Source organism: Pseudochaenichthys georgianus, chromosome 11 (genome assembly GCF_902827115.2).
Source record: "Pseudochaenichthys georgianus chromosome 11, fPseGeo1.2, whole genome shotgun sequence".
Lineage (NCBI taxonomy): Eukaryota > Metazoa > Chordata > Actinopteri > Perciformes > Channichthyidae > Pseudochaenichthys > Pseudochaenichthys georgianus.
In genome coordinates, this window is record NC_047513.1 from 474,825 (window position 1) to 546,913 (window position 72,089).

A 72,089-nucleotide genomic window follows, 5' to 3' on the forward strand; every position below is an offset into this window, starting at 1 on the left:
AGCGGAAACCCTGCTATATAGATATATATTTATTTATATACGACATCTTGTATTTTAGTTAGACCCGCTAGACAACAGTGGAAGGTTCGAGAAACAACCGTGTTTGCCGGGTGCACCGCGGCGGAGGTGGGGAGGTTCCAGCTGGGAACCTTCACCCCGCTGCGGGACTCGTGGGACCCCTGTACGGTGCGTCTTGGTCACGCTTCATATCGGCCGGCCCGGGAAGGAAGAGACACGCAGAGTGGGGGAAGTCCCCCACCCCAACGCAGCACACCCTCCCGGCCATCAGAGTCGAACCCGCAGTTCGGAGGAACCGACCGCCAGAGCACCGGCCCTCCGACAGTGGGTCGCGTTTGCCATTCGATCAGTGAGAGGAGAGGAGAAAAATGCAACAAAAATGGTCAAAATCCGTTAATATATGGATGAGTGGGGGGGGGCTGGACACAGGCCGTGGGGGGACACCCGAGACCGGGCAATGTCCCCAGTAGAAACCGGGTGAAATAGCCAAAAAAAAAAAAAAAACGGGGAAAATAGGCACTCGTCAGGCGGGCGGAGTCCCCTGTCAACTCCCGTTAAATTCCTCCATGGTGTCATTTGAGCGAAAAACTTTTACAAGAACCAGGCTGGGGGGGTCAAAAGGGCTTGACCAAGGCCGACCCAAAGTGCACGGTGGGCGGACTCATCACCTCTGTGATGAGTCTCCATTGTGATTTGAAAACTTCCATCAAACGAGTCCTTTGGTGGGCGGGAAAAAAACGCGTCTGCACCGGAACAGCTCCCAGACCACGTGATCAACAACAATGGCCGACCTTCGTGTTATTCTCGGTGGAGAATGCCTATTTTAAGGTTCATTTGGCCATTAAAATGCGTTTTGATGTCATTTTATGCGAGTAATGAGTTTTTATTTCTGATTATTAATTCAGTTCCTGACGAATGCCAAAAAAGCCCGAGATTATGAAATTAAACCAATAAATAAAAGCAAGGATAATTGTGTGTTATTGGTGAGTAAATAACAGTGTGTTATTTTGAAAAGAATAACAAATTAGAAGGAAAAAAAGATTTTAAAAATACGAGGCTCTGAGCCCCATGTATTTTCCTCACAGACGGCAACACTAAAGGTCTAAAATAAAGACCTACATGAATATTTGGGATGTTCTTGCCTTTAGATTCTCCCAATAAGTCCAAGTACAGAGGGTGACTCTGCTGTGAAAAAACACATTTCCACCAAAAAAACGTTAGCATTCATGAAGTAATCTTCGTCATAACTAGCAAACTAAACATCATGTACATGTACTGCACAAATAATCAGAAATAAAAACTCATTACTTTTTTTAATGGCCAAATGAACCGTCCGTCAATATGTGACGGGATGGGAGTGAGAATGTGTGTGTGTGTGTGTGTGTGTGTGTGTGTGTGTGTGTGTGTGTGTGTGTGTGTGTGTGTGTGTGTGTGTGTGTGTGTGTGTGAGTGTAAGTGTAAGTGTAAGTGTACATTTACATGATCTGAAAGCAATGGATATGTGTGTTTAGTTAACACAACGTGTGTGTGCCGGTATTTCTCAGCTTTATCTAATGTGAGTGCATGAGCAGCTGCATTGTGCTTCAGTTAAAACCAGGAAGTTGCATCCTATTCAAGCAGCCAGCCAATAGCATTGTGCGTGGGGGGACGGCGTCAGATCCGTGTTATCAGGGCGGAGTGCAGCTGCTCAGTGTGAGTCTGAATAGGAGCGGCCTTTCACCCTGCCCTCTAGTTCAAATATTGATCCTATTGCTGGGACAACAGTAACAGCGAGACGCAGTGAAAGCCAACACAGACGGAGCGCGGGGTTAGGACACCTCAGCACTAACTGCTCCCACATCCTGGTTACAGTTTACACCACAACACTGTTATGTATTCAGGGCTCCGGGACGTTGGGTTTATCAAACAATGCAATGAGTGTCAAACAAGAAATTGCTTGATACTTGAAAATGCTTTAAGAAACACAACAGCCTACATCACAGCTCTCCATAGGGTTTCATTTATTTTGTTAGCAGCTCATTCCTTAAAACAGAAGCCTCAGATTGCTTATAAGAAGCAATCTGTAAACGGTACAATCTGTAAACGGTACAATTCAAGCTTGTTATTGGGCTTTTTTTATCAACTAAGATTTGTTTGAAAATGTTTCCAACTTTAATTGACTCAATTTATTTGAAAAGTGGGCTTATTAATACATGAATACTGTGTAATATATTTTAACATATATATTTCAGAAGTAGGATATATGACAAGCACAAGTTTCATTTGTGCACCATATTTCATTTGACTTTTTTAATTAGCTGGGGGCTGTTTCAAAATGGGCCGCGGACCGTGTTTTGCCCCTGGGCCGGTAGTTTGGACACCCCTGATCTAGGCAATGACATAACACCATACATTGTACAAAAGCAGGACACAGAGCAAATGTACAGTCGGCAGCATTTACATTTGACTGAATGGTGTATCCATACGCAATATTTCCTATAGATTCATGAATATTGTTTCAGCCATATCTCGCAGTCAGTGGATGTAGTTTGAACATTTGTCATGCAGATGGTTCAGCTTTTCAACATGTTACCTAACTAGAGAACTTCAGTCATATGATAGGTGATTCTATATGGGGGAGATGGTAACTTTACTTGGAAAATGTACCAATCGAACAAATAAAATATAAGTACGCTTCAAAACTTGACTATTAACTATATTGACTCATTGTCGTTGATATGTTACTATTTGTTAAAACATTTGAATGATGTCAGCAGCATTTTAATGTTTTACCTGGTAAGGGAAAACTGTTATACTGTTTACTCTTGGGTAGTTTATGTACAACATATAATATGATGATAGTAAAGATGTGTGTCTTCAGTGTTTATTTATTGATATTCTTGGCGACAGTAGCTGAGTCTGTAGGGACCTGGCCTTGGAACCGAACGGGCTTCGGTTCTAGTCCCGATCGGACCAAAATAATATGGAGTGTGGGCTGGTAGCTGGAGAGGGGCCAGTTCACTTCCTGGGCCCTGCTGAGCATGTAAGGAGTAACGTTTTTATACGTGTAGATATGTACATAGACTTGCTCCTGTTTATTGTTTTAATTGTTATTTTAGTTCATTTAATTTGATTATGTTTATACTTTCTTCCACCTTTAAAGATTGCCTGTACACTTACTGCTGCAACTAAATAATTTCCCAATTTGGGAGGGAAAGATAAAGTGCCTATCTATCTTTCTATCTATCTGCCTATATTTCTATCTATCTATCTATCTAACCTGGGTCAAAGTCAATATTTGTTTTATATAGCATAATATCTCAAAATAAAAATGTGCCTCAGGGGTCTTTACAGTCTTAAAGTTTACAGCATAAGTCATCCTCTGTCCTTAGACCTTCCCAGTGAAGGAAACAATTCCGAATGAACAGCACATTTAATGGAAGGCAAAACTGTTTGAGCTATGGAGAGCAACAGAGGTGGCATGAACGGGTAGATGTCAACATTGAAATAAACAACATCAGATCAACAGATGCTCTCCGATTAATTTGACTGTTCAGTTAGCGCCTCCACGTAACTGTAAAAAAGAAAATACATGTCCTTCGGAATCCACAACCACTAACGAGTCGTGTCTGTATGGTTGTTTCCGCAAAATAGCAGGCCTGTCCCTGCTATCATGTTACAGCTGATAGACTAGTGTAAGTGATGACGTATTTTAGCATGGCAAGACTTCCTCAACATGAAGCAATTGGATTTTTCCATTGTATTTCGGTATATTGCAGAAAATAAGCTCTGTGTCGAACACACGTTATGGTACATTACATGTTTGTTCAGTAGGATAATCTCCACATAAATAACACAACTTTTAGATCAATCATCATATATAAAAAGCTAAACTAACTAACTTGAGGTCGCACGGATGCACATCACCCCCGCTAAGCGAAAGGCGGATTTGTGATGCTGTGATGATGTTTAGTAGTTTAGTTTAGCAACTGGCTTTTTTAAGCAGAGAAGCTTCAGACATTCACCAGTGGGGTATTTATTGATGTATTTAATGTCCTAGACAAAAGCTTATGGTAACCACAGATCTTATTATGCTTCTAACCAAAAACATGCTCCAAAAACCATTGACTTCAAGAAAAGGGAACCGAAAGTGGTAAAATGCCTAGTCTTTTCTGGTTTAAGGAATCATTCCTGCACCACTCTATAGAATTGTTAATGAAAACCATCAATCCATCCATACATTCACCCATACATACATTTACATTATAGCTGTATATTTTATTATAGCTTATTACAGGGCTTAGTTGAATACTCGATTCTGATTGGTCAATCCGGACATTTCAGAGGTTGTTAATACTCCATAACACACCGCTGCTAAGCAATGACGGTTTCTAAGGAAGATCAAGGGAGAGAAGGAAAGAGGTAAAAAGACAGAGCGTTGGACTTCAGAGAAATCAACAGAAGAACAGACAGGAAGTAAACACTAAAGGGAACAACAGTGTCAATACCCGATGTGCCGCCCTGCCCGTACTGCAGTGCACATGTGCGAGATGGTCCGCCATATTGGACAACCCTGTACGGCAACCCAAGTAGGACACTTGACACAGTGGCTTTTGGCAAAGCTCAAAAAGAAAACTGGAGAGAGATGAGTTATTGTTATTACAAAGTGACTTCACTATTATTTAACAACTCTTTTTATTGGGTTATTTTATTTGGGGTTAAGTACATTGTCAGAATAAGTGAGAAATGGATTTAACTTCTGTTAGACAGCTATCATACTGAATACATATTTACTGAAAAATGTATGGCATATACCTGTCTAACAGAAGTTAAATTAATTTCTCACTTATTCTGACAATGTACTTAACCCCAAATAAAAGAACCCAGACAGACAGGAAGTAAACACTAACAGGAACACGGCATTGGCCCTGGCAGTGTTTAAAGACTGGTTAATGGAAAAGAAAATGTGAACAGATTTGGACAGTTACAGAAAACCTTGTTCAGTGCTGCCGTCATTTTAAATCACGTCGCAGTTCAAGCCGGTGGAACAGAGTCTTTTTCTTAGCGGATTAAATATGATCTTTTTTAAGTCAATACAATCATGTATAGACTTTTATACTAACTTGAAGCACATCCCTTACATAACCTCGTGGCCAAATGCCAACACATTTCTTTGAACAACAAAAACCCTTAAAGTAACTTCTTCTGTCATGTTCTTTACCAAACTTTGTGCATATTTCTCAAAATTGATAAGATGAGTAACCAATTAAATCCATTTTTAATTGGATTTTGTGAAGTTTCCTGGGCCAACGATATTTGACAGTGCACGTCCCCGCTAATATGCTTGCTGAGTGTCAAGACAATCAGATGAACAAAGAGCAAAGAACCATTCTTGAGGTATGGGAAGAATATTCATACAATCAGACATATAATTAGTTGGATACTTGAACTTTCAGCTCTGACAAAACTCTTTTAATGAATTCAACTTTTTCACCAGCCAAAATGCTTAAAAATGCTTATTAATTGTTACACTCAATGAACTTATGCCAAAAAGTGTTGGTGAGCTTTACCAATATTACCAATATGTGTTCATCACTTTGTTATTTTTGTTGATAGTTGCCAAGGGTATGCAGTCCTTACCATTATTAATGATTAACAAAAATAAAGGTATGTTTCAAGCCTGCCGTTAGGGTTTCATGTCATCTGTTTTTCGTTATACCACCACAATGAATACACATAGTAAACTCATTAACATCAATAACAGAGATAAATAAAGTTAATTTACTGTCATTATTATTGTTGATAAATCAATATTCAACATCCCTGCACTTGTAAATATGAATCAGTGCTTGAACCCTCCATTCAAGGGTTGGAGGGTTTGTCAACTCAGATGTGTATGTACCTATAGAAACAAAGTTGTTTCTATCCTTTAAGTAGGATTCAAACCAATTTAGAACAGTTTCCGAAAGTCCCACCCAGTTTTCCAGTCGGTCTAGTAATATGCTGTGGTCAACGCAGCACTGAGATCTAATAATACTAACACTGAAGTTCTGCCACTGTCTGTGTTTAAGTGGATGTCATTAAAGACCTTTACAAGAGCAGTCTCAGTGCTGTGGTTTGGACGAAAGCCTGACTGGAACACATCGAAACAACCATTTAAATGCAAGAAACTACTCAACTGTTGAAAAACAACTTTTTCAATGATTTTACCTAGAAATGGCAGGTTTGATATGGGCCTGTAATTGTTCATTACTGAAGCATCTAGATTATTCTTTTTGAAGAGCGGTTTAATGACTGCAGTTTTAAGGGCCTGTGGAAAAATACCTGAGTGAAGAGATTTGTTTACTATATGAAGTAGATCTGAGGCCATGCAAGGCAAAACATCAAAAATCCTGTTGGAATAATATCAAGGCAGCAGGAGGAGGATTTCAGAAGTTGAATAATGTCCTCTAGGTTTTTTTCATTAATCGGATGGAATTGTGTCATGGTGTTTGACTTGATGTTAAGTGGACACAGAGACAACACATGTGCTGTTCCTGATGCAGAGGCACTGACTGCTTGTCTGATTTTCTGAATGTTGTCAGTGAAGAAGGAGGCAAAATCATTGGTGGATAGAAATTCAGAGGCTACTGACACTGGGGGGTTAGTTAGTCTGTCAACGGTAGCAAACAAGGCACGTGCGTTGTTTTTGTTTTTGGTAATGATGTCAGAGAAGAAAGACTGTCGGGCAAATATCAATTCCAAATTATAAAGGCCAAGTCTCTCTGTATAGATTTCAAAGTGAACCTGGAGATTTGTTTTTCGCCACCTGCGTTCAGTTTTTCAATACTCTCTTTGTTCTGTTCTCACGGTCATGGCCTTTCTCCATGGAGATATTTTCTTGCCAGACACTTCCTTTACCTTAGTTGGAGCAATGGCATCTATAACATTTTAAAATGTTTAATTAAAATGATCTACTAGCTCATTTACTGAGATGTTAGCAGGGGCAAGTGTGGAAGAAACATTCTGAGTAATTTCCCTAGTATTTTCAGTTAAATATCGCTTTGTGGTTACCTCTTTTTGAACACTTGTGTGAACAGAAATAGAGCTCTCAAAGAAAACACAGGAATGGTCAGAGAGTGCAACATCAGTCACCACAACCTTAGAGATATTCAGACCCTTTGAGATCATTAAGTCCAGAGTGTGCCCCTTATTGTGCGTGGGCTCCGTCACATGCTGAGTCAGTCCATAGTTATCAAGAACACAAAACAGTTCTTTAGCCCCTCTGTCCTGGGGGTTGTCTGTCCTGGGGGTTGTCAACAATGACTAGACGGCAGAGATGTTCACAAGTCTTTTTTTGCAAGTCCAAGTCAAGTCTCAAGTCTTTGGTCACGAGTCCAAGTCAAGTCTCAAGTCTTTGTGGGTTGAGACTTGATCAAGTCTCAAGTCTTTGGTCACGAGTCCAAGTCAAGTCTCAAGTCTCTAAAAAAATAAAAGTCTCATGTCTCTTCTGGTTGTAATAAGCCTTCTATTGTCTGCTGCTCTCCAGTCTGTTGAGAATACTGCACGGCTATATCTAAGAAATTCAAAGCATTTACTGTGTTATTATCACTCCTCTATCTATTAGCATACAGTATCAGTACTGACTAGTTGTTTGTTATATGATCACTTTAAACAGGCTATTGCAATGCAATATGATTAACGTTACCGACCTTTTTTATGTCATGTCAAGAGCTGGATGTCAACGCCACTCAACGCAAACAAGTGTGACAAGCAATTCACTAATCTTTTCAAATATTCAGTTACAAAGCTAGCAGCAAGCTAAGTGAACATTACACAGCTGATGCTGAGCTAAACATGTTTGCTAACCGTCCATATGCGTTAATGTGACTGACCTCTCCGGGTGAGTTTCCAAGTGCCTGATGAAATTCGACGTTGTTGCGCCAGCATCCTTGATTTTGATATTGCAGACTTTGCAGTGTGCCCTCCTTTTGTTGGTGCCGCCGGCGTTTTGTTAGAAGTTTTTGTAGTTGAACCTAAGTACAAGCGGTACAGCCGCAGGTGTGCCGCCGGTCGCCATTGTGTTACTACGAGGTAGTAACAGAGGCGCGCACCTCTGCGTAATGAGCCCGGCTAAAATAACTGGATGGCCTACCTGCCTGTCAGCCTTCCATCTGGGCACAAACTTATCTCGTGCCCTCATTGGTCATGTGCGCGTTCGTGTGTGTTGGAGGAGGCGGGCTCTATAAGGAAGTAGCAGCCTCTAGCAGATTATCTCCGGTTGTGTATTTTCAAATTCTAGCGATCTCGAGCCGGTTTCTCTCAAATGTACCTACCCCTCCTTTAATACGCCAAAAATAGAAAACACAATGATTGTTCACGAGTCCCAACACACGAGTCCAAGTCGAGTCTGAAGTCTTTTGGTCACGAGTCCAAGTCAAGTCTGAAGTCTCTGTGTGTGCGACTTAAGTGCGACTCGAGTCCGAGTCGCAGACTCGAGTCCGAGTCGCAGACTCGAGTCCCCATCTCTGCTAGACGGTCAAAGTCAATACACACTATAGACAGCAGTTCAGTAAAGTCATCAAAAAAGCTTGCACAGTATTTGGGGGGTCTATAGATATTTAGGAACAGAGCTCGAGAGGAGCATTTCAGCTGAAGGGCCACATATTCAAAAGAAGAGAAGTTTCCATACGATGTCTTCCTGCATTGAATGGAATCATTGAACAGAATAGCAACTCCACCTCCTTTCTTATGCATTCTTTCCTGACTCATAAAACTAAAGTGGGGAGGGGTCGATTCGATAAGAACAGCTGCACTGTTATCTTGTTCAATCCAAGTTTCTGTTAAAAACATAAAATCGAGATTGTGCTCAGTGATAAAATCATTGATTCAAAATGTTTTTCCTGCCAAAGACCTGACATTTAATAAAGCTAGTTTAAGTTCGTTAAACACACTATCAGGTTTTTTGTTACAAGCTGTGGCTGACATGGAATCACTGCTAAATTAGATAAACTCACACAAACGTTTGAGCGCTTCCTGTTTCTAAAATGATTCACCGCTCTTAATCTATTACCTATCAACACAGATATCGGCAAAGCTACAGGCAGGCAGGGCCCCGGCATGTCCTGGAAAGAGTTGAGAGTGCCATACGCCCTTGAGCCTGGACCCAGCACATATCAGTTTGCAGCGTTTTGTACACACACATCCCGCCTCTGAAGGGGAGGGAGGACCCACCACCCTGCTCCTCTCATCATAGGAGGGCAGGGTGAGGGCTACACTGTAGAAAGGGGGGTTTGGAAATCTGCTTCCATCTTCCTTGTATTGTTTTGGTTTGGATGATTGTGGTAGGCATGGTGATGAAGCCGGGGGAGATGGTGCGCGTCTCTGCTTCGGTGATTTTGGTGGGCGTCGTTGAGGGGCAGGGGGTAAAGGACATGCTGCCAACCCTGCGTTTCGCCTTCATGCGGTCATCGAACTCCAGGGGGAGGGCGAGGGTGAAAGGGTGAGCGGAGAGTAGAGAGAGCTGGGGATGAATGAAGAGTATCCTCAAAGGCGTTGACAGGGGGGGGGGGGGGGGGGCAGTGGAGACTCCTCCATGTGTCTCATAGGTCTCCCATAATCAGAACATTCCTCAGGCGGGTGCAGTGATAGATCTTCAGGGTTTTCTGAGCGATGTGTTGTGTCTTTCTCCTGTTTTGATTCCTCTTGCCGCTTGTCCTTGGCAGAGGGAACAGATTGATGACGCAGGCAGTTGAATATGTTAGAGACAAACAATTTCACTCCTGACTTGTTCAGGCAAACTCCATTTGCCTTGAAAAGATGTCTGCGGTCCCAGAAAAAGTTAAAGTTGTCAATAAAATGCACAGAATGGTCAGTACAGGCAGTGGAAAGCCAGGTGTTCAGTGCAAACAGTCTGCTGAATCTCTCCACTCCTCTTCTGACTGGCGGTAGAGGGCCACTGATGAACACCTCTGCATTTAGAGAGCTGGCAGTTTCCAACAGACATTTAAAGTCTTCTTTCAGCACTTCTGACTCTTGTTTCTCAACAGCATTTGTTCCAATGTGCAGAACTACATTCTTCACAGTCGGATGTTCAGCCCCAATATGCAGGATCTTCTCAGCCAAATCAGAGACCGCATCCTTGGGAAAACAGAGTACTTTGGTGTTGTTCTTATTACACAGACCTTTTACATCTCTTACAGCAGAGTTTCAGGCCCAGTCGTTAGCTTTCCCTCTAGCCTTTTACTTTTGGAGTAGCTATTGGTCCTTACCCTGCTGTGTGAAGAGGACAGGTTATCCAGGTCATCAGAAAGGGATCTCCGGCTCTCGGTCAGCGGAGCGTATCTGTTCTGGATTGGCACACTTGGTGGTTTAGGAGGATTGTTTGTAGTTCTCCCTTTAGCAGCTGTCCACGGCTGTTTCCTAGTATGAACAGGGGTTGAAGAGGCGCTCTTCCTGGGTGATAACAATGCAGGCCAGTCGGTCGCATCACAGATTTCAGAGCGCTGGGCTCTGCCTGTTATCCGTCCTCCCAAATCCCATGGAAATGATTTACTCTTCGGCTTTGCACCCAGAGAGTTCCAGGGAGGACTACCACTTGTAGATGTATTACCCAGTACACAGCCCTCCTGTTCCTTGGAATCCTTGTAGCTGCTAACTAGCTGTGAGTTAGCATACCCTTCTCCATTATTTTGTAACACTGGTAAAGTGGTGTCATTCCAACCTAGTCCATTCACTTCCACGTTAACTTCTAACCGTTGCATTTTCATTTCCAACACAGCCATCTTCTGTAGAAGTTTGTGGAAGTCATCTATAGAGAACGGAGGCATTTTGCTACCGACTAGCTTAAGCTAAATAGCATGCAGTAGCCTACCAGGCTTTAGCTGTTGCTAGGCCACGCTACTGTAAGACTGAGGTCGTTGTAAAAATATTGAAATATGCCTGAAACCCTCCGTCTATTTACGAAGATGAACTGTCCCAGTGATAGGTTCATGTCCAGGAGCCGCTGCTCGAAGTTTTCAGAGAATAAGAGTAGGAAAATCAGCATAAAAAGTAAGCAGAGGCAGGAGCAAGCAGAAAAGCGTCTGCACTGTAAGCGTCTGCACTGTAAACCCTTTTTACAGATGGCTTTACACAAGCAATACCATGTCTGAACACTTTCATCTTGAATATGTTAACAATATTCATATATTAAAATCATCCACCTGCTTTTTCTTTAGTTGTTATGCAAGGGGTTATGAAACTTGGATGTCAAACTTCTTCATCCTTATGACTGAACCACTGTGTTGACTTTGCATTCAGTTGCACCTTTGTGTCTGAGCCAATCCCATGCAGCCTAATCATCACTAATGTGCTGACTGGTCCTTGGACTAAAGCCAAGCGTCCCTTCGCTCCAAAAGCTATCCCACAAAGATGAATTCAACTGATTATTAATTATCCAGCACAGTGTCCAAATTGCCTCAAAATGTATATAAAGCTGTATAAACCCAGACTGAGCCGCTCATTCATGTTTGCAGAAAACTCACTATTTGTTTCTGACAATTCCATTTAGAAATCTGATAATTTAAGAGTGTGCTGCAGATTTGAAAACATACATTAATGGTAGAACAGACAAAATGCAGGTTATAACTTGCTATACTGTTCTGATACATTCAACAAGTTCAGAAACATTTCAATCTTAGTTAAACATGTGTTTATAACTTGCATTTGGAGGAAGACAGACAACATAAAATGCCTTAAAGATAAAGCTTATATTATGTACAATATGCCCTCCCTGTAATGAGGACTTATGCTGATTTCTTTATGTATTCTAACTTAAATATTTAATAGTGTGATCTTACACCAAGATGTAATGGCATGGAAACTTCAAATCACACATTTTCACAAAGGAGTTTGGTTGGCAAACAGAAATACAATTTAACGTAGTATTCCGGTTAGGGGATGGTAAGAGGGCGGGACCACAGTGGAGCAGGTGTTTAAATACCAGGCAGGTGAGAGTGGAGGAACAGCAGATCCTGGAGCTGCGGCTGACACACACACACACGCACACACACACACACACAAACACACCTGAGCCGTCGGAAACAGGTAAGACCCGGGCAAACTCACTCTGCATATTGTTTTCACTCTCACGGCTGTGTAACTACAGCCAAGTCATTTGAATGTGTGTCTATATCCAAGTCTGTGACTGTTACTCAAACCATAGGCTGTAACTACTTTGTGATCACTTTTAATAACTTGATTTGGATGAATAGGCAGAGTGCAGGTTGGCATACTGCATCAGTGAATGCAGATGGAAAATAGCTAATAGCAAATTCTGGCATAAATCCTCTTTTCCCTTTTGATGTATTTTCATGCATGGTCTCAGGTCAATCAAAACTAGTTTTGGGACAACTTCCACGGTTAGAGTCTGATAGTCATACTTTTTTCGATGTTTCCTGTCCGTTACATATTTCAACAAAATCATCTTTTATAATAGTGATTTTTCTTTCTCACCACTTCAAGGGAAGGAAGATAAAGTGTGTTTATACTGTTCCTTAACACAGTTTGACCTTTTACTCTTTCCATTTTGTTCCAGTAAGTCTATAAAGATGATCAAAGCTTTGTTGTCAGCACTCTTGGTCCTGGTGGCCGTGTCCTCCGCCTTTGGGAAATACATCCCCAAAAGTGGGAAGAGGATCCCTCAGACTCTCTCCAGAGGTGCGTAGCGTCCTCTGAGCAAGTGAGACTGAAAGAGAGTTTTATAAATGTTGAGTCGGTCACTTATCCATAATGTATCCATGTTGCCAGGTTGGGGTGATCAGCTGGTCTGGGCGCAGACTTACGAAGAGGGTCTCTACTGGTCCAGGTCACGGTAAGAAAATAACAGTTATTAAAATGCTTTTCCTTTGACAGAGTTGATCTTTGAATCTGATGAGATTGTTCCTGACATGTTTCAGGAACAAGCCTCTGGTGATCATCTTCCACCTGGCGGACTGCCCACACAGCGCGGGTAAGTCTGACCCCGGATGTAGCACCTAATCATCTTATTAATCACACAACCTGTTTGAACAGCCAGCCGTCATGTGTTTGCTCAAGTGTGACGTCACATCCTGGTGTACTTCAGGGTTGTGGAGTTTTAACAGTAACACAATGTGTTTCTCCTGCAGCACTGAAGAAGGTCATCACTGAAGACAACGACATCCAGAAAAGGCTGGATGAGGACTTCATCATCCTCAATCTCATGGTAGGTTACATCAGACATCACTGCTTTAAAGGCGCATCCCACTGAATGTGTATGCAAGTTTCCAAACTCTGAGCACTTATAGGTTTGTATTCACTTCACTGTAAACTTGCTGTTTATCTAGTATATTTGATATGCATCACTAAACTAGCTACAATTAGCTTGAAACTTTTGTTTAGTTTGTTCAATAATTATCCAAAGTGAACAACCAACCTTTCATCACTTTGAAATGTAAATGTGTCTACATTTGGATTGCTGCACATATGTTAATGTGACATGAACTTTTTTAAACAGCCTGTGAGAATAACTCAGACGGAAATACAGAGATATCACATAATAACTAACACTTGTCAACCATTGTTCCTGTGGCTCATTTGTTGACACCTCTGTTTGACGATGTGTTTCCTTTTCTCTCCGACAGTATGAAACCACAGACAAACATCTCTCTCCTGATGGACAGTATGTTCCCAGAATCATGTTTGTCGGTAAGAGCTGTCTTCCTATTAGCCTGTTAGCCTGTTATCCCGTTAGCATGTTAAGGTTGTGGATGAGGTTACTCAGCTTTTTCTGGTATAACTAAATCATTAAAGTCAAGGCAGTCAGTCATTCGGTTCTGACACGAAGCTGCCTTTGACCAACTTTGTCAGTTTAGTTAACTGTAAGTAGGTTTTTAGTATGCTAATAATGTTTGATTTATTAAAGCTAAGATTGCTTTGTACAGTAATAGCATCCAGCAGCGAAAGACATATTCTGATCCGTTACTCAAGAAAAGTTAGCAATGTATGACTTAAAGACTTAATTCAAATGAAAGTCCAATAATGTCTTTACAGACCCTTCAATGACGGTGAGGGCGGACATCAACGGACGCTACAGGAACCGCCTGTATGCCTACGAACCAGCTGACCTCACACTCCGTAAGTGCTAAGCTAACACACTGAGCTTCGTCTGTGTCCATGAATCATAAATGTAATGTTTCCCGCCTCTCCCACAGTGAAGACCAACATGGATGCAGCTAAGAAGCTCCTGAAGTCTGAGCTGTGAGCCCGAGGAGTCACACGCGGTCCCTTCAGTTTACACGTGGAAAACTACGCACTGCAAAATTCCTTCTCTTCAACTTCACTTGTTTCCGCCTTAAATTCCCTTTCTGATCCTTCCCTTTATTAATATTATTGCTGTACATCCAGAATGTCTTTTAAATAAATAAGGAACTGTTCATACGTACAATATGTGTAATGCTTTTTCATTTGCCAACACATTGCAGGGAATTATAACACTCAAGAGTAAATATGAATAATAAACTAAAGAATAATGCCAACTTAATGTGCTAATGCTGCTACTACTACTAGTTAACCGGATATAGATATATAATATAATATGAAATATAGTTATATATATATATAATTCATGCACTGTTGTGCTAATACATCAATGAAATGTAATACTACATATACTTATGCAGCAACTCAAATCCTGGTTATGTTTATAACTTATTTGCCATATCATATCACCTATATGGTGGTGCAGGGATCAGTCCTAAACTGGAAAATTAGTTTATTTCAGCACTTCCGAACTCCCTTGTTGCGAAATCAATGTTTTTTTAACGTGGTTCGGTTCGATGGCTGAGATTTTCACGTTTTGTTCGACAACATAAAAAACGACAGTAAACCCTAACTGATGAGTTTCTGAAATGTATACTGTATGTGCCTGACACTGTGTTAGCTAACAAGTGGCCAAATGACACTTATAAACGTCATCACTTCAAACATTAGCCGCCTTTAGCTTAGCGGTGTTGTCGCCGGAGCTTATTTTCTGCAGTATTCCTAAATCAAATGAAAAAAATCCCATTGGCCTTGTCTTGGGAGGCTAACTTCCAGATTGACCTACAAAAAAAAGTCATCACTGCACACTATGAAATATTTGTTAAGCCTCAAAGCTAGTTTGCAGTAAGTGGTGGAGAGTTTAAGGATCTATATTCCATCAGTAAGGCCTGCAGGGAACATTAGTGTCTACAAGGTTACCTGAGGGCAGTGGACACCATATTTGACAGGAAGCAGTTTCCTGCTAAAGCATCCAGCAGATTCAGAGCATCCTTCATTTGGGGTCGAGTGGAGTGAGCTTCTGAACCCTCCACAATGTTTCCCACGTATTCCAGACATGGCTTGAACAAAAGCAAAGCAATCTGGGAAGTATGCCAAATAATTAACAATATAGTTGTTGTTCATTTGTTAAGCAGTATTATCAGTATAGTGAACTCCAACAACAATCCACAGCTCACGGTTATCATTTTCACTTTGATATGACCAACATAGTAGATAGTGAGTTAAGCAGTGAAAATGCTTTGGCAAGGAATTTGTTCATAGAGCACAATGTGTTCTGTGTGTGTGTGTGTGTGTTCCACATCCTGGATGGGCGGGTTTACACTGTCAGCACTGAAGGCTTGTTCCTGTTGCTAGGTTACTGAGGCTCCACGCAGACTGTTATTCTTTGTCCTGAGCTGCTTAGAGCAGGAGAACGTGGCACGAGGTGGTTGATCAGGACTTCAACTAACATCCTCTGAACCTGAACCGAGGACAGAGATTCAGGAAAGGAAAACCAATGTCAAGTCAGCTTTTCTGTGTAGATATATCTGTAACATACTTATCCTTTCACGTTTTCACAGAGCTGATATCGTTTGAATGACAGTAAGTGAATGCATCAATATTCATGGCCCTACTCCTCATATTCAGTTTAAAGCCACTTTATGACCGAGTTATTTGATTATGTTTCTGTGGTTTTGACTTCAAATGAACTATATGTTAGATTTTGCTTTACATTCCCCCAAAAACTAGATCGCAATCCCAAAACTATGAAGTGTAACAATTATTAAATCTAATGTAGCTCTCAGTCTTCTTTTATGTATGTTGAGATACTGACTGTTAAGATACTGAATACTGACTTGGTATTTAAAACAATGCAAAATGAACTTATTGCGCTGAGCAACCTGTGCTTTGTATTTACAGACAATCTGACCTTTAAGACTGAATAATACACAATAATGTTCCCTATTGTTTTGAATTGAAACAATTGTACAGAGTAGAAACCAGAAGACAAGAAGCCAGAGAAATCAGTGTTTTATTCAGATGTACAGTAAAAACGCTCAGACAGGTGCAGCTCTCATACGGGAGCTACTATCTGCAGAAGAATCACACACACACACACACACACACACACACACACACACACACACACACACACACACACACACACACACACACACACACACACACACACACACACACACACACACACACACACACACACACACACACACACACACACACACACACACACACACACACACACACACACACACACACACACACACACACACACACACACACACACATAAGAACAGCATGTTGCAGCCCTCAGTGGAAACACAACGATCAGTGTTTTATTTACAAAGTCCACAAAAGGAGGGCAGAGGTGTGACGGAGCAGCCGGAGCTCACTCACAGGAAAGCACTGGGGTTAGCTCGAGGGTCTTTCTGGTTCCTGTAGTGGTACGTCAGCCACACTCCCAGAATCTGCAACAGGACGGAGAAACAGTGAGACTGAGAGCAAAACAATAGCCTCTGTGAGTTAGAGAATAACACTCAGTGTTTTCTTTTGATCACCCACAGTGAATGTATCTGCTCAGTAAGCTTTTTACATGGACACACATTATATAAACCACCGACTCGACATTGATATCAATGCATTTTTTTCCGTATTGCTTCTGTTAAGAATTTTTCTTCCTTTCTACAGCGTTTCCATTAACCAGTCTTCAAACACTGACAGAGCCTGTTAGTGTTTACTTCCTGTCTGTCTTCTTCTGCTGTTCCCTTTAGTGTTTACTTCCTGTCTTCTTCTGCTGTTCCCTTTAGTGTTTACTTCCTGTCTGTCTTCTTCTGCTGTTTCCATGACTCTTCCTGTCTGTCTTCTTCTGCTATTCCCTTTAGTGTTTACTTCCTGTCTGTCTTCTTCTACTGTTCCCTTTAGTGTTTACTTCCTGTCTGTCTTCTTCTGCTGTTACCTTTAGTGTTACTTCCTGTCTTCTTCTGCTGTTCCCTTTAGTGTTTACTTCCTGTCTGTCTTCTTCTACTGTTCCCTTTAGTGTTTACTTCCTGTCTGTCTTCTTCTGCTGTTCCCTTTAGTGTTTACTTCCTGTCTGTCTTCTTCTGCTGTTCCCTTTAAGCCCCTGTCACACTGTCCCGAAATTGACACTCGATGGACACACGAATATGGAATTGTGAATTTCGCACGAAGATGGCCCCGAACCACACACGAAGGCAACATTTACGACATACAACTGCAACGAAAGTACACAAAACAACAATTATGTTTACAGTACTATGCTACTGTACTGATACTCTTGAGACCTTTGTTCTTACTTTATCCGTCTTATATGTAGAAAATATTACGGTTTTCTCCGTAATGTTGTTTCCATAACAAACAACAACTTTCCTGTCAACTGTCCTTCAAAATAATTATTATATCCTTTTTAGTTTCACAGAACACAAATTGGGTTATTACATAATATGTTACATGACTTTTGTTGTGCAACTAAACAACCCGATGGACACACGATAAAGGAAATGTTCAAATTCGGCTGTGATCGTAGCAACATCGGGCCATTCGTGAGGGCATCTAAGCCATCGTATGACCGCAGGTGGAGTTTCTCAGGCTCCGGCAGCAACTTCGTGAACGGTGGCAAATCTTTGGCATGCCAACAAATTGCCGAAGGACCTGAGAAGGTTCATTTTCGTGTTGAATTTGTGTGTCAATTTTGCCCTTCGTAAGGCCATCGTGAGGGCATCTTGTTATCATCGGTGCCATCGGGCATTCGCCCCGATCAGAGTGAGTGTGAATGCACCGATGATAACACGAAGATGACACGATTTGACAAGATGCCCTCACGAGTGCCTTACGAAGTTGCCGCTCACGAAGTTGCTGCCGGAGCCTGAGAAACTCCACCGGCAGTCATACGATGGCTTGGATGCCCTCACGAACGGCCCGATGTTGCTACGATCACAGCCGAATTTGAACATTTCCTTTATCGTGTGTCCATCGGGTGTCAATTTCGGGACAGTGTGACAGGGGCTTTAGTGTTTACTTCCTGTCTTCTTCTGTTGATTTCTCTAACGTCCAGCGCTCCGTCTTTTAACCTCTGTCCTGCTCTTGTTTTTTTTGCTCTCCATTGAAGCATTTCGATAAATATAGATGGATACATAAATAAAGCTACTAGGACAAAGTAGTTCAAACTATTTTGAAAGTAGTTGTAATGGGATTACGGTATCAGGATACAAAAAAAACATCTTTTTGATATTTATTTTCTTGTGTATTTATTTGCATTTCATTTGATATTGAGGTCATCCAAAAGTAACAGAAAGTAATTAGGTTAAATTACTTTGATATTTGATACTCAGATTTGGTTACCGATTAGGTTTTTTGAACATGAAACTAGTAATTGTAACGGAAAACATTCTCAAAGTTACCCCCCCAACCCTGCCAGTGTGTGTATGCTTTCCTACCTACTCTAACTACTGCTTCTTCTTACATCTGCCTGTTCTACTACGGTTCAAATGCTTCTCATAGCACCGCTGCTAATGCTCATTTAGTTTGACTGAGCACAGCATGGAGTAACTTAGTGTTGTAGTTGTGATGGCTCACCTCAGTAAAGCTGAAAAAGAGTCCGATGCCTCCCACGAAGCGGAGCACCTCTCCTGCATGCTCCTGGATCTTCTCTGCACAGGGCAGACACGAGTGGTTGGGGAAACACGCCTGCAGGACGACAACACACACAGCGAAGCAATGACTCAGGCTGCAGCGAGAGGGGATATTATGATCTTATATCAGTGTAACCCTCTGAACCGGTCCACGGTCAGACTCACAGCATCACAGGTGCGGTTGGGCTCCAGCTGTCTGAAGCCACAGCAGTTGAGGCTCTTCTCCACGTCCCTCTGAGTGCTGCGGGAGTTATTCCAGCCCACCTCCAGCAGCTGGTCCTGCAGCACGCACGCACACACACGCACGCGCGCGCACACACACACACACCACACACACACACACACACACACACACACACACACACACACACACACACACACACACACACACCACACACACACACACACACACACACACACACACACACACACACACACACACACACACACACACAGCACTCTTCATCTCACTCCACTTTCATAAAGCACTGAATCCAGTGTTATGCAAAAGTGGATGCATACTCAGATACATTTGTTCATTTATACTATGTTCTAATAATATAAGATTTAAAATGAACTAGTAACCAATGTTGCAGCATAAAGTGGAAATGCTCCAGTATTGAAAAAAAATGTCTTAAGCAGGGTACTGAAGACAATTAAAAGCAGTATGTGTGTGTGTGTGTGTGTGTGTGTGTGTGTGTGTGTGTGTGTGTGTGTGTGGTGTGTGTGTGTGGTGTTTGTGTAATGCAAATTCATAGATTCTGGACTTTTCAAAAATGGCTGAAACGTGTAGATAATGGGAATTCTTTGGGGGGGGAAATATGTCATACATTAATTAATAACCAAAGCAGAAGCTTTTTCATATGTCCCAAACATATTTGGATCAATACAAGACATGGGCTGTGAGTAGTTTTGAATGGCAGCACGCGTATGTGTGATCCTCTCAGTCTCACAGCAGTTGAGGTCCTTATGGTAGAGCCTTCTGTCTAATAGCTGCTGGCTGCACACAGACCTTTAAATAAGGATCAACTATCCGTCTGATCTAATGGTTTAGATGTCAGCAGCATCAGAAAGGCTTTAAACAGTGACCACAAATCACTTCCACTTCATTACTGACACCACAGATACAAGGAGAGTCACTTCTTGTGAAGGGAAGGTGATCTTCACCACTGCCAGCAATCTGTGCTGAAGGTAGTGATGGATGATGTCCGAGGTGTTCCTGCTGACCGCTGCAGCTCTGTTCCTCTGAGACAGGAAGCCGTATTACAGAGCATCCGTGTTTAATCACTTCTGGAATGAACCCCCTTCCTGTCGATCTGCCTTGTCTCTTCTACTTCTCTTAGTCACTTCCTCCATGACACACAATGCCTTTCAACAACTACAGGAAACAGTTCAATAATTATGCTGCTAACAATCACAAGTTACATTAGGGCCTCAGCAGGCTTCGAGAGCAACACATTACTTGCAACTGGATTATGTAACCTAGATTTAAAAAAGTAACTGTATTACACTATCGTAAAAAATATTTAATCAGATTACCTTAAAATTGGAGATTAGCAGGAAAACAATGTTAGAAAAACTAAACAGAGCATATATAAATGAAGCTGTACTGCTCTGTAGGCTAGCACTTTGAGAGGGAGGCTATACGTCTACTGCCTGAATCTGCTGCATGGTCTCCACTTTCTTTGCTTCTTTTGTTCTGTTTTTAATTCAGCAGGTGAACCTGTATGTTCATACAACAGTGTGTGTGAGCTTAACTGTGTGTGTTAAACTGAAACGGAGCATTTTCTGTCAGCTGGTTTGAGTCCTGCTTCTTGAAACTGTAGGATGTGCTCGTGAGTTTCACTGTTGGTGTCCAGGCTGCGGTCTGAACCTGCTGAGTGAAAGGAAGGTCTTCCTATGAGATCATTTCTGATCCTAAACATCCTGGTCTCCTCTTTCCTAAGGTCACATTGTTCCGTTGTCTTACAGTAAAGAGTAAAGAAGTATCATTACGATGTTTAACTTAAGTTAAACATCGTAATGATACTTCTTTACTCTTGTAATTGTTACATACTAAAATGAAGTTGAATTGAACATTAGCCACTATTAGTATTGTCACTTGAGGTCATTGCACGTCATCATTCACACACATTCATACAGAGCAGGGCTGCCATGCAAGGCAACGTCAGCCACGGCCGCTCTGTGGGACCACCATCCACCATACTCTCCATTTCAAAGAAAGGGTATCATAAATACAACACGAAACGATGAGCCGAGCCAGAACCCTGCAAACAGTGGAACACCAATAATAAACCATCATAATGAAATTTCATTATGATGGTTTATTATTGGTGTTCCACTGTTTGCAGGGTTAATTACGTTTAAAGAATAGTATGTACTTGTTTTAAACCAGGGAAATAATTGTCAAAAAGATAAGAAGGAATTATTTACACAATATAATCAATGAAAGAAATTAAAACATTTAACAGTGATGTCAGAATCACTTTGTTTCACTATAGATCATTCCAGGGGAAGCGCTGAGCAAATGGAAGCAATGAAGACTACGTTGAGGTGACAGGGTTCAATGTGTCCTCCTTCCCGAGGCTTTATGAGTTGAGACACACATTAAGCTGCTGCAGGGGTACACGATTGATTTCTAGTACAGTTGTCGGTGCACCCAGCTGAATGGGGGTTCTCTATGTGAAGCTGCTGCGCATCGTACCTGCTGCTCTCTGTTGATGGCCAAGCAGGCGCTGGAAACAGAGAACTGCACGATGAACACCATGAACAGGACGATCATGTACTGAGCTTCACTGTCAAGGAGCAACACACACACATGTTCAGCAGAAACAACAACCCTGCTCACACACACTGTAACTCCAGGCCCGATTGAAAGCTGAGCGCCAGTTAGAGCCTGGCTGTGCACGGGGTGTAACACGAGGCCGTCTGGGTCTTATTGCACTGCATACATGAATAGATGTTCCAAATCACTGAGGGGAAGAGAGGGCACTGTCCAACATTACAAAACATTCACAGATCCATAACATACGTACAGTGCTCATATACATATCTACATACGGTATGTAAGGGAAGTGGTAAGTCATGTTTGGTATAAAAACAGGAAACAGCTGGTGTGGCTCTGTCACCTAGCAACACCTGTGGCGCTCACCAATGATATACTGTATATATCACATAACATTACAATACTGTATTCTACTCTGTTTGATCCAAAAACACAAAGCTCTGAAATAGTAATGTTATGATGATGTACATTTTGCGTACATATGTGATATTTAATATTTATATATACATATGAGTAGCATTTTACTGTACACAATAAAAGATCTGATTCAGAGATAATTATGTTCACAGCTTTTTTCTTCAACCGAAAATGGTTCCTGTGGGTATTGTCCACAGTACTGATGTATTACATGTCTAATATATGTCATATATTGTAATGTAAAGCGCTTTGAGCCCTTGGAAAAGTGCGGAAATCAATTATCATCATTATTATTATTATCTCAAACTGTTATTCCACTGGTTTAATCTTTAGAGATCCATCGTGTTAAACCAATGTTTAATCTTCATCTGAAGAGCAACTAAAGATTTAAAATAAAATGTAGTAGAGTTACATACATTATATCCCTATTAAATGTAGTGGAGTAGAAGTATAAAGTAGCATTACATGGAAATATGAACTTAAAGGGGACCTATCATGCAAAATGCACTTGTGTACGTCTTTTATACATGAATATGTGTCCCCGGTGTTCCAGGGAACTCACCAAGTGTCAGCAAACACAACCCTCTCTCTTTTCCTCCATACCAAAATCTCTAAAAACGGGGCTGCAACGGATCTGATACAGATTTGAATTTTTCTGACGTCAGCAATGAGGAGCTCCGCCTATATGGGCAACTCTCCACCTATCAGGGGAATGGGGGGTTGGGCCACGGCCATTGCCGCTCGAAAAAGCTGGAGATGCTGTAGCACATATGCCAGGCCTGTAGGTGGCGCTGTAGTCTGCCACAAAAGCAGCGAAGAAGACTTCTCACAGAATCAACCCTTGCAAAAACAGGACTGGAAAAGAGCAAATAGAGCGAAATGAGGCATGGCTAAAATGCATGATCTGTTTGGTATTTTGAAAAAAAAAACTTCACAGACATGTTTTGTATAGGTATGGCCCTACAATATATGTTTCAGATATAGCATGATAGGTCCACTTTAAAGTAACTTAAAATTGTACTAAAGTACAGTACTTTAGTAAGTGTAGGTAGTTACTGTCCACCACTGGTCTTTATGCTAGGCTAGGCTAACCCTGTCCTGACTGCAGCTCTGTAATGAACTCTGTAAAAGCTGACATTTTGAAAAAATAACTTGTAATTCATTTGACTGATGTGATTTACGATATTGGAGGAGTTGATCATTTGTGCGTAATTTTCTAAAAAGGTACCAAACTATGAAGGGAGATATGGTGCAAAATGGGAGAGCCTGTAAAACCTGATGTGAGCACTTGCATAAAAAAAATCTGAGCTTGTGTGCATACATTTACACTTGTATAAAATATCCACGTAACTGTGAACCAAATGTACACTTGTATAAAATATCCACGTAACTGTGAACAAAATGTACACGAATCTGCTCGAGGAAAAGGGGCTGCGTCGTTCTGATAGCTCCGCCCCTTCGCTCCGCCCCCCCTCCCTCCCCCACATCTACAGGTGAAAATTACTTTTGCGACACATCTATCGCAAGAAGTGTAGCAAAAGTCAAGACCGCAGATTCGTCGATGTATACTAGCACGGAGCAGATTCGTCAAGTTGTAATGACTGATTTGAGAGGTTGTAATAACCAAGTTGCAGTTGTAATGGAAAATATATTTAAAAAATATGTATTTTTCTGCAAGTGAACATTTCATCACTAAGTTCATTTTTTTTCTACAAACTACAACACTTTTTTTCTTCTTCTGTGACTTCAAATTTGGTTCACAGTTACGTGGATATTTTATCCAAGTGTACATTTGGTTCACAGTTACGTGGATATTTTATACAAGTGTACATTTGGTTCACAGTTACGTGGATATTTTATACAAATGTAAATGTATGCACACAAGCTCAGATTTTTTTTCTGCAAGTGCTCACATCAGGTTTTACACGCTCTCGTATTTTGCACCATATCTACCTTCATACAAACAAAGACATTTTGTTTAGTCCGTAGAATATGACTCTCCAGAGGGAACACTATGAAGCACAACAATCCCTAATTCAGAATAATATTCAAACATATTTTTCCGGTACAAATATTGCCTTTCTGATAAATTGTGTAGCCCTTGTAGTACTCAGTCTTGGAATCACACTATTATCATAAAAATATACTTAAAGTAAAAAAGAAAGCAGTCGTTGTGCAGATTGGTCCATTTCAGAATAATATATATGATATGTTTTATAATGATTGATCAAGAAAGTGTTCTCAAAGCTGGTAAAGGTGCGGCTAGTTTAAATGACTTTGTAGACTGCAGGGTAGCTGGTGGATTTACTCCAGGTGGAACTAAAGTCTGATTCAACACTTGATTAGATTTCACATCCTTCATCCACATCTGTGAAGTAACTAAAGGTATTAAATACATGTAGTGGAGGAAAAGTACACCATGTACCTCTGAACTGCAGTGGAGTAGAAGTGCAAAGTAGGACAACATTGAAATACTCCAGTAAAGTACAATTTCCTGTTAATTGTACATAAGAACATTACTTGATTAAATGTACTTAGTTACTTGTTTACACCACTATCGGTGAGCAGTAGTCTGAGCGGTGAGAAGGATACGAAGAAGAGCAGGACCTGGTGATGCTTCATGGCTCCGATCAGGCCGGCCCCGGCCACGAAGAAGAGGAAGACCCCCACGGCGATGATGCCCCCCACCACCTGGAAACTGGAGACCAGGCCGAACCACTTCCCCCACGCCGCGATGCCGATCATCAGCAGGCTCACCATCTGCACCGCACACATGTCAAAAATGTCACACTCAGTGTATTATATTTTGTGTATTATTATTTTGAATAGCTTTTATAATTTTACTATTTTCTATTTTTGGTTATGTATTCTCCTTTCTGTGTCTCTGTATGCACCAGAAAAGCTAATTCTCAGTATGTGTAAACCTACTTGGTAAATAAAACTAATTCTGATATATCTATATTCATATTAAACACACTCTCACTCCCTAATCGTCCAGGAGCGACGTTTGGTCAGGATCCTGTGGCGTCCAGTTGTGACGCTCCGAGGCTCACAAGGGACGCAAATAGCTTTCAACTGATTGCAATGTATTCCCATCTGCGGCGGGATTTGACGCTCATGGAAGCACGGCATTCGTTTGTGTCGGCTGCCCTTAAAGGCAATGTGAGCGTCCATTCCCATTGGATAACGGAGAATTGTACACCCGGAAGTAAGTATTCCTCTTACTGACGATTGATTTTACAGTGATATCTGCACTACTCATCGACTAAAAAACACCAGATTATCCTTGTTAATTACACAACATTGATTGGTTTAAATTGTGTGCAATGCTTTTGTATTTTTCCCCTTCGATTCCGAGAAGCAAATATTTTTTCGGAGTAAAGGATGGCAGAACACTACCCAGAATCCCCAGCTATCGTTTAGGACTACACCATGTGCTCTGTTTGACAAACCCGGTGATTAGTTCTCACGCTCTGTGATTGGTTGACCTCCAACTTCATTCCATAATGAAAAAAAACGTTTCGTAAAAGATAAAAATCATACTTTATTCAGCAGTGCTTGCTTTACTCTTTGAAAGTCATCACATGAATGCATTGTAATAAATGGTTCGGCTGCATTAAATATATTACACATCTGTCGTAGTTCTTTATTTGTATTTATCTTCAGAGACCGATCTATAGTTTCCGGTCTATTCTGAGCTCGGGCTCAGAATGTGTTAAGACCATATTATCTGTGTTGCTGTGGGTTTTTTCCATCGCTTTTGTGTTACAAATATCAAAACAATAACTAAATATCATAGACTGTATATATAAATGGACGTAGGGTCCGTGACGTCACCCATAGGATTCTGCAGAGTTGCCGTGAAGCCCTAGGCGGAGACGGCCACTAACGGCTTGAAAGTGACGTCAGAGTTCAACTCCCGCCTACTCCAAATAAGGGCAAAGAGGCGGAGCCGAGGCGGGACCTGCTGCCACCGAGCTGGAAGTTCCAGAGCTAGCTGAAGCTACTAAGCTAAGCTAACATGCTCCCCATCTGCACACTGCTGTGGCATTTTACGTTTCTAAGGTAAGCGGACATGAAACTGTTCAGCAAAACTATAAATAATAATCTAAGTTATTGAGTTTTTAGCATAATACTTCAGAATCTTAAAACACCTTAATGTTTGTATGCAATTGTGCTAAATTCAACACTGGAATCAAGCAAATATTAATATGTTTGCATGACATTAGTTATTTATATTTTGATATCACTTAACTATACGTTTAATACATTTAAAGGGAGGGAATGCTCATGACACGCATTTTTAAAGAATTATCATCCGATAAAACAGACTAGTCTCTGCCAGTCTTTTTTTTTTTTTTTTAATCCGATGACGTTATCAGTGATTTTAAACTGATTAATTACCGAAATAACATCAACCCTGTGGGCGGCGCCATTTTACCGGAAGTGACGTAAACTATGCGTTTGGTGTCGAGGACAAATTGATGTTCATGTTATTTACTCTAGTTACTCTCAATTCTATAGAAATATGCCTCATTGTATCGCGAAACATTGCCACAATTCGGATAGGAACAATCCACGGAATGCTCGGTTCCATCTATTGCCAACGGGTAAGCGTAGGAAGTACGTTCGGAGGCAGTGGCTTGCGAAATGTGCTCGGCCTGAACCGAAAGATCCACAGGCTCATGTTTGCAGCGAACATTTCAAGTTTCCGGACGACTACTCTGAGAGTATGATAAAACATAAAATGGGATTTATTAAACAACCATTACTTAATGGAGATGCAGTGCCATCGGTCTTTCTGGTGTCATCACCGACCAGGACACCAGTTCAGCCAGTTGAGAAATCGTCCTCTGCAAGTGTGAAGAGACGGAGGACCAGAAGTAGTGCTAGGAGTAAGAATAAGGTATGTTATAGCGCATTTCCATTGCAGCGGCTAGCCCCGTTTTAACGTCCAGGCCAGGCCAGTTTTTGGTGGCCTTTCCATATAGCGTAGTACCGGCTAGCGGGTACTTTCCCCCAGTTTTTCCGGCCCCATAAAATCGTGGTTCTAGGGCCAGGGACAACGAGGCTGAGTATGCTAAACTAGAGAGGGAATCGCTAGCAAGGGTGGTACTACATGCATACATATCTAGTAATCAAAATCATTGTATCTGCTAAGTAGGCCTACATTGGGGTTGTATTGTTTGCCTTTTTAGAAAACTTTATTTTATATTATTTGGGCAGTACATGATATACACAATTGTATTGTTTGCCTGTAGTTGGCCTTTTAATTAATAAAATATTTGAATTTGAAGTTTTGTAGATAGGGATCTTTTGGAATGATCTAGTCTTTGTAATTATCCGGCGACGTTTCTCAGACTGCTTTAATTCTCTAGCTTAAATCAGTAAATGTTCTAAAATGTTTGCTGGGGCCCTGACAATACATTAGCAGACAGGAATGTCAGTATTGCCATCATTTAGACGAGTCCGAACTCAAATACTCCGCCATGTTTTCGTGTGTTTACAAAGTGAACGCATGGATGACGTCATGACCATCACGTGACTATTGAAAATGGCCAAAATGGCAGCTGCCTGACGGAATGTACAGGTTTGGATAAAAAAGAGCTATACAATCATTATTTACTGGGGAATATCGCTGATTTCTTCAGGGTATGGTTTAAACATAATGTTTCACTAAATACTGAAGTTTTGATTAATTATCTAATGAGTGGAGCATTCCTTTAAGTCAAGCTAAGGTACATGTGATGGTAGCTAGTTAGTGCTCTTACCTGTGAGGCCTCCTCCAAACAGCATAATAACCAGACTGTATCATTAAAACTAAGTACCAGTTCTAGATCCTTGACTTCAGACAAACAATTCAAAAGACAACATGTATTTAAAGACCAATCTTTATTTGAATGTGCCTCTTAACCTGAGATATTAGTTATACAGTAATAGTATTGACAATCTAAAAAAACTGAGCAACTCAACAGTCAACTTTATGTTTCTTATTGTCTAAAGCATTTATTATTTTCATTTTCCCCCTCTCATATTCAGTGTGGACGGATTGAGACAGCGTGGTGTCCAGAGAGCTGCAGAGACTTCAGGGAGAAACCTCCGTGTGATGGACGGATTGAGACAGCGTGGTGTCCAGAGAGCAGCAGAGACTTCAGGGAAAAACCTCCGTGTGATGGACGTCCTGTCTGTTGGTTTGGAGAGGACTGAGGGTCTTTCCTCAGCGAGGAGGACCAGGCCTGATGGAGGAGGACCAGGCCTGATGGAGGAGCCCGTGCTGGGCAAAGCTGATACCAACTGCACAGGCCTAGTCTGTCACTTTATTTGACTAAATGTGTTTACTTATACATTTAATAGGTTTACACCTTCTGTCCATATGTGCTTTTTATTTAAAACATTTGATTAACTTTTGGTTCACATTTCAATAAATTGTATTTGTATTTGCTCTCCTTTTGTCCATTATTCTTACTGAAAATGTTAGATTACACATTCACATCTGACTGAAGATTGGCCCCATTTGTTTGTGACGTTGCAAACTCTGCGGTACAAGGCACAAGTGATGTGAAGCTCATAAAGTGAGGCAAATAGAAATAATCAGCTGATGGAGTGTAGATGTGGAAATAGGTGCATTCGATCAGCTGACTGTTTTTACAATAAAAGTCGTTTCTTAGTGTACTGGTCTTAAAATCTCATAACATCAGCTCATAATGTTCCTCTTGGATGTTCTTCTTGACCCTCAGAGAAGGAGAAAATGTCGTGACTTTCAGGCATGTCCTTTCCTAGCAAAAATGACAGGAAACATAAAACATATTATTGCAGAACAAGTGTGTTATTTATGAAAGCGGTGTGTTTGTGTGTTTAGGGGCTGTAGATATAATTATTTTGTAATTGTAATGTTTTTTTTTTATTTCAACAGTGAGCTACAAAGACAATCAGGTTATGAATGAACAGTATGAAGTTCATCAACATTGAAATATATGTTATCAAAATAATATTGAACTGTTACAAAACGTAGTGCAACTGTAGAAGCTTGCTCTGTTGTCTCACTGAAAGAATAACTTTTACCACGTTTTTTACAGACAATATTGAGAGATAAATAGTAGCAGTTCTCACTATGTGTTAAATATCTTTTCCTTCAATACATTAAATTAGAAAGCTGACATAATCATTGTGCTTGTTAACATCTAAATGTAACTTTTTGCATGGAAAAACCCCTCAACTTAACTGATGTGTAGGTGATCTAGTATTTAGTATTGTTTAATGGAATGTATATCAGTGTGTATTAAAGTCAATACTTCATTCATTTAAACCAATATCTTTCTTGATTCTTTGTACAGTATGAAAAAAAGAGTCTTTGTACCTGTGCTGAAGTTCACTGCTGTGAGGAGTCCAGTTCTGTCTCTCACTCTCTGGTCCAGCCTGTCTGCATCACCTGGACACATTAAACAAACAGATACATATGTAAAGTACCATGTGTACAAACAATATAACTGATTCTCTTCTGTTGAACATGTTGGATTGTGTATTGTCCGAGTCAGGGTCCTTTTTATTTTACTGTAACTTTGGAAGTTGTGTTACCAATGCTTACTGTTTATTTGATACCCAATTGGTAATGCAATTAATAAAAACAACAAGGTTTGGGTTCGTTCTTCAGATGACTGTGACGTTAACGTGTAAACTCAATAATGAACTCCAGCTCAACCAACCGTATTGTAATATCTAAGTAAGTAATCATCTTGAAATATGACATTAATAATTGTAATATACACATTTTATTGTGAGGTTGATTTCACATACACTACTTTGACGTTAGCTTGTCTACATACTTGAGCATAGCCAATTTAAATTAACCTTAGCGATGCATAGTTCCTACCTACATAATAAAATATCTCTCTAAGTTACAAGGATGACCTTATTTTATCAACCTCAAACAGAAGCCGTTTGTTCAACAGTATTATCCCACTTAACGTCTATTTCGTTTTAACCTTTATATATACAGTCTATTATTTTAACTTGGAGGTTACGATTAGCATCGTTAGCACCGATGTAGCTACCACTCACTACACGCTAACCCAAGCCTTAACATTCATTACGTAGCTGATTAAAATCATTAACACATAAATAAAGCACTCGAATTTCACTTACCGCAAAACCGCATTCATGCACCGTCTGTTTTAACCGCAGAGCGAGTCACAATAGTCCGATATATAAGCATGAAGAACAAACAACCACGGCCGGCTTCAAGTTGTGTTCCCTGGATGAGCTGAGCAGGCAGAGTCCCTATAGCTTCACGGAGCAGCTAGCAGAGAGACCAGAAGCTAACAGCAGCAGTCACTTGACAGAGCCGTCACTCAATGTGACCATGCCCTAATTTATGCAAAAACATTAAGACCTAATATAAATAAAAGGGTCGTGTTAGAAAACAATTCACTCACAGATCCATATTCATGAAGGTGGAATCTAACTATATCGATAATAAAAATGTATGGAGCCAGGGGTAGAAACATGCTTTTTTCTGCTGTAAAATTGGGCATTTTAACATGGGGGTCTATGGAAATTGCTCCTTTCTGCAGCCAGTCCCTATCGGCCAATATATGAACTGCAGTATGTGGCACTTCCGTATTGGCGTCCCGGCTCTTCCCCAGAGTTTGCCCCTTGCTATATATATCCGTCGTAAACTAAACCAGAAACAGCAGTATATTTTATTTTGTTAACACTGTAAACTTGACAGCTTTTTAACCCAAACCACCTACTGGTTAAAGCACATTATTACACGTTTATAGTAATGCAATGCAGGTAGATTGTGTTGCTTTTTAATGACTGTTTAAAATGCCTTTTTCTTAATGTCTTTTATTATTATTAACTACTTGTTACTTGTTGCTAGGGACGCTGCTATCGATATTATTTCTGTTATGTTGTGTAACTGTTTGATGGTGTTATCTTTATTGCTACCCCCTTGCCCGTCAATGTATAGTGTTGGTCCACAGCGCAAACGTATTAGTTTAACAAAATCCGCATCTAAAATTGTGGCATAGATCTACGTTATTTTCCCCTGTGCAATTCTCCATTTACTCAAGAATAACACATAATTATCCTTGTGTTTATTTATTTGTTTGATTAATAAACACAAGTTGGAGTCTGTCAGTCACGAGGGTCGGAGCAGCACATTTGCTTTAGAGAATATTACACCGGGAAGTAAGTATTCTCTCCGCTTCGCTTGGCAAACCCCGTGATAGTCCTCAAGCTCTGTGATTGGAGAGTGTGCTCCGAGGGTTACGCCGAGCGTCGAACAGCACTTGAAATGGGATGGAACCACGGCAGACTGTCCAAAACTGGATTTGAACGGGTCCACCGCGTCCCCCCCTCCCCCACCCAGTCCCCAGAACTACACATGCTATTGTGTTTCGCAACATGTTCTCTATCTATGGCACGTCTCCACTGGGAGTTGTAGTTTTAAAAGACGTTTCGTATTTCCCATAATAAGAAGTTGCCAGTGTACAAACTGTGTACATCCCTGGAGGTTTAGGGGATAGGAAACACTAAAATGTAAAACATATAATTAATAAATGGGTGAAAATTGCTTGTGCCCATAATGGGCAGCATTAATATATATACCCACATGCCAGCTAAGGTCAGAAGAGCTTTATTTAACAGCTGGTCTTATGTTTATGACCCATCCTGTTGTTAATTGATAAGCCTGCAACATGCACTTGTCAAGGTTCAGAGGCAAATATGGCAGTAGCCATCGATCATCTTAAGATAAGATATACTTTATTGATCCCAAGTTGGAAACATTTGCGTTACATCAGCATGTGTAACAGTTGTAAATATGCAGTGGTGTTTATTTGTAAATCATTTAGTATAATCACACAAATTCTGTGTTTTATATTTAACAATTCTGTGTTCTTTATTTATTGATTGTTCAATACCTGACAAGGCCGGAGATGAAATATCTACATACACCCTCATCACCTCATACCTCAAAGACCGCACCTACAGGGTTACTTGGAGAGGGTCGGAGTCCGACCCTTGTCAATTAACTACAGGGGTCCCCCAGGGCTCTGTTCTTGGTCCCCTCCTCTTCTCCTTGTACACAAACTCGCTCGGATCTGTCATTAGCCCGCATGGTTTTTCATACCACTGCTACGCTGACGACACCCAATTAATTCTGTCCTTTCCCGGGCCAGGTCGTCGCACGCATCTCTGCTTGTCTAGCTGACATCTCTCAGTGGATGTCTGCTCATCACCTCAAGCTCAACCTTGACAAGACTGAACTGCTTTTCCTTGCGGGAAAAGATTGTCCCACTCTTGACCTAACAATCAACATCGGCACCTCTGTTGTTTCCCCGACTCAGACTGCAAGGAATCTGGGTGTGACCCTAGATAACAACCTGTCCTTCACTGCAAACATCGCTGCTACAACCCGCTGCTGCAGATACACGCTTTACAACATCAGGAGGATACGTCCCCAGCTGACCCAGAAAGCGACGCAGGTTCTGGTCCAGGCTCTCGTCATCTCACGCCTAGACTACTGCAACTCCCTCCTGGCTGGTCTACCTGCATGTGCAATCCGACCTCTGCAGCTCATCCAGAATGCAGCTGCTCGCCTGGTCTTCGACCTTCCTAAATTCTCCCACACCATGCCGCTCCTCCGCTCCCTTCACTGGCTTCCGGTAACTGCTAGAATCCACTTCAAGACAATGGTACTTGCGTACCGTGCTGCAAATGGATCTGGCCCTTCCTACATCCAGGACATGGTTAAACCGTACACCCCAGCACGTGCACTCCGCTCTGCATCAACCAAACGGCTCGCTGCACCCTCGCTGCGAAGGGGACCCAAAGTTCCCATCAGCAAAAACACGTGGGTTTGCTATCCTGGCTCCAAAATGGTGGAATGAGCTCCCCATTGACATCAGGACGGCAGATAGCTTACACACCTTCCGGCGCAGACTGAAAACTCATCTCTTTCGACTCCACTTCGAGCAATAGAACTATTAACAAAGCACTTAAAGGACTGGCTTACCTAAAGCCAGTTGAGTAGCACTTGAACTGTTTTTGCTCTATGAAACCTGATGTACTTATATGATTCTGTTTTCTTCAAGTTTGTATTTTGTTGGTCGAACGCACTTATTGTAAGTCGCTTTGGATAAAAGCGTCAGCTAAATGCAATGTAATGCAATGTCAATAAACCTTAGAAAATCTTGAAAGGGATGTGCAAAATAGTCATTGTATACAGTCTTTAATTAACTATTAGTAGAGAATAACGAGTAATGAATATACTTTATAGGGATAGGGATAATACAAATAATGAAATTCAATAACATGCTTTAACCAATAGGTGTCCCTTTATATCAGCTGTGCACCTTTATGGTGTACATACAGCCTATCTACCAATTGGATCAAATATAAAAGTCAGCCGAATTAGTGTTGATAATGCAAGGAGACGTATTGTGTGAAAAGAAATGTAAGATGTTGTTTAATTGCTGATATATTTATGATCCACGTCACGTTTTCAGTTCCTCATGTTTGTCTAGAAGTCTTCTCATCAGGGCTCTATAAATAGAGAACTACGGCAGATGTAATATTTAATGCAGCCGAACCGTGTATTACAATGCTGTTATGTGATGACTTTCAAAGAGAAAAGCAAGCACAATTGGAAATAAAGTATTTTTTTTTTTTTTTTAAATGTTTTCGGTCTGTTTCCGGTATTTGTTAATGACGATGTGCTGTGAGATGTGAGACTGGAATTGCACAGGGGAACATAACGTATCTTTAGAAGCGGATTTTGTTAAACTAATACGTTTGCGCTGTGGACCAACACTATACATTGAAGGGGAAGGGGGTAGCAATAAAGATAACACCATTAAACAGTTACACAACATAACAGAAATAATATCGATAGCAGCGTCCCTAGCAACCACCTTGGTAACAATGAAAATGTTCTATGGACGCAATTTCCTGAAGTAATCTTCGTAATAACTGGCAAACTAAAGATCATGTACATCCACTGCACACATCATCTGAACAAACTCATATTTCTCGCATCAAATGACATCAAAACGCATTTTAATGGCCAAACTAACTTTAAAATAGGCATTTTCCACCGAGAATAAAACGAAGTTCGGCCATGTTTTTTTATTCTGCAGGGAGAAATTTGAAGATCACGTGACATAGACGCCAGCCATTGGAATGAATGGTGAAAAAAAACGGGGTTTGTCAAACAGAGCACATGGTGTAGTCCTAAACGATAGCTGGGGATTCTGGGTAGTGTAGTGTCTTCTGCCATCCTTTACTCCGAGAAAATATTTGTTTCTCCGAATCGAAGGGGAAAAATACAAAAGCATTGCACACCATTTAAACCAATCAATGTTGTGCAATTAACAAGGATAATCTGGTGTTTTTTAGTCGATGAGTAGTGCAGATATCACTGTAAAATCAATCGACAGTAAGGGGAATACTTACTTCCGGGTGTACAATTCTCCGTTATCCAATGAGAATGGACGCTCACATTGCCTTTAAGGGCAGCCGACACAAACGAATGTCGTGCTTCTATGAGCGTCAAATCCCGCCGCAGATGGGAATACATTAAATCAGTTGAAAGCTATTTGCGTCCCTTTATGACGCTGAAGGAGCCTAGGAGCGTCACAACTGCACGCCACGGACACTGACCAAACGTCGCTCCTGGACGATTATGGAGTGAGAGTGTGTTGTCATATTGAGTGAGTTGAATAACACATGTACAGGAGTTTACTATTAATTTAGTATTAAACTTCCAAGAAGATGGTACAAATTCAGAATGGTCAATGATATCAGTTAATTTACTCTCAAATCCCCAATCTCACACCAACAGAAACCACATAGCTGTTTCCTAATGTTTAAAATGGGTGGGGTGGCCCTTTAAAATGATTGAAAATCAGACCTTTTGGACCTTCAGGTGACACACGCACGCACGCGCGCACACACACACACACACACACACACACACACACACACACACACACACACACACACACACACACAACACACACACACACACACACACACACACACACACACACACACACACACACACACACACACACACACACACACACACACACACACACACACACACACACACACACACACACACACACACACACACACACACACACACACACACACACACACACACACACACACAGTGATAAGAGCTATCAGAGGTTGCAGGCAGAGACAGTGCGTCCTCTGTAATTCCATAACATGTGATGGCAGGATTCAAAGCCTTCAGAGCTGGGCTTATTAATAATGCATTAAAAGAAAGCTACTAGGCTATTTTTTGAAGATGTATTTTCTCATGCACTGATCCCACAGTGAATCTCTGATTAAGTCTGCCCTCATCACTGGGATGATGGTGAATAATGGCAGCAGGCTGATGATCCATATCTTAGCCTTCTCATATACTCACAACATACAGGATGTTGAGCGCACACAGGCAGTGTTTGGAACAGGTGAATCCCGAGCAGCCCATCTTGATCAAAACATAAATAAATAAGCAAATATAATTAATCCTCAAAGGGTTTCAAAAGGTATTCCGGCTCCAGGGGAAATGCAGAACAAAGGCCCGCAGGAATAAACGGTCGCTCGGCAGCAGGTCCAACCTGGAAAGAACGGGGCTTTATGCGTCAAAAACAAACAACACACCCGGTGCAGACCGGAAGTTATGTAACACGCCTTCAAAATAAAAGCAAGTAATTTGTCGTTGAATTGCAATTCCGATGTTACCTTCAATTTAGGTAAGCTAACAATGCAGACAGTGACTAACACTGAGCATACTTTGTCAATACCCTGGGCTTAAATCATTCAGCAGCCTGGCCGTACACATACTCGATAACTCTAGATTTGAGTAGGATATTTTGTTGACAAAGATATGCCCAAATGAATTCATGAATTAATCAGTTTTGGTCCACAATAATTGTAATAATGGTGGCAAAGAAGAGGTTTTCAAACAGCTGACCCTCAGTGTGGGGAAATAAAAAGCAGCTTATGCTTTATTTTTCCAGTTGTAAGATAATTTGTTGGTCCTTTTCCTGATAAGAACCGTTTCAGCTAGTGTTGATTATTTAAATTCACACAGAGCTTGTCATATTACAGTACATCTCTTTATAAAAAACAAGAGGGTATATTGTCGTGACAAGAAACCTTGATGTTGTAACTGCAGGTGAAGGACGAATTTACAGCCTTCAGAACAGTTATATCTCTCACAGGCTCCGCCCTCTACTGGACTCTATGGGTACTACCTTATCATGCAAGCATTCACAGACTGAGATTTCTATGGACGTAGCCGGCACCGGGGCGGGCCTACCTGAATGCGTGCGCATCTCACTTCCGTATAAAAAAGGAGGCCTCGCCTCCTGACCATCACCCTTTACTCTTCAGCGAGCGAGGGTGATAGCCTAGCACTGAGTCCGAGACGTATTTTTTGAGAGAAAGGAAGAAAGCAAGAGTATGTTGAAAATGGAGCCTCTCCTGGAGCATCGCAATTGCCCGTCGTGCCTTGGCCTGATTGCGGGAGCATCGTCAGTGTTTCCAGTGCCTGGGACAGGATCATGCCGAGCAGGGAATAGGCCAGACACCGGCCTGCGTTGCCTGCCGTTCGATCCCGATGCTGAACCGCCGGCATCGTGCGGAGCACTTCGTGAAGAAGTTCAGCTCGCAGGTGCACGTAGAGGAAGAGGAGGACCTCGAGGTGGTGGACATGGATGATCTGGAGGACGTGTCGTTCGAGTTCGTCCTTCCGAGGGACCGAGTGGTCGACTTCGTGGAGGAGGATGACGACATCTCCTTGTCCAACACCCCCGGTTCCGACGTCCAGGAGGGCCCAGCACTCAGGTCTGCGCGTCTGGACTTTCAAGCGGTGATGACCCAGGCAGCGGAGCGTGTAGGATTATCGCTCCCCCCACCGCTGCCACCGAGGCCTATAAACCGCCTTAGGCAGGGGTTTTACGGCCCGGTGGTTCTGGCGCAGCCAGCCTTCGTCTCGCAGTGTGTGGAGAAGACATGGCGGCTTCCATTAAAGACGAAGGCCTCGTCGCTGCCGCGGGACCGGGAGGGTTTGGAATATTTGGATAAAATGTTCAAGCTCGGTTCACAGATGGCGGCTGCGGCCAATAATCTGGGTGTGTTGGGCGTCTCCTTGATTACTCTTCGAGCAGATGCCCCCGCTCTCCCGTCTCAGGACGGGGAAGATTATCCGGACCGCTGCATAGGTCAGATGAATAATCTGATCCATGGAGTGGCCACCGCAGCTGGGCGGGTGATGTCCTTAGCCACAGTGGCGTCTCGTCATGTGTGGCTGGGACTCACCGCACTGCCCAAAAAAGATCGAGCGGATCTCCTTGGAGCCCCCGTTTCCACGGAAGGGCTCTTTGGGTCTATACCCAGCGTTTTAGCCGTCTGGAAGAGGAGAGGCTGCAGCTTAGCCGCATGCTACCGCTGGCTTCTCCCCAGGAAGTGCAGCGCGTTCCGCCGCGGGCGGCGGAGCGCAACGGCAAGACGGAGGGAGAGGCGCCGGTAGGTTAATCCCGTATCTGTAGCGCCCCCCGCTTCTTCGACCCACCCTATGGGACCAGCGTACCGGCACTCATGGGGCAGTCTCAGCAGCAGCAGAGGACCGCCGGATGGGGCGCTCCACCTGCACACAGCTGACGGGCGGGGGGAGGAAGCGTCTCAACGGGTCTCTCCACCCAGGACGCTAGGGTGGATCTCACCTCTTCCTTGTTCAATGCCCAGGTCCCTGTCATTAGAGAAATTAATAAAGAAAGAGGTGACCTGTATCCAAGTCTGAGTGTCATTTGTTTTCACAATCCTGCACTCACACACGTTGTTGACTGTACATATTCCCCACTCGCTACCCCGGTTGTTGCTCCTGTAAAGGAGATAGCTAGTGGGCATGCGTGACTGTGTGACTTGTGATGTGAATTTCTCCGGCCGATGCTTGTATTAAATCTCAGTGTTTGACATCAGAACTCCTGCTCGTCCCGTGTCTCCTTCATGAGTCGGTGACTCCCACTGCATTGCTACACAGAAGTTTCCTCCACAACCGATAGGTTAAAATGTGCAGGCTTTTGTAACGAACCCTGCACGAATTAACCGATAGGTCATAGGCAGCTGGTTCACCCAGAGTGGGGGATATGTGAGACACATTTGAAACTGATGATTCAGACAAAAGGTTGGGAAATAAGCTTCTTTTATTTTCCTCACACTCCCCTCCAAACCGTCAAGGCCGGCTCTGCTTCTTCGGCGGCTCTCGTGGAGCAGACGACGAACGGGAGTACCTCACTCCCTTTTGACCCCCCCTCTCTGCTGGTGGGGGGGCGGAGGCGCGGGACGGTGCCCCTGCCGCCGCCAACGGACGAGTCTGACGCCTCGGCTGCTGTGAGCGTCTCTCTGCCTGTCGCTGTGGCCGGGTTGGCCGCTGCTGCTGCTGCTGCTGCTGCTGCTGCTGCTGGTGCCGCTGAGGCTTCGCCGCAGGCTGGAGCCAGCCGACGTGCTGGCGGTTATCATCCGCCTGCTCTGCTGCCGCCTTCATGGAGAGACGGGGTAGGAGTCAGTAGTAGTAACAATGCCGCTTTTGTCTCATTAGTATGCATGAAAAAGTGACAGGTGACACGCCCCCAATTATGCAAATAAGCTAAGACCCGCCTCCCATTGCGAGATCCTTTGATGTGATTGGGTACAATTATGTTAATGAGCTAAGTCCCGCCTCCATTGTTCGAGATCCTTTGATGGGTGTTATAACAGGTAGGTGTGAAAAGCCCCCCTGCGTAGTGCCTTTGTTGTCTAATCCTTTGATGTGTTGATTAAGGCAGTCTCTTTGAAGTTATGTTGTCTGTCCCCTCACACCCCTTTGTAGTCTAGTCCTTTGATGTGAGGTGTTATAGCAGGTAGGTGTGAAATAAGCCTCTGATGTTAATCTAGGTGTTGATTAAGGCAGTCTCTTTGAAGTTATGCTGTCTGGCCCCTGCCCCTCAGAGCCCTTGTTGTATAATCTAATTAGCCTTTGATGTTTGCCCTTTGATGTGAGTTGTTATAACAGGCAGGTGTGATTTCACACTGGTGTGTTATAAGCCTTTGATGTTAATCTAGGTGTCTCTCTGAAGTTATGCGTTAGACTGTCTAGCCCCCCGCCCCCTCCCAGCCCAAGCCTCTCCCCCTTTTCTCCACCCCTTCCTTTGGCTATGACGCCAGCAAATAGTGGGGGTGGAATCAGGTGAAAATAGAAATATGCTCAAACTAAATAAAAAGCCAGTAATTTCCATTTACCAAGTCACCTTTCAAAAAAGAAAAATGGCCAAGAGACGCCTCGAATTGGGTTTTAATAAGCCTGTGACAATTTACCGCCATCCGTCCGGAGCGCCAGTCAAGAAACGAATGCAGCATCTGTGCGGGGTTCAGACGCCTACAGCCGAAAGATCTGTGCACAAACTTATCTCGTGCCCTCTTTTGGTCATGTGCGCGCGTTCATGTGTGCTGGAGGAGGGGCTCTGTGAGGAAGTGGCAGATTTATCCCAGTTGTGTATTTTCTAATTCTAGCTCACTCGAGCTGGTTTCTCCAAAATGACCTACCCCTACCTTTAAGAACAATTAACACACACACACACACACACACACACACACACACACACACACACACACACACACACACACACACACACACACACACACACACACACACACACACACACACACACACACACACACACACACACACACACACACACACACACACACACACACACACACACACACACACACACACACACACACACACACGTTGGAGTTGGCCTCTGGTGTGAGGATTTGAGATAAGCCTGAGATGTTAATCTATATGTTGATTAAGACACTCTCTGTGAGGTGAGAAGCGAGGGGATGGAGTTAGTTTATAAAAAAGAAATACGCTCAAACTAAATAAAACAGCCATTATTTTTCACTCACTAAGACACCTAAAAAAACGTTATTGTCCTCTCCAGATTTGATTTAGGGTTTGTTTTAAAATGATTTGTGCTTGCTAAGGATGTTTCTTTTAAAGTTTTTGTGAAACTGTTAACTACAAGGAAGTATCTGTTTACAAAGAGGGTATCCATATTCATTTAAAAGATCTTATTTAGGTTTTAATAGTGATACCTAAGGACATTCTCTTTAGTTGTATGGATTGTGAACTAATGTATAATTACTTTATTAACTATAAGAAAGTTTCTTATAGAGGGAGATAATAAAATATCCTATTACCCCTATGATCTTTTGTCTTTTTTTTTTAATAATTACTTTACACCACTATAAGGACACCCAATATGAAGTTGTGTGAGGTTGTATTGGGGGTAATATTAGAATTTTGCTGTATCCATAAAAGAGAAGTATCTTTAAAAATGTGTTTCTGCTCCATTCACTCCATGGCGGCTCCAGTGGGGCTGATCAGAACAAAGAAAAGCTGTAAACACTTAAAATACTTAATCAACAGTCTGAGGGTAAATTAAAATAGTCATTTACAAAAAAAAAACATACAAGGCTTGTTCTGTCTACTGGAGATCAATGTAGGCGCAGAGTCTCACTCTGTGGGGGAAAAAGACACATAGCTAATCACCTGGATAAAGGACTCATCGATTGGTCGGTTTTTTGGAGGCAATGACCTGGGTATTGTTATTTGGGGGTTTATAAGGCGATATGATTTCTACAGCAAGAGAAAACAGAGAATGAACTATCCCGCCATTCCTGCTCTGTGCTTTATTGACCTGGACCTCATCACAAACCAATGTGGTAAGTACTTTTTTATAATATCATGTAATTATTAAATGTTGTTTTTATATATATATATATATATATATATAATATATTATGTGGTCAGTATATTATTAGATACTTGATTTTTTTTGTGTTTTTTCTGTTTGCAGCAGAGATCCTGTGTGCTGAACACCCTAATGTGTGGGGTCATAGGATTATTGAAATACTAGGTGAGTTTCTGTTTTTTATTTTATTTTACTTCTTTAACATGTTTTACTAAAAGTTATATATGGTGTAGATTCTAATCAAATCTTTTGTGTGTGTCTCAGCTCAGGATACTCTGAGTCAGATAGGGCCGCTAGTATTAGAAAGGATCTGCTTTGTACTAGGTTCCTACCTCGAGTCATCCCCTGTGGAAAGTGAGTATATTTAAACTAGTTGTATTTTATTTTGAAATCAAATATGTTTTTTTATGTGTAAAGTATCCAAAATAACGGGTTTTTTTTTTACTAAAAAGGTGACAGCACAGACCTACGGAGCCCTGGAGGGTTCATTGAGAGAAAAATAAATAAAACGTGGCGCACGAGTTACTAAAGCGTGCGCACGAGTTACTAAAGCGTGCGCACGAGTTACTAAAGCGTGGCCACGTTTTATTTATTTTTCTCTCTGTGAACCCTCCAGGGCTCCGTACAGACCCTTCATCAGTGTACCAAAACTTTCCAAATGTGGAGTCCACACTCAGCCTACCTTTTGAGACAACTGCAGATCTCCTAAAGACAGCCATCACCCTCCCCGTGCCTCAGATAACCAGGCAGACACGCCCCTTTTCAACGCCCCCTGCAACCGCTCGGATCTGAAACCTTCATGCAGATTCCGCCAGAACTCCAGGCCGACTTTGACGCTTACAGTACCTATTTGGACGACTTTGAGTCCATCCCAGACACGCTTCTATCGAGTCAGACAGACTCAGCCCCTAGTCATCAGGTCGGGGGCGAACTATCAGCAGAGACTCTACGTGAGATTCAGATCGATATAGCGCTTCTGACAGATCCCCTCCTGACGAGATATCACCCCGGTAAATGAGTTTTATGGTTATTTTATAAGATGTTCGATAAATGAATAGTTGTTAAATATATAATCCTGTATTTTTCAAATACTTATCCTTCTTTTTTCTCTATCTTTTTCTGTATAGATCAACCAAGCTATTATCGAGAGGAACCCCACTGCTGTTATTGCCAACTTTATGGACACACCAACTGAATAAGCTGGAGGGGGTCTCATGTAAATTGGTGCCGATGTAACCGAACGGTATGTTTCTTCAGCTGTGACAAATGTATTTCTGATTTTATTTGGTTTCATAAACGGTCAAACATGGATGATTTAGCAGATAGAGAGATTTATTTTCTTCAGTCTATAAACGACATAAATGAACTAAGTAGTGATGAGGAATTTGTGTATGGAGATATGTCATTTCCTCTGTGTTCGGACAATATCAGTGAGTTAAACGATGAAGAACTTCCACCTCATCACAAACAAACTCAAGCCATCCAACAACCTTAGATAGCGCTTTTGAATGGGTATTAGACTGCTACCAAAACTCTGATACTTACCCCGGTCTCGGGCTTTTAAATCAGCTCGCAGACGGAGTACTCCATCTGAATGGAGCAAATAGCATAGCTTCAACCAATGCGGAATCACCAGTTTCCACCGTGCAGAATGGTGGATATGTTAGGGACACGCCGAGTGACTCAGAATCACCAGTTTGCTCCGTGCGCAATGGCGGGAGCGCTGACCAAAATGACACCCCGAGTGACTCGGAATCACCAGGCCCCTCGTTACAGAATGGTGGAGGCGCTATCCAGAATGCTTCACCATGTGTTTTGTCTCGACCTGTATTCAATAACACAGAACTGCGTCAGTCTCTAGTCCTAACTCCTCCTAACGATGAAGCAGACTTTACAGCCTATTATGGGGTTCTATTTCGTCCCTACTGACCGCAAGAGGCGGTGCTTTAGCACAGGATATGTCCATCGCGCGCATGCGCAGCTCGAGTACCAATAACAACAAAGTCACCTGTGACCCATGTGACACCGGCTATATCAGCCGGTGTCGACAGAGGATCTGTTCCTTTCATCTTCTCGCTGCGCGAGAGTACCTTGGCTACATTTTTTGTAGCCTACAGCGTTCGTTCGGTTGGAACATTTGTCAAGGATTCTCTGCAAACAGCTGGCTGCGTGCAGCTTCGCGACTCATCCAGTCGGGGCCGCGGGCTTACCCGTCCTCCAGGAGCTGTGGCTGGCTGCGCAGAGACTGATTTCTGTCTGTTTGCTTTGGGCTTGAGGTTTTTGTTGACGGAGGTGTTTCCGCTCCCTCTCCCAGGAGTTGCCCCTGCTGTGCTTTTGTACTTGTTCTGGCCGCGGCGTTGGGCCAAACTTCATTAGCATTGAGCTGTGCTTGTTGGCTAGTTAGCAGTAGCGGCTGCAGCCACTCGGCTGACGCCGGGTTAAGCACCGGAGTTTCCCATGCTGTTTTTTCTTTAGCAGGTAGCTGGTGAAGGCTGTGTTCCTGCATCCGCTCCCGGTTACGCTGCATCTGGCATTCGTCTTTAATTTAACCAGTGAAGGCAGTGTTCTCGCCCCCGCTCCTGGTAGACGCTAAACTGCCTTGAATTTTCCGTTAAGCAGGTAGCTGGTGAAGGCTGTGTTCCCGCACCCGCTCCCGGTTACGCTGCATCTGGCATTCGTCTTAATTTAACCAGTGAAGGCAGTGTTCTCGCCCCCGCTCCTGGTAGACGCTAAACTGCCTGGTTTCCGTTAATCAGGTAGCTGGTGAAGGCTGTGTTCCCGCACCCGCTCCCGGTTACGCTGCATCTGGCACTCGCCTCTAGCTCAGCCAGTGAAGGCAGTGTTCTCGCCCCCGCTCCTGGTAAACTGCCTTATTTACTAATCCAGCTAGGTGAAGGCAGTGATCTTGCTCCCGCTCCCTCTGCCGGTTACGTGGGTGTAATTACATCCCTATTTCTGTTGGGCGAGTAGCGGCGCGGCTCTACTCTTTCCGTTAAGCAGGTAGCTGGTGAAGGCTGTGTTCCCGCACCCGCTCCCGGCTACTCTGCATCTGGCTATCTACAGAATGGCTCATTCATGTAGCGCCTGTATGGCTTCTCTTGAGCCCGAGGACGGCCACGACCGCTGCCCCTCTTGCCTCGGCCTCGAGCATCTAAGGGAAGCTCTCACGGTAGGGGCCTGCATGAACTGTAGCTGCATGCCCCGGGCACTTAGAGTGGCTAGAATCACTGAGGTGGAACGTCTGGCAGAAGCCAACGGACACCTCTCTTGGTCACATCCTCCCCCAGATCAGTTCGGCCGTCCCTGGCGACTTGAGGGAGCGATGGCCATGGGTGCACCCCCCAATAGGAGGACTAGGAACAGGCTGTCCTCTAAAGTGGATCAGCTAGCTACCGACATGGACACGATGAAGTCGCTCCTCTTGGCCCTTCAGCCAGGGCCCGGTATAGGGGCTGCTAGTGTGCCGCCTGCCCCTCCTTCGGTTGCCGCACCTCTGTATGAGGATGCCTTGTCGCTAGCGGCTTCGGCTAACCTCTTTAATGAAGAGACGGAGGACGAGGTCCCGCTCGAGGAGGTTTCCCTCTCCTCTGCTCAGGGGTCTCTGCAGGGCGTGGAGGACGGCTCCATAGTGGCCATTATTCATACGGCCTTGGCGCACCTGCATATTCCGGTTCCGCAGGCCGACTTGGTTCAGGCTCGTGCCTTCTTCAGGCGTAACCCAGCCCCTGTCCCCCTCACCGTTCCTCCTTCAGATGAGTACCTGAGGGAGCTCCAGGCATGCTGGAGGGACACCAGGGCCCTTTGCCACACTGGCTCTAATGCCCGGACCTTGGCTGCCATGCAGGACCCGGCGAGGGTGGGGCTGGGTGGCATGCCACCCATTGAGCCTGCCATCGCCTCCCTGATTCTGGCTCCTGACGATGCTTTAAGGCCTGAGGTCAGGTGCCCTCAGCCTCAGTGCAAGGTCACAGATGGGCTGCTCTGTAGGGCCTGCGACGCAGCGGCACGCATGGGACGTATCGGGAACTCCCTCTCCCATCTAATGCTGGCCCTCTCCACCTCGCTGCAGCAGGCTCCGGCCGAGCCTTCTTTGCTGGGCCTCAGTGATGCATCACTGCAGGCCTTTGCCCTAATGACTAGGGAATTGGGACGAGTTATGTCCTTTCTGGTACAGACTCGTCGCCAGGTTTGGCTGGCCCAGTCACCACTAACGGAGACATGTAGGAGAGTCCTACGTAGCGTGCCAGTCGAGCCAGGGGAGCTGTTTGGGTCAGCTGCCCTGGAGGCGCTGGAGCGCGCTGCCCAAGCTAGGCAGACCAGGCAGCAGCTCCCGGGTCTTCGCAGACCCGTGGCCACTCCCGGAAGGCCCAGGGGCTGCTCTAGCAGCCGCACTCAGCCACCGGCTTACAGGGGTGGTCTGCAGAGGTCCCAGCGGCCCACTCAACCGGCCAATGACTTTCGTGCCCCAGGTCGTCTGGTTTCCAGGCGGCCTCGTGCTTCAGAGCCTTACCGGTGCCCCCCAGGGGGCTCCAAGGGCCGGGGGGCTAGGCCCCTGAAGTCCCGGGGCCGGTCATCGGCTGTTTTTCCCAGCAGCAGCTCAGCTACTGGGCTGCCTGTACTTCCGACCCTTGGGTGGTTTCCACCCTAACCCAGGGCTACGGATTGCAGTTCCGACGCCGGCCCCTAGCCTTCGGCCGGGTCAGAATGACGGTTGTCAAGGACCCGGCGAAGGCCTTAGCTCTGGCCCAAGAGTTGTCCGTCCTCTTGTCCAAGGGCACAATCGAGCCAGTGGACCCCCTGCTTCAGGGCGGGGGGTTCTACTCTCCGTACTTTCTTGTGAGCAAGAAAGTTGGCGGATTCCGTCCAGTTCTGGACCTCAGAGGAATCAACAGACTTGAGCTGTGACAGGAAGGACCTTCTGTCACAGCTCAAGGGTCAGATTTGGCATCCCACCCCTCATCTCCTCCCTTCGAGCCCCTGGCCCAGGTCGGGCTTAAGTGGCTGTCCCTGTAGGCAGCATTTCTGCTTGCCATAACCTCAGGGAAGCGAGTCGGAGAGCTTCATGCCCTCTCCGTAAGCAGTACATGCCTGAGGTGGAACTCCGATGGCTCGGGTGTCACCCTCTGGCCGAATGTGGCGTTCCTGCCCAAGGTGCTTCCACTAGCCCACTCCAATCGGCCTATCCAGCTGGCACACTTTAACATTCCACAGGAGAGCGGCACACCTGAGTTGCTGTGCCCTGTGCGTGCCCTGAGGGCGTATATTGATGCTACGGCCTGTATACGGCAGTCAGAGCAGCTCTTCGTTTGCCATGGCGGCACTAGGAAGGGTCGTGCTCTCTCGAAACAGCGGCTGCTGGAGGAAAAGCAGGCTGTAGCTCTCTGCGCACAAATAATTCCCGCGATAGGACTCTCAAATTCTGGGGCAAGAAACTCCGAGGATGATCTATTAATGTCAGCTGCAGCTATCATGAATCAAAATAGGTTGACATATCAGGCAGGACAGTATAGACAACAAGAAATTGACCAGCAGGGACACAGTGCAGGGGACAGTGGAGACAAAATGCCAGATAGCAGCTCATTACACACCCCGACTTCTGGCTCCGCAACGAAAATGTTACACAATCCAAACACGCCGTACGGCACCAGTTTTAAAACATATGTGCTGCATAGAATTCTCACAAGACTGTGAACATCTCAGGATAATAATTCTGCTGAAGCTGTGACAGCACCGAAAATACTGATAGGAGATGTTTCAGTTTATAAGCCTTGGACACCCGCTGAGGTTATGGATGTCACTAATCACGCTCCAAGTCCCACTAAAAGCCCAGGTGAGTATCTGTCGTGGTTGACTAATGTCTGCTCAGTTTATAACTGTCTAGTTCATGATGTTAAACAGCTGATAATCCTAACATACAAGGCAGATTGGCCCACGTGCAGAGAGGAATTCAAATTCCCTGACTGTACACCTGCAGGTGACTGGCCTGCGACACAGACGCGTGATATGTGGACCTAGACTGTAGCTGCTATTGCAATCAGAGCATGTGCCAAAACTCACACAGATTTTTCGCTAGTGACGGCTTGCGTACAGAACCCAACAGAAACTGTCCCAGAATTTCTCCAGCGTTTCATGACAGTGTGGGATAATAATGCGGTCATTAAAAGAGAGGGCAATGATTTGTTCGCCATACAGACTTTGTTACATAATTTAATCCCTGAAACAGCTCAGGCGTATATGATGACCACTCCAGATTGGCAAATTAAAACATGGAAAATAACATTAGCCACAATGCGCGCTGCACAGAAATCAGATATTTCTGACCCCCAGAATTGCCCAGCTGATGCAAAAGTTGCCTCAAAATACACAGGCTTATCAGAGTGCGGATAACTCCCAGCAGTTTCAGGGACAAAACCGCACACAGCAGTATCAAAATCAGGGAAGATCACAGGGTTATCAAGACAAGGGCAGACAGCAGCAGAATAAAAATTCCAAAAAGTTGATGCCGTGTCACGTCTGTGGTGGAACAGATCACTGGGCGGGGCAGTGCAAAAAGCGCTGGCAAGCACAGCAGGATACACAACCCTTGCCTGCTCTCCCCCAGCCCCCCCGCCAACACCCGGCATTACTGCCTCTCCCTCCCCTTAACAGGCAATACGACAGGCAGGCCCAACAGGGGCAAAACGGTCAGCAAAGTCAATTTAATAGACGATAGAGGGGCCATGATGAAATAGGGTCAGATTCACAGCATTTCCCCATTCAAGCAGCAACAATTCGCCTTTCCAATAACCCGCGTGAAGATCCGATTATGCCCGATGATTTCAGTGGTAAGGCGGTAGACATTTTGATTGACAGCGGAGCAACATTGTCAGCAGTGCGCACGAAGGAAAAAGTGTGTGAAGCAACTAATCATTTTGTTACAACAATGGGAGTTTCTGGCATTCCTATGTCCGAGCCCGTTTCAGAGAAAACTAATATTTCAATCGAAGGATCACATGTCCAACACTCTTTCATTATTTCAGATGGAAGTCCTATTAATCTAATGGGCAGAGATTTGCTTTGTAAATTACAAGCAACAATACATTGCACTCCAGACGGATTGTTTTTGACTATTCCTGACAGCAAAGTCTATCAATCTGTCCAATTCATTCAATCATCTCAAGACAACCTTTATTGTTGGTCATTTCCAGATTTCAACATGATTTCTGTTTTCTCCACAACAGGGATTCAGAAAATTGCTAGCATTTCCCCTGTGTGTGCTTCTTTAATGTCCCTTATGCGGCCTGTGTTGAATTGTCACTGCACAGCTGCTTTTAACCCATCAGATGACTATGCACTATCAGTAAGAGGTTTTTGCAACAGCTCAGATCAGTTGGAATGTGAACAGTTTCTATTTTTGCGCATTGCCTGTTAGGCTCACACCCTCACAGCAGGCTCTTTGTGCTGCAGACACGATCCCTCACCTCACACTAGCGGTCACTTCAGGAAGTGAACCTGAGGAAGTGGGGGCCATGGCAGCCCACTGCCATGCTCTGCTGAGGGCTGCAAAAGCTCCTCTCACACACACACACACACACACACACACACACACACACACACACACACACACACACACACACACACACACACACACACACACACACACACACACACACACACACACACACACACACACACACACACACACACACACACACACACACACACACACACACACACACACACACACACACACACACACACACACACACACACACACACACACACACACAATCTAATTAACCTTGGAGAAGAGCATTACATGCTGTGTCTCTCTGAGCAACTTTCTCTCCCTCAAAGCACATTTCTTCACTTACAGCCACCTGCCCTCACACAATATGGACCCCAGTCAGATTTTTCTGAGGTTCCGGCCACAGTATGGGCTAAACACAAGAATCATGTGGGGTTTGTTTGTTCAGCCCCTCCACACAGAGTCACACTTAAAGCCAATGCCAGATTGCCAGCTATCAAACAGTACAATTTACCCCATAGAGCCATTTTGGGAATTGAAGGAGTCATCCAATCTCTGATCGATCAAGGCGTATTAATCTATACGACCAGCCCGTGTAATACTCCGATTCTACCCATACCTAAACACAATCGCCCTGATGAGTGGCGTTTTGTCCAAGATTTGCAAGCTATTAACGCTATTGTCATTCCAACAGCTCCTATAGTGCCTGACACTAATTCGATTCTTGCATCATTACCGTCAGATTCGAAATGTTACACAGTAATCGATTTGTGTTCAGCATTTTTCTCTGTGCCTCTGCATCCAGACAGCCAGTATCTGTTTGCATTTACTTTTAAAGGTAAACAAATCACATACACGCGCCTCCCACAGGGGTATGTCGAGTCGCCTACTGTGTACGCAGCAGCGGTTAAGAGAGATCTGGACACTTTGGTCCTTACAGGAGGTAGTACCTTGCTTCAGTACGCAGATGACCTGTTGTTAGCTTCTCCCAACATGGACGCATGTCGCATCGACTCCATTCTGCTCATGAAAAGACTTTCTGAATGCGGGCACAGAGCATCCCTGGCTAAGTTGCAGTACTGCCAGACTGAGGTCACATACATGGGTCACATTCTGAGGGATGGACACCGACTCCTCTCGCCAGCAAGGATTTGCCTTTTGAACAAAGTGGCACCACCCCGCACAAAGAAAGACATGCTGTCTTTTTTGGGCATGGCTAACTATTGCAGACACTGGATATACGAGTACGCTGCTATGGACTCTGTCCTGCGTGATGCCACTCTGCAGGCTGCTCCTAACATTGTTCAATGGTCTGAGGACATGCACACAGCTTTTCAGGACTTAAAGCGAGCCCTCACATCAGCTCCTGCCCTGGGGCTCCCTGATTACCATCAGCCGTTTCACCTGCACGTCCATGAGAAGGGGGGCTTTGCAACGGGCATCTTGGTACAGAAGCATGGCTCTAATTTCCGGCCTGTTGCATACTACTCATCTCGACTCTCCCCTGTGGTGCTCGGTATGCCTTCCTGCCTGCGGGCAGTGGCCGCAGTTGCAATTGTTATCAAACAATCCTCTCCCATTGTACTGGCCAGTGACTGTGTAGTACATGTCCCACATGCAGTTTTGCATATTCTGAACACCTCTGCTACTCAGCATATGACAGCAGCAAGGCGCTCTGGTTATGAAGCGATAATTCTTTCAAGCCCACACATCACACTTAAACGCTCCCCCCCTCTAAACCCAGCTACGCTGGTGCCAATTCCAGATTTTGAAATCACACATGACTGCGTCACAACGATTGACATGTCTTCTTCCCCCAGAACTGATATGTTGCAAACTCCTATCCCTAATTCAGATATGATTCTATACACAGACGGGTCTGCGAGCAGGCCGTCTGACACAGTACACTTAGCAGGCTATGCTGTTGTAAATGACTGGGAGGTCTTAGAAAGCCGGGCCTTGCCAAATGGCACGTCGGCTCAGGCTGCAGAGTTGTATGCTCTGCTGAGGGCGTGTATTTTGGCTAAAGATAGAGTTGCAACCATTTTCACAGACTCCAGGTATGCATTTGGTGTGTGCCATGATTTTGGTGTCTTGTGGAAAATGCGCGGTTTCTTAACATCGGCTGGTAAGCCTATTCAACACGGGGTCATAAAATATTTGAATGAGATCTGTGCAGGGGAGAATTTTAGTGTTTTCCTATGTGTCCTGTTTGTAATTTAAACAGGGCAAAGGCCAAAAGGCCCTGCCTTCCTGTGGGGGAGTGTGGCTAATGCGCAGATGGCTTTAACAGACCCGTCCTTTGTCTCCAATATGTCTGGTATCGATTAAGATGGAAAACGCGCGAATATAGGCCACTCCTATATTCTCTGTGTAGATTTGCGGTGTGTTTTCTGTGTAATGCTCAGTGTTGACTAGGTATCTATATCAGTGGTTCCCAAACGGTGTGCCGCGGCACACTGGTGTGCCGTGAGGCAAGTCCGGGTGTGCCGTGGGATTTTGTGACAACCATACCTTATTATTGCAATATACAACTACACAAAAATAAAAATAAATTAATTTACTATATCAGTACTTTGTAGGTTTATATGTACGTAATCTGCGCGACTTGCGCGTCCACATCTCCACGTGCAGTGCTGCATACACATGGCTGAGTCAGCGATAACTCTCGAGGGGTGGAGGTATGCCCATTATTTTGAGTTCATCCGAAGAATAGACAGGAATGTGACGGTGAGGTGCAAACTGTGTCCAGGCCAGAAGCTGTTATCCACTGCTGTAAACACCACGTCAAACCTCAACAAGCACCTGCAAAGAACACATGCTAAGGTGGAGCTACCGCACACGCTATTTGTTGTTTGTTTATATCACAGTCTGTTCTTCTTCTCTGTCTTCCGGTTGTTGCCTGTTTTGAATGACGAATACACACTACCGCCACCTGCTGGTAAGGAGAGTTATTGCCACTCACGCATGCGCAGTTCGTACGTGCTCGGCTGAAGTCTTTGCGGTGTCTGGTTCCAGTGCAACACATGGCCAACACGCAGGAGAACACGCCGACGCAACAGAGTGAGCAGAGATAGACTGCGCAAAATATACAGATAGCAGGAGACAGAGGACAGCCACGGTCAGATAGGAAAACATTCAGGATCTGGATCAGTCTCAATGGAAACTGAACTAAAGAGAACATTTGAAACTTTAGCAGTCTGCGTGATCTGCTTGCAGGGAGGGGCGGGCCGGCCCTGCGAGTAAAGTAACGAGTAAAGTAACGAGTTACTTTATGTAGAGAGTAACGAAGTAGTGTAATATATTACTTTTTTTACTTTTTTAAAGTAATATGTAATATGTAATATATTACTTTTTTTTAGTAACGACCCCATCTCTGCTGAAATGTTACATTTATAATTTGTAGTTCAGGACCATGGACAATGCAGCTTCCTTGCATTGACAGTTCTCTGTGCTGAATTTCCTTTGTCTCATTTTTAATGTTGTGTGTTGCTGCTTTGATGAAGCCTAATTTGATAACGTTTCAAATTAATTTCTGAAATATTTCGTTAATAAATATTTCATGAGTAATATAGTTGTCTTTGTCACATTTTATTTGGCATTAGTAAATAATTATGCACATTTACAGATATTTTACATGATATGAGTGATAACACGTGTTATAAGGGCTATTTTGCACAATAGGTGTGCCTTGAGATTTTTACTTGTCCTTTGGTGCCTTGGGCACAAACAGTTTGGGAACCACTGATCTATATGATGCAAGTTGTGTGGATATCTTGTAAACGCTCCGGCCGTGACTCTCAATAAACTCCGGTGTTTGATTTAAAGAGGATTCCAGTCTTCCATTTCTTTCATCACATTGCTGATCAGAAGTTTCTTTCACAGGGTACTTCCCTCACAGTTTCAGCTCTAAGGCCAATCTGAGTTTTATCGGACCTTACCCTCCAGCACACTGTTATGGGGTTGAACGCATGACAACTGATGAAAAAAGTGACCTTTTCACCTGGTATGAGACGGTACGCACAGGTACTTTTGATTTTCGAAAGCAGGCATTGCTTTACTGTAAAAACGATGTGGACATTCTTGCCCAGGGGGCCACTTTATTTCGAAAAGGGTTTCTCGGAGAGACAGGAGTTGATCCTTTTAGTCGTGCGACCATAGCTTCTGCGTGTATGAAAGTTTTTACAACAAACTTTCTACCGCCCAAAACCCTGGCAATACCCCCACCCGACGACTACCGCCGTGAAAACAAGACTTTCTCAGACGCAGGTGTTCAATGGCTAGAGTGTTTAGCCCAAACTGAAGGTGTATTTATTCAACATGCGTTGAACGAAGGAGAAAAACGAGTGGGACGTTTTGTCGTGGATGGTTATGCCAAAGTAGCCGGGGCCAAGATTGTTTGGGAATTTCTTGGTTGCTTCTATCACGGTGTGACAGTCGCAGATTGATCTCAGTGTTTCTTATAAACTGTAGGAGCAGGGGAAATGGTTAAGGCATGGAGTTTAGATTCAAATGAAATGAGAATCTATGATGCATGTGTATTATCCTCGCAACTACAGTCGTTAAAATGTCCACTTTTGTGTAAGGTTTGAGGGTGTGGTTCTGAAAGCCTCATTTGCATATTCACCTGTCGCGGCGCGCCCAGAGGCTTTTTAGTGGGCACGTCAACAGGATTCCAGGGGTGGTTCTCACGGGAGGAGGAAGTCTGTGTGTGGTGAATGCGGGTATTCAGCGGGATAGTTACGTTTTCTCAGCATGTGTGTATATATATGTATATCTCCGACACAGCGTGAGATCGCTCCTTTGTGCCACGCAGGACCTCGTGTTTCCTTTTTTGTGTGGAATATAGCCTGAAAAGGCCTACAAACATTTCTGTTTTTGCCGCCGACGGGCGCAGGAGCAACAGTTTTTTTGTCAATGAACAATAGCCTGGATTAGGCAGTAAAGACACTTTTTGTGTATCGCAGAACGGACTTTTTAGTTTTGTTTGTGTTGTTTGGCTGGAAAACTGTCAATATAATGGATCCATGCATGAAATCTGTCTCTGTTTATTTTGTTTAAGGAGCAGATTATCCACTTATTATTTCTGTTTACCTTTATAATCTTATTTCATTCAAGAACCCCTTGTGCGTTTAATTAACACAACTAGTTTAGAAAGTTGATCGTTACAACGGGTGTCCATCTTGTTACAAGGGCCATGAGAAAAACCCTTTGACAGGTGACACATTTGAGCAGCTCCATGCTGCTAGTGAGGAAAAGCTGCATGAGCTACAGTCTGTTCAGATGAATTGGTTCATTATTGTGATTTCACCTCACTATACCCTTTTGTAAACTGTACAGGCCTATATCCACTTGGACACCCCCAGATCATATTCCGAGATTTCAAAGACCCTCACAGTTATTTTGGGTTAATCAGAGCCACAGTAGACCCTCCCCGGGGTCTTTACTTTCCTGTCCTGCCCTACCGAACTGCAGTGGGTAAGCTAGTGTTCACCCTATGCCATACATGCGCTGAGCTTAACAACCAACAGGGGCCCTGCATGCATAGCAAAGAGGAAAGAGCATTAACAGGCGTTTGGGTGACCACAGAATTCACCAAAGCCCTGGACATGGGGTACAAGATTCATTTCATTTCAAACCTTTATTTACACAGATAAAATCCCATTGAGATCATTGATCTCTTTTCCAAGGGAGACCTGCTCAAGTAGTTCCACATGAAACATAAAAACATAAATAGAACAACAAAAGGACATCATACAGCATCATTTACATCATTATCCACATAAACAGGTACCAATAGCTTCCGATTGAGTAGCATCCATCCGAGCTTTAAAAACAGATGACTCAGATCACAGAGGTGTGGCATTTTGAGAAGAAAAGTGACAGCATTTTTGTAGACTATATACACACATTTTTGAAGGGTAAACAAGAAGCATCAGGTTACCCTTCAGAGGCCACAGATGATGAGAGCAGACAAAAGTATGTGGCAGACTATCACGCTAAGCAGGGTATCTTGCTGGATGCAGATAAAATCAAATCAAATGCAGCCAAAAGACAAGTGGCAAACTATGTCTCAACAGTTTCTGGGGTAAATTTGCCCAGAGAAACAATCTAACTCAGACTAAGATTGTGACCAAAACAGAAGAATTTCTTAACCTCTTGTTTTCAGCTAAACATAAGGTTAAGTATTTCTCATTCCTCAACGACAGAACGGCTCTTGTTCAGTGGTGCTACGGTGAAAAATGCTACTCTCCTCCCAACAAGGTAGATAACATATTCATTGCAGCATTTACCACTGCGTATGCCAGGCTGAAACTGTACAGTGAATTGGAGAAATTACAGCACAGAGTCTTCTACTACGACACAGATAGTATCATCTATGTGACAAGACAGGGTGAGTGTCACAAACGAGCTGAGGACCAAAATGCAGAACACGGGAAACCAGGGATAGTCGGTAACCAGCTTTATTGATGGCAATAGGCTGGTAGGAGACAAAACGGCAGATAGTAGGCAAAGGGCTGGTCGGGGACAGGCGAGGGTTCCAGGAGAAAGCAGGACGGGAGTCGCAGGTACAGAACGGGTCAGGGAGCAGGCGAGGCAGGCTGGTCAGGGACAGGCAGGGTCGAAACCGGGAGAGCAATCTGAAGGGTAATGCGGGAAAGACTGGCATGCTGCAAAGTACGATCTGGCACTGAGGTGAAAGTGAAGTGGGCCTAAATACTAATGGAGCTGATGGGTGTAACAGAGTGAGAGAGAGACAGGGTGTGACTACCAGGTGACTAAGGAAAGGTAATGCAGAAAATAGGTGAGTGAGAAAGCAAACTGTGACAGAACCCCCCCCTTAATGGACGGCTTCTGACGTCTAAGAAAATTCTAGGAGAAAAAAGATATATATATATATATATATAAGAAGAATCAACAAAAACCCTACAGACAAAGGGTGGAAGGTGGAGGTATGGGGAAAGGCTAATACTCATCTGAGAATGCTCTCTCGGTTTCTCCCTCCTGGAAATCCTCGTCCTCCTCGACTGATGACACTTCCCCCTCCCCCTCGACGAAGCCTCTGGTCTGTAGTGGACGAGTGCCCCCTGGCTTAACGCCTGGTTGAGCGTGGGTCCTAGAAGGCTGCTCCGGGTAACGCAGGTGGAAGTCTCGGATGAGTTGAGGGTTGAGGATATGACGAGCAGGAATCCACTGCCTTTCCTCGGGACCATAGCCCTCCCAGTCCACCAAATATTGAACCCCTCTTCCTCTGCGACGGGAACGGAGTAGACGACGAAGGGTGTAGGTAGGACCCCCATCGATCATCCTAGGGGGTGGTGGTGGAGGGGTGGCGGGAATCATAGGACTCTCCCGGACAGGTTTAATCCTAGAAACGTGGAAGGTCGGATGGATCTTCATGTTCCGGGGCAAAAAGGATGGCATGTCCGATGATAAAATAAAGAACGAGGTACTTCATAATCTCCCTACGCGCAGCCGTAAGAATGCCGAGTACATTATGAGTAAATTAATCACGAGTACAGCTGGATGGACACCAGCGGGGGAATTTGTAGAAAAGGGTACAGCTGTAAAAGGTTCACACATGTTAGATTTATTTAAACATTTATCCTGTTTGTATAAAACAAATGTCCAGGAGCCTAAAGGCTGGTGGGGTTTTTTAAATAGTCTGAATGAGCTCAACATTCCTTTATCAGCTTTTCAAAACCTGCACGCTCGTGAACAATATCGTATAATCAAAGAGGGCGAACCAAATGGAGAAAATATACCCAGAAAAAGAAGAGGAAATAATAAATCATCTCCTCCGACCCTCAGCTGGGAGGTGGCAGGAACCCCAGGCCCCTCAAAAGAACCTTTGAGTGCCCCGCTTAAGAAGAAAAGGATAAGGAAAGACAGAATATTAAGTCCTAGCTGGTTACATTTTACCCCCTAAAGTTGTATTATATTTTATTCTCCTAATAAAGACAGAGTCACCTGAATTAATTGTGTCTCCAGACCTTTTTATTTTCTACATTTTATAACAATCTTTAAACATTTGTAGAGAACAAACACTGTGGTTAAAATGAGTGTCTTTATGACGTCTCTCACACCGTTGGTATTTTTTCACAAAATTAGTCACAGCAGCATCATTTTTTAAAAAGTTCCAACCCCTTCCTCATCCTCTAAAGTCACTGCTAGCCAGTGTTCTCCGGGCATGTGGGAGGGGTGGGTGTTTACAATCATGTATACAGGGTATCTAAATAATTGTTTTACTCGGGGTAGCTGATCTGAGGCCCACACCCCACCGAAAGAGTCCCCCACCATGTGACGCAGGAGACTGTCCAATTGATGATTATTCATGTTGTAGTCTTCTTAGTAATAATCTACCAACACTTGACGTTTTGAATTAATCTCCAGAATCGAATCAAAACAATTACGATTAAAGTGGTCGTCTGTGGTAGCGGTACTCTGAATCTCATTTCCAGTCTTAAACTGCCGCTTGTAATGGGAGACAGGGCGTCAGCGTCTTCAGCTGCAGTTAGATTAAACACAAACAGTGAGTATCCTTGTTCGAAATCCTCTCTGTCAATACTCAGAGGTAAGTCTTTCATGTGTCTCCCTGTAGCAGTGAACATGTTGTAAAACTCTCTGACTGACGACCCTCGGTTAAATTGAGGTTGGAATGCTTTGGCCGGTACTTGTCTACCGTCCTGACACAGAGCCAGATATTCCATATCATTGTGAAGGAAATTAAAAGGTGAAAGCTCTCTTCTTCCGGTGAAGGCTTCGTGATTTACCATACCCAATACTATGTATTTAGGCATATTACCCAGAAAGAGATTTTCTTGGTTGCATATTCTGGAATTCACAGGGATACTATAGGTTTTGATATTCACGCGAGATAAAGAGTAGAGGGCGTTACCTCTCATCAGAGCCGCAGCATGACCTAACCGCACGACAGGGGAGATGGTGGCTTTCTTGATAAAAAGCCCCCAGTATTTTTAGACGGTATGTCGAGTCATTTGCACACTTGAGAGTAAAGGCATCGTTAGATCTGGTGAGTTTGATTCTCACATCTACAGAGTTCAGGAGAAGCCTCTCGCTGAAAAATATATCTGTGTGTAAAGCTCCCATCAGATGAAGCTCTCGAGATTCTGGTGTGAATATAGCTCTCTTTACTAGACCCTTGTTTGGCCCATTGGCGATCACTACAGAGTCCATAGCCCCCGCGGTGCCTTTATAAAATAAGCCGCCAGTGAACTGAGTTTTTAAAGTATAATCAGAGTAATTCAATAGCGTTTCAATCATAGCTCTGTAAGGATGAGTCGAGCTGGATTGAGAAATTAGCCTGTCCCCTAGAATAACGTCGCATTGACTAAAAATTGTATTCAGAGGATAATTAACCAGGGCCACGGGGGCATCAGCGGCCAGATTAGTCCCATCGGCGTTGGTTATTTTGATCCTGAGATGCATCAAGGTGTCATTCATATCTAGGTATTTATCCCCGTCACCGGGAATAAAAAATTCAATCGGTCCGTCCTCTGTAATGGCAGACAACGGAAGGACCTCTGTGTAGTGTTTTTCATCGATAGAAAGCTGCGTCATGGGAGCAGAAAATAAATCCAGCTCTGCCATGCTGCATTCAGCAGATGTGTGATGTAAAAGAGCCATATTTAACACTCTAAAATATATCTCTCCCCAGTACGTTCCTTCTCCGAGGGTGTTTTTTCCCTAATGATTTTCTTTTGGCTGAGTGCTTTCCTTTTTTAACACCTGCCGGAACCCGTTTGCCTGGAGGTCTCTTCCTGGCCCTTCTTGCCAAAACCATCAGACCACCGGCTCCTTCTTGAGATCCGGGATCTGATTGGCGGCCAAATGTATGGACAGCCTTACTGATAACATCTGATGCAATATTTTTGGCCGCCGATTTCAGATGAGGTTTAGCTATGGCGAACCCTTTTCTCACCAGGGGTGCGACAAAACGAAATAATCTCGAAAATATAGAGCCAATGCCTCGCCCGTACATCACTGGGGCTCCATAAAAACCCGGCAGGGATCCTCCCGCTTGATTTTCATAGTAACTCACAAAACGTTGGGGGTCGTGATGAATCATCGTTTTGCAAAAGATTGTCCGGCTTTTGAAGGTCGGAAATGAAGTTTCACTACACTCTTCCCGTAGGTGAACTTTACTGGTTCGTTCTGATCGTTTTTTATCTCTATCTGTATATTCTCGATGTGCGTTTTTCTTACCGCAAGTAATACGCAGGACTAAAATACTGAGTTATGGTATCGCCGAATGTTCCTTTTATATCTACGGTTCTCAAGAGAGGAGCAAAAGCGTCACCTACCCGCTGGTGACTGACCACGTTACTATAGCAGTAAAGATGAGTTACGCCTGCATTTATATCCGCTGGGTAGACGGCTGATTTATCATCAAATTTAAGCCACTGGTCTGGTTTTATTCCAAGCATATAAGCGTTGGAAAGTTTTGGAAAGCGGAAACGATATTGGCCCCCTCCTTGAAATTCAATTTTCCTGTGAATTGGACTATAGTACAAACTGATATCAGAGTCAATTTTTCTGAAGCAGGACTCGAGTTCCTCCTTTAGCTGAGTTATGCTACTATAGTAACCACCTCTAAACATTTGAAGCTTTAACTTGCTTGCTATCGCGGGGGCTTTCGGTTTCTTTATCCATTCAAAACAGGCTACTTCCAAAGGTATGTTATACCAGGTGTGTGGGTATGACATTTCTGTCATGGCGACCTGCAGTGTTGGGAAAGTTCACTTTCTACATGAACTAGTTCAGTTCACAGTTCACACATTTTAAAATGAACTAGTTCAGTTCATAGTTCATAATTCAAAATGTTGAACTAAAGTTCATGGTTTCAAAAATGAACTAATTTATAGTTCATAGTTATTTTTTCAATAAGTTGCTGCGAGCTATTATTTGTCTCCTGTACGATGTTAATGGGCCATTTAAATGTTTACAATATCCTCAGAGGGCCGTAGAAGTTATTGACCTCTGCTTAAAAAAACTAAAATCACAGCCCATTCATTTCATTCTGTGCAAAGAAAAAGCAACCTCTTAATCCAGATATCTCACCATGACTCGCGCATGCATGCACGTGCAGGGTGTGGCGTGACCACCAAAACAGAAAGATATGGACACAAGATGTGTGCAAATGTATTTAGTTTCCTATCCATGTGAACATGGTTTAAGTGGGGGGGAGACCTAACCTCCTCTAGGGGGGTCCGGAGGGCATGCTCCCCTGGGAAGATTTTTTTTTTAAATGTTGAAGTCAAAAGCATCAATCTGGTGCACTTTGAGAGCAACATGAGGAGATCTATGGACACATCTCTCAACACCCAAACACAACTGTAAACAGATTTTCTTTTAATGTATGGACATTTTACAAATCACTCCCCTTTCAAACTGTATTCTTCTTTATTAATAACTGCCATATAGTATTTTATACCTGTTTACTTTATTCTCTTATTTTTTTGATAACTATAATGATCATATAAAGATGTACCTTTACCTCACTGGTTGTAGACAAAGCTTCTTATATTCGTTAGCATAGCTAGCTAACCAGATGCTAATGATAACAACACAGTTAGTGACTGTCTGATCAGTATGACAGATGAGCAGATCGCCACTGGGCTTTCAACTAAAGACACAGACACGCAGAAACTGCGGCATGTGTATGGACTTATCGGTACTGCAATTTCTGAAGTGCTGGAGTGGCGTTCTGGTGCTCTCCGTCAGAACTGCACCCCTATCAGTCGAGACATATACCACGTGATGACACGTTAGGCTCGTGTTGTGTTCAAGGACCCTAACCGTGGCCAGGAAAAACAGGCACTCGCTTGTTTAATTTTTTTGCGGTCTAGATTTCTTTCATTTTTTATTTTTTGCGTGTGTTTATAAATTACCTCGAGAGCCGTACCAAATTGTCTCGCGGGCCGTATACGGCCCGGAGGCCGGAGGTTCCCCACCACTGCCGTAGAGTCTCACTCTGAGCGAGTGCTGCTGCAGCTGCTCTCGGCTTCGTCCATACTTCATTCAATGCTCGCCGGTTCCGCTGTTCCACATTGTTTCTTCTGAGGAGTCTGATATATTTAGTATATTTATATTTTAGTGCGACAGCCAGGGGTGACAGGCGCGTACGCGTCACAGGCAGCCTGCTGTTGCCAGATTGGGTGGTTTTCCGCATTATTTTGAAGCCTGTTTACGGTGTGTTTTAACTGGGTTTTCGGCTGAAAGGCATATGAAATCTGGCACACTTTTGAACGCCGTTATAATACAGTGCTGAGAATGAACGCACTTTTGAACGCCGTTATACAGCGCTGATAATGAACGCGTTCTCAATTACGTTCATCTAGCGGAAATACAGTACGTTCAGTTCACGTTCGCCCAAAATATGAACGCGTTCATGAACGATCGTTCATTGAACGCGTTCAGGTACATCACTGGCGACCTGCCACGAACCATCCAAGTGTAAAGGTTGTGCCAGATTCACCTGATAACTAGAGCTTGTATTGTTTTGAAATACCTTCAGGCTGGCATTGGACGGCAGCGTAATGTACAACCCTTCGTTTATCTCCATGGCTGTAATGAAGGACTGAGCGTTGAATCTGTTTGTTTTTATACATCTTTGATTTCGCCTGCATCAACCCAGCTGTTGAATTTATCGGGCCAATTATGCCACGATACAAACATTTGTTTTTTCCCTCTCACCACCCGCCTTTTTAGAATTTTCTCGACTTGAAAAGCCTTGTCATTGGTTATCTTCACTTTTTGTAACTCTTTCTCATAAAAAGTCCCCTTGATCTCTTCTCCATCATAATCTTTGAGATTGTAAACAGGTGGCTGCCGAGGTAAGCCTTCAGACACCGTAAATAATTAGTCCGTATAACTCTGCTCATATTTTGTATCAAATACCCCTCTCAATTTGGATATCATTACAAGTTCGCCCTCCTTAAAGTTCATTTTGGCAGCAGCTTTTTTACGTTGGCTAGAGGGGTTATACAGGTTCCGAAACACTTGAGCCGCATTTTCCTTGGTCACCTGCATTGGTGTCATTTTAATAATTCGATGATAACTATTATTGTAACTTTCAATTAGTTCAGGTAAGACGTCTAGATACTCAAATATCTATGAGTGTTTTTAGCTGTAAAATACCGCCACATTTTAGTTTTCAGCGTACGGTTAAATCTCTCTACCACACATGCCTTCATATCACTGGCTGTTGCATAATGTGCAATACCTCGTTTCTTCAATAAGGTTTGACAAACTTTTTTAAAGAATTCTTTCCCTGCGTCTGTTTGTATCTTTTTAGGAATCTCACTGTGTGTTAAAATGGTATCAAAGGCTTTGGTAAACTCTATACCCGTCTTCTTCTTTAATGCCTGAGGATAGGCTTTTTTCGAAAATACATCTACGACTGTTAACAAATAATTAAAACCATCATTATATTCGGACAGCGACTGCATATCGCAGAGATCTGCTTGAAATTGTTGTAACGGTCTGAGTACGAAAACTCTGTTTCTTACAAAATGCACCTTAGCCGGCTTATGCAAAGTATATGCATCCTGCTCAGATACATATTCTCTGACTTTCTCTACATTTACTTGTTTACCCATTTCATTCTGTACAGCTCTATGGAGTTTATCCACACCTCCTAAACTCCCTGGATTAGAAGGAGTATAATACACCCTTTGCATGACACGTTTCTCAGACATGTTCCCTGTTACAGCCCGATGAGGTAATGAGTACAACAGTTTTTCTTACAATGCATTTTATTGATATGTATAAAAAAAACATTTTCTCCAAGCAGAGAATAATAAACATGCGTTAACAGCCCTAATATATATATATGGTTGTGGCACCCAAGGCGCTGCTCCAGAAGGTTGGTGACTTCATCCTAGAGGTTTACGGCTGCTCCATCTCCCCATCTCCTGAAGCCCGCAACCTCGGTGTCATCCTCGACTCCACCCTCTCCTTCCACGGCAAGTCTGTGGCCAAATCGGCCTTTTTCCATCTAAGGAACATTGCAAGACTCGGTTGCCGAAAACCTAGTCCATGCGTTTGTCACCTCCCTCTTGGACTACTGCAATGGTGTCCTGTTTGGGGTTCCCAACAAAACCCCGGACAGGCTCCAGTATGTTCAAAACTGTGCTGCTAGGGTACTCACACATACAAAACCGTGGCAGCACATCACTCCCACCATCATCCATCTCCACTGGTTGCCAGTCAAGTCCCGCATATCATTCAAAATCCTCCTGCTTACCTACAAGTCCCTCCATGCCCATGCCCCCCAGTACCTTTCGGACATCCTTCACATATACATGCCCCACCCCGGAACCTGCGGTCTTGAGACAGAGCCTTCAGCGTGGCAGCCCCCACCCTCTGGAACGCTCTCCCTGCGGAGATCCGCAACATCCCCACACTTGACGCCTTCAAAAGGGCCCTCAAGACCCATCTGTTCACTAAGGCCTCTGGCCCCTAATCTAATTGTTGTTTTGTCTGTCTGACTGCCTTTTGTTTTGTTATGTTTGTTTTGCCCTGTTCTTCCTTGTAAAGCGACCTTGGGTCTTATGAAAGGCGCTATATAAATCTAAGCTATTATTATTATTATTATTAAGGGTTAAGCGGTATAATACTGTACAACAAACGGCTTCTGTTTGAGGTGGATAAAATAAGGTCATCCTTGTAACTTAGAGATATTTTATTATGTAGGAAGGAACTGTATGCATCGCTAAGGTTAATTTAAATTGGCTATGCTCAAGTATGTGAAATCAACCTCACAATAACATGTGTGTATATTACAATTATTAATGTCATATTTCAAGATGATTACTTAGATATTACAATATGGTTGGTTGAGCTGGAGTTCATTATTGAGTTTACACGTTAACGTCACAGTCATCTGAAGAACGAACCCAAACCTTGTTGTTTTTATTAATTGCATTACCAAATGGGTATCAAATAAACAGTAAGCATTGGTAACACAACTTCCAAAGTTACAGTAAAATAAAAAGGACCCTGACTCGGACAATACACAATCCAACATGTTCAACAGAAGAGAATCAGTTATATTGTTTGTACACATGGTACTTTACATATATATATATATATATATATATATATATATTAGAGCCGGGACTCGATTAAAAAAATTAATCTAATTAATTAGAGGCTTTGTAATGAATTAATCGAAATTAATCGCATTTTTAATCAAATATACATATTTGACCTGAGAACAGTGAGAAGCAATTTTCACATGGATTTTACTCCAATTGGTCTACAGTCCAAGTGCATGACATTAACACTAGAACCGCCAACGGGTACATTTTACCCGCAGCTGTTTTTTTATTGTATGTAACTTTTTTTCAATAAAATATTAACGTCTCCCAGTCCGTGACTTTTCCTGAAAGTGTGTTATGTAACACCCTGTGTTGTTAAAAATGGTCAATATGAAGTCAGATTGAAAACATCGCCAAAAAAATGGATATTTATACCTATTTCCGCCAGCGGGTAATATTTACCTCATAGAAATGCAGCGCTCCTCGTGCTATTGATTTCGCGATCAAAATGATCAAAATACTACGGAGGGAAGATATTTTCGTTTTGGAGGGGAAGCTCGCGAGTGTGTGTGTGTGTATTTTTGCGTTTGTGTGTATTGTGTTTGTTTCCCAGAGAAAACCCTCACGAGAAACACCGGCTGTTGTTGTGCCTGCTGTGATGTTAAATTACTCCGTTCTCCGCTTGTAATTATGCCGTTACAAGCTTCAAAGTCATATTTATCATCTGAATTTGCCGAAACAAGTTTAATATTCTGAAAGCCAAGACTTTGTTTAATTTAAATCAGATAAAAACAAACTGTAACGGACCCTGCCGTGTTATCTATGATTACTATACTCTTACGTTCATAATTTCAGCCGGAGGGAGGGGGGGCGGCGCTGCTGGAAGAGCAGATTGCGAGTGAGAGGTGCCTCTCTTCGATTTTGGAAATAAAAGTTTCATATTCTGAAAGCCAAGACTTTGTTTGTTTAAAATCAAACAAAACACCCGAACCCTGAAAAAATAGTTTTTTACGTAAATCCACGTTTATTCTGAAATGAGCCGTTGCGACTTCCGACTGATTTCGATAGAGCGGGTCACATATAATATGAAAAACTGAGAGTCCACAGATTATATTGGTATACATGTCATCCCTGTGCGATCAAAACTCACTGTTCTGTATGGTACATTGTACCTTGGAAATCAATAGCGGGTAAACTTTACCCGTTGGCGGATATAGGTATACAGCGACCTCTGGCGGTTCTAGTGTTAAGGATGTTGGGAGATGATGCCCTGTGGGCCATCTAAGCTAATTTACAGATGACCCTGAGCCCAATAGAGATTGCCCTGAAAAATGCACTGGTGCATTCTCTAGACTGAATTATAAGATGAACCACCACATTATTATATTGTACAATTTCAATTTTATTCTTCATTTCACTTGTTTGTTTGTTCTTGTTTGTGTTTGCTCGCTTGCATGCCCTGCATAGCTTTAAGAAATACTTAAGTTGTTGGTCAAAACACTTTCCATCTGATGAAGGCAAATGCCTTCCCAGATGGAAAAAAGTAGAAAACATTACATTCAGTTATAACTGCCAAAACAAACATTATTTACACTATTATGGCCCCTGTTAAAAATGTTTGTAATGTTAACTACTGTAAGTTGGTCGAACGAATGCCTCCTCATCCGGAAGCTGACCGAGCAGACCCGAGCAGCAGTCGAGAGGAGCCGAGCGCATCCGCGAAGCACACGTCAGAGTTCCCGTTAGCCGGCAAATCTAAATATCTTCGGTCAGAATAATTTCCCTTTAGAGCAATACCGCTTCAGTTGCGCCACTTATGTGACAGACAAGAAGAGTATGTGACAGACAAGAATAGTCAACTCTAATGTCTAACACTTAATGTGGAGAAAGAGATGTCCTGTATGGGTTGATTGTGCGTTGATCTGTTGGTAATGCCTCGGGGTTCCGATGGGCATGTAAATAAATGCATAATGCTGCGCTATACTTTGTGGCCTCACCCGGTTGCATAGCGACACTTATTGTTTAGGTGTCTTTTAATAAGCAGGTAGTCATATCATTAGCTAGAACTAGCTGGATCTGATCGATATGGACATAAACGCGAGTGAAGTCTAATCTGACGGGAGAGAGAGATCAGCTGCTGCTGACGAGTCGAGACTCGACACGCAGCTCTGCATAACCAGATGCAGCGGTGAGCGGAACAAAACACGCTTCAGGTTAGAATATCACACGTAGATATTTTAATTACCTCTCAAACTACCTAAACTAGTTATAGATAGTTTAGTTTTACTGTCGGGTCACTCATTACTGGATCCGCGAGCTGCATGATAATAGATAATAATAATAGATTGCCGGGCAACCAGCAGGTGAGGCTTCATTGCCCGAGCTAAATACTAGATGGCCCCGGGCCATCGGGCAGTCCTTAATGTCGAGCCCTCGAGTGCAATCCAGTGAGCCAGGGAGCTGGTTATTTTCTCAGACGTGGACTTACTTATCCTGGCCCTGAAACCAGTCATCTGGTTGAGTGTGGGTTGGGTCAGGGTGTGGTTCCTTGCACTCGGAGTCGGGCTAACGTCCACGCTAGCTGCTACATGCTTTGCATTTAGGTGATACTTTAGGCTTGATGTGCTGCGGTGATATGCAAATTCTTTTTTGCATCATTTGCACACAACCGTGCTCTTGTCGACGCTTCCATCCGTCCGTTTTTTAAAACAAAATGTCCCATCCACGGGGCCGACCAAAGCGGTCTCATCAGCTTGTTCGTTCATGTTTGACTATTGTTCACCGTGGTTTGTTGTTGTTTGAAGTCCCATGCTGAAGTCATGAACATTAGTTGGTGCTCCAGTATAATCGGTACGCCTGAAACTCATCCAGTGAGAAACGTTCCGCTGTGCAAAAATAAGTGCGATTAAAATGCGTTAATCTTTTTAACGCGTTAATTTTTGTGTAATTAATTAATCTTAATTAACGCGTTAAAGTCCCGGCCCTAATATATATATCTGTTTGTTTAAGGTGTCCAGGTGATGCAGACAGGCTGGACCAGAGAGTGAGAGACAGAACTGGACTCCTCACAGCAGTGAACTTCAGCACAGGTAAAAAGACTATTTTTTCATACTCTACAAAGAAAGATCAAGAAAGATATTGGTTTAAATAAATGAAGTATTGACTTGAATACACTGATATACATTCCATTAAACAATACTAAATACTAGATCACCTACACATCAGTTAAATTGAGGGTTTTTTCCATGCAAAAAGTTACATTTTAGATATTTTGCAATATGACTTTGTCAGCTTTCTAATTTAAAGGGGACCTATCATGCAAAATGCACTTTTGTACATCTTTTATACATGAATATGGGTCCCCGGTGTTCCAGGGAACTCTGTAGTACATAAGACGCTGTAGTACATATGCTAGGCCTGTAAGTGGCGCTGTAGTCTGCCACAAAAGCAGCGAAGAAGACTTCCCTTGCATGGTTGCCATGGTTGCCCTTCTGCTTATTCTCCGATGTGGCTCTTGTTCTCCCTCACCGAGGCAAGCGTTTGCTCCTCCTGCTTTAAAACAAATGAATAATGACTCTGTATATAAGGGATAAATAACACCTTCATGCCGATCTAGATCCCTCTGCTTCTCGTCGGGCTCCTGATGAGACTGTCGGTGTGCTTTTCCCCATAATGACCGCGTCGCTGCACATTATCCCGCTTATTACATGGCCACATTCTCAACAAAGTAATGACATGACTCCCAATATTAATTGAAATGCTTTTATGGATTTAGAAAATTATTTTATTGATTTAAAAAATAGTTGTATTGATTTAAATTGACATGCATCCGCTAAGAAAAATAGTCCGTTGTTACTGTTTGAACTAACGTAGCAACGGCAGGAACTGCTTCGATAGCGTTTTTGAGAAGCTTTTTGATTACAGATTTGAAAACATCGTTGCTTTCTTTGAAAGTAGCACAATTCATTATGTCAAACCTTGGAAAGTATATCCCTACCCTAATGCAAAAGTAACTGCCAACTCCCCTCTGGGAGTGTGGTCAGCTGCAGCTCACAGAATCAGCCCCCTGCTAAAACAGGGCTGGAAAGAGCAAATAGAGCGAAATGAGGCATGGCTTAAAATACAGGCTCTGTTTGGTATTTTGGAAAAAATATATATTTATATACTTCATATAGGTATGGCCCTACAATATATTGTTCAAATATAGCATGATAGGTCCACTTTAATGTATTGAAGGTGTGTTGCCTTTCTTGGAAGATGAATATTAGTTTCAAAGTTAAACTGTTCAATACATCATTAAGGTTGATTTGCATTGTTTATACTGCCCCCCTGTGTTCGTTTGTGGTACCTAGGATGTCAGAATACCTTTATGGGTGTGTGTGCATGTAATAGAGAGGCGAAGTCCCTCCCTTTCCGGGAGCCTCCATGGGACCCCGGAAGCGTAAAATTATACATTGAAGTCAATGGAGAGAGAAAGGTTATCTTTTGATCCCGTTTGAATTGTGCCACGAATGACACATATGATGTTTGTCAATTTAAAAGAATATTTTGCAAGTCAAATTTTTTTAAATGTGTCGTAAAGCTGTGAAGTTTCACATTTTTTTGTGTGAAACCGCTGAGCGTCACCATCACAAAGACAAGCCGTCACGTTAGCAAATTTCACCCGTTTCTTTCAGAATGAGAATAAAAGTATAAAACGAGGTGAACATCACTACAAGTCTGGACACGTTGAGAGCTGTACATAATACACGAAAGGGGAGTTAGTCGGTTCTGTAAGAGCAGCGGGACCGGCTTTACAAGATGTTGGTGAGTAATATGAGTGCAATGTGTAACGTTAATGTCAGCTAGCTAACATTAGCTAACAAGGTACACTAACGTGTTTTGTTTCAGTAACTAGTTTTCTCCTTAAGAACTTCGTGGTCTCTGTGCAGTGGCGTTTCTATATGTACAAAAGTGGTGGGGCACAAAAAACTCAGATGTCTATATATAAGCTTCTGCAGAGAGGTTCATGGCTGGTGAGGCACTGCCACTGACTCTTCAGGTTTACAAATATATTAAATCAAAATATCATATTATTTTCAAAAGCTTTTTTTGTCTGATGCTTCAATGACTTTAAAACAGACAGTTCAACAGAAGGATACCCAAAACAAATGTAATTTGATCAGTTAAATATTGAATTGTTCTCTCTTTAGTAAGATCCCATTTTCAATAAAATTGCAGTCTTACCTTGACTTGAAGATTAAGTCCATTTGCCTATCCTTCTGGACAAAAATCTCTATTACTTTTTTGTAAAAGTCCTCCTTATCTTCTTGTAGTTTCAAAAGTCTATCATACATCTAATCTAATCAATAGATTTTTGATTCGAAAATGATAAAAGTAGGGTAGACATGTGGATATTATCCGGCTGAACAAAACGTACATTTATCTAACAGCTACGTTTCCCACAGATCTTATTTTGAGCTATTTTCTAAAATCCTATGGAGAAATCTCGTTGCTTTTTTGTGGAGGGAAGCCATGCGCAGCTTACTTCCTGGTTTTAGGACTCGTCTCTCGTCTCCTCTTCACACACCACACTTTTCGCGGCACACGTACTTACAGCCAATCAGCTCTGAATGATGTGAGATGACGTATGGTGGGGATGGCAGCACTTTGCCCCTATGGTCAGTATTTTTTGTCACACACATTAAATAGGAAAATACTCTGAGCATGCGCAGTGTAGTTTTTGCAGTCACCGTTCACTTAGACAGTCAGAGGGAGGGGCAGGATCAGGTTTTGTCCCACATGGCTCTAAACAGCTCAATAGGCACACACTGTAGACACTAATTAGAAGAACACATCCTAAAACAGCAATGTACAGACGAATCAGATGATTAAACATGATCTTAAAATATATTTAATATATTTTTTAATTTATTTTTTGCATTTTGTTGTAATCATTATTGTAATACTTTCTGCTGACACTAGGTGGGGCTGTGCCCCACCTGCCCCTAATGACCAGTCGCCACTGTCTCTGTGTATGCTGTGGATAACATTAGTGTTCACAAGAACAAGGTACACTCCCGTGTTTTGTTTTAGTTGCTCTTCAGATTGAAGCGGCCAGTTTTATATCGACTATACTGTATGTGTGATCTCCTTTTACATCTCGTTGTGTCATTTGAGTTTATTTGCTGTGTGTAGATTCAAGGGTTTTGGTTATCTTGTCAATTTGTTTGGTTATCCAGGCACAGCTGTGTGTGACTCCCTCGGGTGCACTGGTATGTGTTTTCCTAATGTAGAGAGCGTTGATTAATTAATAAACTACACACTGAGTCTAGATTCTGACCAAATCCTTTTTTATTGTTGATCAAATGTTTTTCAAAAATGTATTCATACACATTTAGAAAAATACAATGTACAATCACAACCAGTACAACACAAATTCCAAAAAATACAGAAAAAACAAACAATAACAACAATCAGACAAGAGGACAAAACTATGGAAAAATAACCCCTCCCACCCCCAGATCCGGACCATCCTTGTATTATTGCTCATTCAATCTATTATAGCATGCTAACAAACATGGTACTTACTTTATTTGTACAGATCTGCATGGGAGACGATGGCGCGATGCAGAGCATCCAAATGCAGCCACGCTGCAGCATTGGCAATATGTGCCATGTGGCAGATCAGCTCCACAGATGTTGAGTGCCAGTGGAGGAAGCCTGGCACTTCCAAAGTAGTCCAGCCAGTGTCTCAACTTTACCAACAGTGAGAGGAGACATACAACCCACTGGCCAGAGACATCGCCACTGAGGATGTAGACTGGTTCAGGTCTGCACTGAGGGTCGCACAGTGTGGCATGGCATGGCTTTTGTCACCTGAGCTAGAGCCGCGGCCTCAACATCAGGCCATTGTCACCGTGCCGGAGCTGGTGAAGGGGCATGGGGGTCGGGGGCTTGAGGCAATTCTTGCCTCAATGCGACTGAGCAGAGACCAGCAAGCTGCCATCCAGACAGCCACCGGAGGACAGCGGACAAATCCTCAGTGGCAGTTACACAGGCGGGGCAGGTTGACAGCCAGCAAGTTTGGTGCTGTGCTGCGGTCGGGACTTTCATCCACTCCATGCGCGTCCCTCATGAAGAGGGTGCTCGGGGGGTACAACTTGGACGGAGTCATGGCTGTCAACTGGGGGGTTGTAAACGAGGCCGAAGGGGTGAAGGCTTTTGTGCAGGCCTATCGGGTGACAGTGTTCGAGTCTGGTCTCTTTGTGAGTGAGTCTGTGTTTTGGGAGCATCCCCCGATGGACTTGTGCAGCCATCTGCCCTGCTGGAGGTGAAGTGTCCACCATCATTATACATGATGGTGTATATAGGATATATATATATATATTTGTATACATATCTGTAAATTGTATAATTTTATTTGATTTAAAAGTATTTTTGATCTCTCTGTCTATAAACACAAACTGAGTAAGATTGACAATAAAGTTGACTTTGAAAAATATATATATTCTTTATGAAAATAGTTGACTGTTGGAGAAATGAATCCAAATGAAACGTTGGACTGAACTACAACTACGCCTTTAAATCTCTACGGACTGTTCTTCAGTGGGATGGCAAGTTCCTATCTTTAAACATGTATTAGTTTTTTCTCAGAACAGATTTGATTTTCTGAAGTTCATTTAACTTTGGTAAGGTCATTATTAAAAAGGTACAATCAATTTGTTTAGGGTTGACTAAAATAATGATAAACATTTCATTTGGATAATTTACTGACAGAATAAGAAACTCAATAATGCTCTACTCACCTGTTCCTTTTTATAAAGTGAAACAGTTGAAACGATAGATATTAGTAAACTTAAAAACAACCTTCTCCAAAAGCTATCAAGGAATATACTGAATACTTATTTTAGAAATGTATTACATATTATTTCTATATAGTTTGAACGATCCATAATTGACAGAAGCTTGTGTTTACACTGACCTGTTACACATATATTAATGTCTTTGTAACTTCTTTAAACCACTACCTCACTCTTTTCTTTCATTCATCACGGTTCAGTAAACTAAGTGATACATGAACCAGTTTAATCATTATAATAACGTAGGATTGCAACTCTTTGAAACTGTAGGTGGCTCTTAAAAGAGCCGTTGTGTTTGGGTGTGCTGGTCTCAGGTCAGTCTAAGCCCTCTCTCCGCGGATGCGGCGCGCCAGCTGGATGTCCTTGGTGACCCTCTTTGCTTGGTTCATCTTACTGGGGGGCAGCTACATGGATGTCGGTGCAGTCCACAATCATTGTGCAGTTGAAGGCAGAATGAATTTATTATTGACTCCGAATGAAGCACAACTTCATGTCATACAATACATTGACTTTATTTGTAATTGTGTAAAAAAATAAAGCATTGAACAACAGAAACAGAGCACGGTGATGGATGGAGCTGGGAAGAGAGAAGAATAAAGAAAACAGATCAACTTTATTATCAGATATTAAAAATTCAATTTCAAAACAAGTTGCCGCTCCTACAGTTTTCTCGTGTGTAAAGATGATTTCACTTGACCTATGCACAATA

General features: G+C 43.1%; 2 protein-coding genes across 2 annotated transcripts; one reads left to right on the plus strand and one right to left on the minus strand.

The window, feature by feature from the left end:
* The first annotated feature begins 11,977 nt into the window (after positions 1-11,977).
* agr2 (anterior gradient 2) lies at positions 11,978-14,422 on the plus strand. Its single transcript, XM_034094982.1, has 8 exons — positions 11,978-12,063; positions 12,554-12,675; positions 12,766-12,829; positions 12,915-12,967; positions 13,125-13,201; positions 13,620-13,683; positions 14,029-14,112; positions 14,190-14,422. The coding sequence occupies exons 2-8, from the start codon at positions 12,567-12,569 to the stop codon at positions 14,237-14,239; spliced, it is 501 nt and encodes a 166-aa protein (XP_033950873.1). The 5' UTR covers positions 11,978-12,063; positions 12,554-12,566; the 3' UTR covers positions 14,240-14,422.
* Positions 14,423-16,510: 2,088 nt separating this feature from the next.
* On the minus strand, positions 16,511-35,807 carry tspan13b (tetraspanin 13b). Its single transcript, XM_034093839.2, has 6 exons — positions 35,591-35,807; positions 24,739-24,906; positions 21,649-21,729; positions 19,110-19,223; positions 18,889-18,999; positions 16,511-16,763 (listed from the first exon to the last, which is right to left on the minus strand). Exons 1-6 carry the CDS (start codon positions 35,651-35,653, stop codon positions 16,689-16,691), a joined length of 612 nt encoding a protein of 203 aa, XP_033949730.1. The 5' UTR covers positions 35,654-35,807; the 3' UTR covers positions 16,511-16,688.
* Positions 35,808-72,089: the final 36,282 nt, after the last annotated feature.

Coding starts and splice junctions, on each gene's coding strand:
- agr2 (XM_034094982.1), top strand. CDS start 12,567: ATGATCAAAGCTTTGTTGTCAGCACTCTTGGTCCTGGTGGCCGTGTCC. Junction 13,202..13,619: donor TCATCATCCTCAATCTCATG/GTAGGTTACATC, acceptor TCTCTCCGACAG/TATGAAACCACAGACAAACA. Junction 13,684..14,028: donor TCCCAGAATCATGTTTGTCG/GTAAGAGCTGTC, acceptor ATGTCTTTACAG/ACCCTTCAATGACGGTGAGG.
- tspan13b (XM_034093839.2), bottom strand. CDS start 35,653: ATGGGCTGCTCGGGATTCACCTGTTCCAAACACTGCCTGTGTGCGCTC. Junction 24,907..35,590: donor CGCTCAACATCCTGTATGTT/GTGAGTATATGA, acceptor TGTGCGGTGCAG/ATGGTGAGCCTGCTGATGAT. Junction 21,730..24,738: donor ACCAGGTCCTGCTCTTCTTC/GTATCCTTCTCA, acceptor AGTGAAGCTCAG/TACATGATCGTCCTGTTCAT.